At 35.2% G+C, this 60,948-nt stretch overlaps 3 protein-coding genes across 6 annotated transcripts; 2 read left to right on the top strand and 1 right to left on the bottom strand.

Annotated features, from left to right (window-relative positions):
* The first annotated feature begins 4,515 nt into the window (after positions 1–4,515).
* Positions 4,516–13,178, top strand: LOC129258741 (putative nuclease HARBI1). Its single transcript, XM_054896969.2, has 5 exons — positions 4,516–4,872; positions 7,173–7,275; positions 8,094–8,277; positions 10,095–10,243; positions 10,624–13,178. Exons 1-5 carry the CDS (start codon positions 4,602–4,604, stop codon positions 10,970–10,972), a joined length of 1,056 nt encoding a protein of 351 aa, XP_054752944.2. The 5' UTR covers positions 4,516–4,601; the 3' UTR covers positions 10,973–13,178.
* On the bottom strand, positions 8,735–33,475 carry LOC129258679 (MAM and LDL-receptor class A domain-containing protein 1-like). 3 transcript variants are annotated; one of them, XM_064112039.1, is made up of 11 exons: positions 33,269–33,475; positions 31,104–31,200; positions 29,675–29,796; positions 28,815–28,937; positions 24,823–24,901; positions 24,049–24,228; positions 14,233–14,346; positions 13,760–13,873; positions 13,226–13,348; positions 12,481–12,603; positions 8,735–11,609 (listed from the first exon to the last, which is right to left on the bottom strand). In XM_064112039.1, the coding sequence occupies exons 2-10, from the start codon at positions 31,135–31,137 to the stop codon at positions 12,485–12,487; spliced, it is 1,008 nt and encodes a 335-aa protein (XP_063968109.1). In that variant the 5' UTR covers positions 31,138–31,200; positions 33,269–33,475; the 3' UTR covers positions 8,735–11,609; positions 12,481–12,484. The 3 variants fall into 3 exon arrangements, with proteins under 3 accessions (XP_063968109.1, XP_063968106.1, XP_063968108.1); XM_064112036.1 differs by having other exon boundaries at positions 31,104–31,265; positions 33,269–33,459; XM_064112038.1 differs by lacking the exon at positions 13,226–13,348 and having other exon boundaries at positions 11,520–11,609; positions 31,104–31,265; positions 33,269–33,420.
* Positions 33,476–35,905: 2,430 nt separating this feature from the next.
* LOC135157179 (MAM and LDL-receptor class A domain-containing protein 1-like) lies at positions 35,906–51,785 on the top strand. 2 transcript variants are annotated; one of them, XM_064112035.1, is made up of 9 exons: positions 35,965–36,533; positions 37,467–37,628; positions 37,853–38,021; positions 39,369–39,490; positions 46,700–46,822; positions 47,955–48,033; positions 48,680–48,868; positions 49,385–49,475; positions 50,032–51,785. In XM_064112035.1, exons 3-9 carry the CDS (start codon positions 37,988–37,990, stop codon positions 50,828–50,830), a joined length of 1,437 nt encoding a protein of 478 aa, XP_063968105.1. In that variant the 5' UTR covers positions 35,965–36,533; positions 37,467–37,628; positions 37,853–37,987; the 3' UTR covers positions 50,831–51,785. The 2 variants fall into 2 exon arrangements, with proteins under 2 accessions (XP_063968104.1, XP_063968105.1); XM_064112034.1 differs by lacking the exon at positions 37,853–38,021 and having other exon boundaries at positions 35,906–36,533.
* Positions 51,786–60,948: the final 9,163 nt, after the last annotated feature.

Genomic DNA, 60,948 nt, shown 5'->3' with positions numbered 1-60,948 from the left:
GCATTTTCCATCGTTGAAATATGCATCGTCTTCATGGCTATCTGCAAACAGTCCTTAACAGGTCCCTTTCGATCAGGCCAGAACGTATATTAAAATATTTTACTTGCGCTTTTGCGCTCACACTGTTGGGGCGTATGAGATTATTAGGTTACAAGAATAAAGCAATCGGGGAAAATATGGTTGAAAAAATTTGTGCCCCCCCCTGTTGCACCCACAAATGTAATAACGCCCACAAATGTAATAACGCCCACAAATGTAATAACACTTTACCCACAAATGTAATAACGCCCACAAATGTAATAACACTTTACCCACAAATGTAATAATTTCACCCACAAATGTAATAATGAACTTTACCCACAAATGTAATAATTTTTGATCGCCCACAAATGTAATACTGACTTTACCCACAAATGTAATAAATTTGAAGGGATTTTTGGCGAATCCGTTCTAAACTAAAATCTTATAGTAATGCGTTCATATAGCACAAAAGTGCAAAGTCTTTTTTCCAGACCCAGTTAATTAAACATAATAGTACAAGTCTTTTTCCAGACCCGCTTGTTTCAAAATTATAATATACGTCCAAAGTCTTTTTTCCAGACCCGGTTAATTCAAAAATTATAATATACGTCCAAAGTCTTTTTTCCAGACCCGGTTGTTTCAAAAATTATAATATGCGTCCAAAGTCTTTTTTCCAGACCCGGTTGTTTCAAAAATTGAAATATAAATCCAAAGTCTTTTTTCCAGACCCGGTTGTTTAAAAACTTATAATGTAAGTCCACTCTTTTTTCAGACCCGGTTGTTTCAAAAATTATAATATAAGTCCAAAGTCTTTTTCCAGACCCGGTTATTTCAAAAATTATAATATAAATCCAAAGTCTTTTTCCAGACCCGGTTATTTAAAAAATTATAATATAAATCCAAAGTCTTTTTTCCAGACCCGGTTGTTTCAAAAATCATAATATAAGTCCAAAGTTTTTTTTTCAGACCTGGTTGTTTCAAAAATCATAATATAAGTCCAAAGTCTTTTTCCAGACCCGGTTATTTCAAAAATTATAATATAAGTCCAAACTAAGATACGATAATGATATTCCAGTGGGGAAAAAAGAGAATCGACCTTAGTCTTTTCTCCAGACCCAGTTAATTAAAACTGGCGGAATTAATTTCTTTGTTGTTGTTTCAACTTATACGGCGTGTATTGTAAATATATTCGCTAAGAGTAAATTGAGAATCAAGTGTAGTCTTTTCTCCAGACCCGGTTACTTAAAACTAAAAAATAAACCCTATAGCAATGCATTCATATAGCACAAAAGTGCAAAGTCTTTTTTCCAGACCCGGATAATTAAACAATTACAATATAAGTCCAAAGTCTTTCCTCCAGACCCGGCTATTAAAATATGAATTAAAAAACTTGAAATCTAAGACCAATTTTCCAAAGTTTCACCCAGTAAAAAAAATATGTCTTTACCCCACACCCATTTTTTTTTAAATAATACTACGACCCCTACAAAACATTGTAATAATGCATGGGTAAAGCAAACATCCTTTCTCCAGACTTGGTTATAATTTGAAAAAAATAAAACAGTTTTTACAATATTCTTAAACGAATACCCAATAATCTAATTACTGTGGAATAACATGAAGACCGATTGTCGAAGATCGACTTTCCTCCAGACACAATTATTTCAAGAATAAAAAATCAATAAAACCCAACCCCCCAAAACGAATCTTAGAACCAACAATCCTCCAAATTAAGACCATGCATGTAGAAAAGCACATGTTTAGAGCGTTGTCTTTATTCCAGACCCAGTAATTTAAAAATGTTTTAAACAATCTTAAAAACAAAAGACTTTGTCATATTCTTATTCTTGTGGAATAACACGAGTATTATGCTTAGTCTTTCGTCTAGACCCGGTAATTTAAAAGATAAACAAATATTGAAAAAAAATCACAGCTAAAACCAATCTTCAAAATTAAACCCACTTAAAATGCTTGGGCTTAGAGTGTTGTCTTTACCCCTCATCCAGTTCTCTTTAAAATACAAATTAAGCGAAACATCAATATTAAAACTTAGACCCCAGCATCTTCCAAACTATAAAACCCTTGTGATAACGCATACTTAATTTGACCAGACCAGTTTATTTTAAAAAAAAACAGAACAAAAAAAAATTAACCCTCATCCAGCCTAACATGCTGTAATAAATGATGCAATTAAACATTCAGTTTTTCTTCAAGGCAAAGACATTTATAATAAAAAAACAACTTTAAAACTTAGAGCCCGGGGAGCATTTCATGAAAGGAGTTGTCTGACGTTTTACCCGACACTGGTAGCACTGCTTCTTAGCCAATCAACATCAAGAACAGTTGTCAGATCTGACAACTTGTCGGACATAAATGTTGATGAAATACTCCCCCAATCATCTTATTCATGTTGAACAGGCACAAGAATATGATTGTGTCTTAGTTATGAGGATTTCATTTATCCTATTTTTGAAATGACAAGGTCTGGAATAAAGAAAACTCTCTAAACTTTTATTTATTGAAGGTTCTTAGTTTGAAGGATAGTTGGGCCTTAGATTCTGTTATTCTTTTTTTAATGATTTTGGTTATTTTGAAATAATTGGGTCTGGAGGAAAGACTACACCATATTTCCATGTTATTCATTGTTGATAAGATTGGAGGGTCTTTGTTTTGCTGTCGTTGTTGTGTTTTAAATGACTTTTATAACTGGGTCTGGAGGAAAGACTACGCTCTATTTCCATGTTTTCAACATAAATAGGATCGTGGGTCGTTGTTTCCTTTTTTTATTAATACTAATTTATTATTATTATTATTATTATTCATTTGTTATTTGAAAGATCTGGGTATGGAGGAAAGACAACGCTATATTTCAATGTTATTCAACATAGATAGGATCGTGGGTCTTTTTTTTTATTATTACTAATTTATTATTATTATTATTCATTTGTTATTTGAAAGATCTGGGTCTGGAGGAAAGACTACGCTATATTTCCATGTTATTCAACATAAATAGGATCGTGGGTCTTTGTCTGCTTTTTTTATAATTACTAATTTATTATTATTATTATTCATTTGTTATTTGAAAGATCTGGGTCTGGAGGAAAGACTACGCTATATTTCCATGTTATTCAACATAAATAGGATCGTGGGTCTTTGTCTGCTTTTTTTTATAATTACTAATTTATTATTATTATTATTCATTTGTTATTTGAAAGACCTGGGTCTGGAGGAAAGACTTCGCTATATTTCCATGTTATTCAACATAAATAGGATCGTGGGTCTTTGTCTGCTTTTTTTTATAATTACTAATTTATTATTATTATTATTCATTTGTTATTTGAAAGATCTGGGTCTGGATGAAAGACTACGCTATATTTCCATGTTATTTAACATTTACAAGAGAGTTAGGGTCTTTGTTACTTTTCCACCAGTTTTAATTGACTGGGTCTGGAGAAAAGACTATGCTCGATTCTCATTTTATTCCACTAGAATATCATTATCTTAGTTTGGACTTATAATAATTTTGAAACTACCGGGTCTGGAAAAAAGACTTGGGACGTATATTATCATTTTTGAAACAACCGGGTCTGGAAAAAAGACTTTGGACGTATATTATAATTTTTGAATTAACCGGGTCTGGAAAAAAGACTTTGGACGTATATTATAATTTTTTAATTAACCTGGTCTGGAAAAAAGACTTTGGATGTATATTATAATTTTTGAATTAACCGGGTCTGGAAAAAAGACTTTGGACTTGCATTATAATTTTTGAAACAACCGGGTCTGGAAAAAATACTTTGGATGTATATTATGATTTTTGAAACAACCAGGTCTGGAAAAAAGACTTTGGATGCATATTATAATTTTTGAAACGACCGGGTCTGAAAAAAGACTTTGGACTTGCATTATAATTTTTGAATTAACTGGGTCTGGAAAAAAAGACTTTGGACGTATATTATAATTTTGAAACAACCGGGTCTGGAAAAAGACTTTGGAATTGTACTATAATGTTTTATTAACCGGGTCTGGAAAAAAGACTTTGCACTTTTGTGCTATATGAACGCATTACTATAGGATTTTAGTTTAGAACGGATTCGCCAAAAATCCCTTCAAATTTATTACATTTGTGGGTAAAGTCATTATTACATTTGTGGGCGATCAAAAATTATTACATTTGTGGGTAAAGTGCATTATTACATTTGTGGGTGAAATTATAACATTTGTGGGTAAAGTGTTATTACATTTGTGGGCGTTATTACATTTGTGGGTAAAGTGTTATTACATTTGTGGGCGTTATTACATTTGTGGGCGATTATTACATTTGTGGGTGTAACAACCCCCCAGCCAAAAAATAGTTTATACCCCTAAAACCCAGTGGCCCGTATTCTGAAGTCGGGTTTAACTTAAACCTCGGCTTAAGTCCAGTCTAACTCCAGTCTAAATCTCACTTTAGACCGCGGGTTTAAGAATTCACTTTCTGAAGTCCGGTTTAACTTAAAACCTCGGTCTAAGTCGAGTCTAACTTGCGCAAAATTTAGACTCCGCCTAGGGGTAGTTTAAACCATGGTTTAACTTTCAAAATGGCTGATCTGCTTGCTGCCTTGCGACGGGGAGAGCAAATGCTCGAGCTGAATAATCAAGAAGAAGAGATCGAGAGGCCGTTGGTGGAAAGGAAAAACCCCTTTCATATTTATGAGAACAACGATTTTCTGCAGCGGTATCGCTTCACTAAGCACACTGCGTTACACATTATTGAAGAACTTACGCCAGCTTTGGAGAGACACACGAGTCGCACTAATGCGGTGCCAGTGCACCTTCAAGTGCTCACCGCCATGCGTTTTTACGCAGTTGGTAAGTCGATCAGCATTTACATTCTTTTGATCATTAGATCTAACATCGTTTATTTTCATGTTTTTACCCAACTTAGAATTATTGTAGAAAAGTGGTAGGCCTATGATCATCGCTCAAAATGACTCACTCTGCAGCGGATCGCGCTCTGCTTGTGATCGATAATCAGCTGATTTGATCAGCTGATCATCGATAAAGCATCCACGAGTCGAGTTAGCCAAGTCAGCCACGAGGGTTTCATTTCGGGAACTTTCGGATCGAATGCCACGCAAATAGCTGTTCCTGTAGTTGTAATTGTAAGTTTAAGTGTTAGAATTCTTAGTGGTGATGATGATGATAACGAAATTGAGCTTTTTGAGGTATGGCATGAAGTTTTGGTCTGCGTGCATGGCATTTATTTTGAATACCGGTAAACCCAGGCACAGGTTATCGTACACACTGGTTCACTGCTCAGTGCACCGCTAGCGCTAGTCAGTAGTACCATCCTGCTAACCAGCCAGGGGCCAGGCAGGGAGCTCCGGCCGGAGCCCAGGAGCTCACCGTGCATAAATACACATACTCTCGGGACTAGGGTAGATTGTGGTCACAATAACTTGGAAAGAAAATTGTGAAAACAGAAATTATGCACTTACCACGATTATATGGATGAAGGTCTATCTAGCCAGGCGGCTTCTAGAGAGTAAAACTAAAAATCATTTACTAACGTAACTCGTAAGGTTACTCTCAGTCTCAGTCTCATACATGTCATACGAAGCCAGGCCTTCAATCTCATAGACCCATACAGAGCCAGCTAAAACCTGAAAGTGAAAGTTTCACCCCCGACATTTCTACTTTCCTTCTAAAAGATCTAGGCCTAGCTCTAATCATGTACATGGGATAAAACTTCATTTCCGACATTTCTACGCTCTCGTTGTTATTTTTAAAACAAGAATTCATCAAAAAAATGAAAAAATATTGTGAAAAGAAAGAAAGAGACTTGCCCGATGTTTACGCCGCCATCTTGTTTCTTATTGTACTTCCCCAACGTTACGCGACGTTTTGGCTGGCTCTGTATGGGTCTATGAGATTGAAGGCCTGGCTTCGTATGAGAGTAACCTTACGTTAGTAAATGATTTTTACTCTCTAGAAGCCGCCTGGCTAGGTCTATCGAGTATCGTGTGGCAGCATCCTGATATCGAGGCACAGACTGGTACCTCAAAAAACCCTGAAAAATTGTCGCGATGTACCGGTACCTCTCCTTTCAAAATTCATATCAAAATGGCCGATCGAGTCTGGAGTAGAAATACTAGGAGAGGTATCGCGACATTGATTTTTATGATTTTCAGCTGTATTTTCAAGGTTATCATGGTTATTAATATTATGAATAGTTAGGCCTAATTAATCTGTAGACCCTCAAAGAACTTGAAACTGCAAAAAACCTGATTCTAAGGGATTTTTATGAGAAAATCCATTTTGAAATGTGTTGCAAAGTACATCCTGTATATGCGTGATTTAATATGCTTCTTATGAAGCACAAAGATTTGGAAGAATTTCACGGTCAAATGAATTTGAGTTCAAATATTTTATATAGCTTAAAGTAGAACAAAAGCAACGAAAAAATACACGGGGGCGGCGGGCGAATTCGCCCTGGAAATGCCTAAAGTCGCCCTCGAATCACCCAAAATCATTGCTACCTGCAATATTTTCAATCTTCTTTTGCCTTGCCAATAATGGTTTCAGGCAGTGTTTGAACTTAACAGTTTAATCAGTAAAATTATTAGAAATTGAAATTTCCTTTGTTATGATGGAAATTCAACAAATATCCCAGCATGCCCAAAGTTCTTTGACCCTGTATGACCTCTGACCTTGGTCATGTGACCTGAAACTCGCACATAATGATCAGTGATACATGATTACTCTTTTGGAAGTTAAAAAACTAGGTACATATATTTTCCAAGTTATGATGACATTTCAGAAACTTAACCTTAGGTTAAGATTTCGATATTGATGGTCTAAGTTCATTGCCCCTAAATGACCTTTAACCTTGATCATGTGACTTGAAACCAGCGCAGGATATTCAGTAATACTTGATTACCCTCATGTCAAATTTTCATAAACTACATGTAGGTCCATATACTTTTTAAGTTATGATGTAATTTCAAAACCTTAAATTTAGGTTAAGATTTGATCGTTTCAGAAAAGCGGCGCCTATAGTCTTGCTCTGCTATGCAGGCGAGACAAAAACTCTTACAAACTAGCATGTAATTCTTAATCTTTAAGTTTTAAATATGAGTGAGTGATATTGTTTTCTTATTTCATTATAGGCACGTTCCAATTACTACATGGTGATGAGTGTGGTCTGTCTCTGAGTTCTTTGTCACGGATAATAGTTCAAGTGTCAACTGAAATTGCTCGATGGCGAAGAAGGTATTGAATTGCACTTTTCTCCTATCTCTTGATGGTCTAGTTAGATAAAATACCTATTCAACACCAATTGATGAGAAATGACTGATTTTACAATTTAAATGTACTTAGTACTATTAAAGTAACATTGTGTTTATTAAAAAAACCAAAAGGCTGAATTATGTGAAGGTTATGAATTGATTCAAATTTTATTTCACATTTACTTGTACATAAATTGTTAAAACGCAATCCAATTATATGATGGAAAGAAATAACTACAACTTAAGACTGTGTAAGTACAACTTGAAACCAAGAATTTTAAGATAATGGCAATAATTGATACATGAATTAAGAAAAGAAAAAGAAAGAATATACTGCTATATACGTCATAATAATAATAATCTGAAAAGGTGATTGGTCTCAATCCTTCATGTTACCGAAGTCACAAAATTGGCAAAATACCAAGGATTATTAATTCTTTCTCACTCGAACACAGAGATTTCTCATTGTTAATTCATTCTTGCATTAATACAGATAACGGATTTAAACCAAATATATTCAGCCGTCGATCTGAGGTATTTTGTATTTGCCCACTTGTCCAAAGATAAGAGCGAATGTTAAATAAATTCCAAATGTCAATCACCAACCGAAACACTTGGGTTACTTTTGATGTGGCAGAATGAAATAATGGACTGACAAAGTCTACTATTTAATACATTATTTTTCCAGAAGATTTTGTGCTAATGTGAAAATTGTATTAAACTGAAAATTGAGTTGCTTTTTTTAGTTGTAGATAATGTTATCATTACTCTTTGATAAATATTTTCATTTTTTCCCCTCAGGTACATACACTTCCCGAATACACCTGAACAGGTGGCACGTACTCAAGAAGAATTTTTCCAATACTGCGATTTTCCAGGTGTAGTTGGTGCTATTGACTGCACCCATGTGCCTATCAGATGCCCTGGTGGAGAAAATGCACAGAGATTTATCAACCGAAAAGGGAGGTTCTCTGTCAACGTCCAGGTACATTACTTGCATTTGTGCCCTTAAATAGCAAAATTGCATGATATGACATGAGGGGAGTAGCTCACACCTCTCTAATGGTCCCCAGTCCTGGTTTGGATTTAATCTTAAGAATGGAAGGATTTTTTTTTTACTATTCTATAAAAGAGATGAATTAAAAATAAATGGAAATATCTTCTATAAAATAGATGTTTCATTGTAAATGTGATGACTTGTGAACTATAAAAAAATTCCTAGTAATCAGTCATTAATCATTGAAACAGGAATACCATTTCTTAATGTTAATCCAACCTGTGCCATTGTTTGTACTACAAACACATTTCATTGTGTTTCAAAGACAAGAAGTTCTAGCAAATGTAGGAAATCATTTGAAGCCTTTATTATAATTTGTTTAAAAAAGGTGCAATTATTGAAATACATGTAATGATGAATGCTTCACATGTCTAGCACTTTTTTTAATATAATTATATGTTTTATTAGGAAATCATGATCAAATCACAAAATTTACAAACAATTTGTCTGATTTGCAAAAGCTTTAAAAAAATACAACATACACAAAATGAACAAGCGCAGATTTACAACAAAATCAAATAAAATCTGATAAAGTAATAATGTTTTTATCAAACCAAGATTTTTAAAAAGAAGTATGATTTAGATTTTGAACAAATTGACCTATTAAACCATAGACATTGACAAGCACTTAAATAAAAAAAAACTTATGGCCATAAAACTCTACTGTAGCTTCTTCTCTTTATAAATACCAAACACGAAGAGATTCGGCTAGTTGTATATTACCCAGTGAGTTAAGAATAGATTCTGGAGCATAAGAATTCTACAAAAAACATCAGCATTAAGTTTTACTATAATATAAAGTTCAATATGTTTCTAAGGGGCAACATAGTTTACATCTAAAATATTTTTCACCCACACCATCTCTGTGCATTTGCAAATGCTACAGGATCATTCATGTTCAATCCAGATTCAGTATAATCATTACACATAATCTTTCTCTGAACTCTGTCTCTACCCCCATTCCAAATGAAGTAAAAAAAAAATCATATTCAACTCTTTGAAAAAGAACACATGTTTAGGACTTTACATCTGTTCATTGGTTTAAAGGGATGGTCCAGGCTGAAAATATTAATATCTAAATAAATAGAGTAAAATAAAATACACAGAGCAAAGTGCTGAAAATTTCATCAAAATCAGATAACAAATAACAAATTTAATGAATTAAAAGTTAACAATATTTTTTGAAAACAATTATTCGCACATCGTTGTGAATATTCATTGGGTGGGCTTATGATGTCACATCCCCACTTTCCTTTTTCTTATTTTATTACATGAAATCATAAATGTTTCATTGTTTCATACATGATGTGTCTCCATTATGATGAAATAAGTTGCGGCAATAAATAACTAATGCACTTATTCAGTTGTCAATCCAATTGTTTTAGTTCTTGGTAGAAAATGTTTGAACCTAATTTTATATAATAAAATACAAAAGAACAAGTGGCGATATGACATCATCAGCCCACCTAATGAATATTCATAAGACATGCATAGAACTGTTTCACCAAAATAATGAAAATCTTAAAAATTCAATAACTTTGTTATTTGTTATCCGATTTTGATGAAATTTTCAGCATATTGCTTTGTGATTTTTACCCTACATGTATTTATTGAGATATAAATATCTCCAGCCTCGACCATCCCTTTAAGTACTTGGGTGTCATTTCTTTGATTTCCAGGTGTTTGCTTGTTAATATTTCCTGTTTATTATATTTTCATTCATTTTATTTTCTGTGATATTTTAGGCAGTATGCAATCACAATGGACTGCTAATCAACCTTGTTGCTAGGTGGCCAGGAGGAACTCATGATTCCAGAATATTTAGAGAATGCCAACTGAAAGAAAATCTTGAACGAGAAAGTCATGAAGAAAAATGGCTTCTTGGCGACAGTGGGTAAGTATTGAATTGTTTGCATAATATTAATACACATTCTTTATTAACGTGTTATCGTACAACAACAATTTATTTCGTTCCAGTTTCCACATAATGGCTATGGTTTGGCTCAGGGACCTCGAGAAGCATATTATTGATAAAGCTTTGGAATTGCACCTAATAATTCCTCACCAATTGTAGCAGTAGGTGTTTTATGGAACTTGTCAATTTTTTTTAAGGGTGTTCATTTCTAGTTTTACCTTTATCTCATTTCTGGCTGTGATATCATGTATTAAACTAAAAAGTTTTATTTTATGGCAATTTACAAGTTAACATTTAGGTATGAAATGCATAGTTCCATATTTCTATAAAGATTTTGAAATCTCTTGATTTTGTTTCAGATATCCTTGTCAGCCGTATCTTATGACGCCAATTCAAAATCCAGTGGGAAGGGGAGAAATCAGATATAATAGAGCTCAAGTCAGAGGTCGCAACATAATTGAACGAACATTTGGAATGATGAAGAGAAGGTTTCCCTGCATGAACGAGCTTCGCTTGAAGCTCAATACAACCCTTATGACAATTGTAGCAGTAGGTGTTTTATGGAACTTGTCAATTTTGCGGAACGAACCAGAGATTGCAGGTCCAGATGGAATCCAAGTTCCAGGTGATCAACTTCCTCCTCCAGGCATGAATAATGTGGCTGGTCACCTGAGAAGACAACGGATCATTCAAGATAATTTTGTATAATCACACTTTGTCCGCTTTATCTAATGATGTTCAATTGAATGAGGAATACTTGTCTGAATGTGCTCTGCATAATGCTTAACATTACTCTCATAACAATAGTAGCAGTGGATGTGCTATGGAACTTGTCAATTTTGCGGAACATCCGTTAACATACTGTATATCCTTTTCAACCATACCTTATGACACCAATTCAAAATCCAGTGGGTATAGGGTAGATTAGGTACAACAGAGTTTACTCAGATTGTAATATCATTGAGTGTGTTTTGGGGTCGATGAAGAATTTGTTTCAAGGTAGCAATATTAACAACAAAATGAGAAAACATGGTAAATGCAGATGAACAAGAAACGCTTTCCCATGACAAATATTTAATTAGAATCTTGCTGGTTTTGCATGAGATCTAGTTTCCTTTGCTGCACTTTATTCTTCATTTGTAGTATCTCCATCTTGACCTTTTGCTGTTCCTCGAGGTAACCAAGTTTGATCCTCTGTTCATCTTCAAGGAACTTCATTCTCTGACGATGTTCCTCTATTTTCAGACAATGTTCCTCTTCAGCATGTAATTTCAGGGTTTCTTCAAGGCTGGGTGATGAAGTTGTTGCTGCAGGAGTTGACACCCTTCTCTTTGTTTGTGAATTCCTATGTCATATGAAGCCAAACCATCAATTGTTACTGCATATTTTTAAATTGCTGTTTGGGAAACATTCATTTTATTGTATGATGTGTGAACTGGAACAAGTTTTCAACTCTGACATAATGAAATAATCTTATCTTAAGTGTTATATGCCATCCTAAATTATGACTGCACTCTCCTCATATGTAAAAGAATAAAGTGTACTCAAGTCTGAAAATTAAGGGATGTGCTTTACCCTTTTGGATTTAATGCATGAGGTAAATATTTTGCCAAATTGTTTTTTTTTTTGCAGAAACATCTTTTTGTTGCAATGGAGACCTGTTCTTACACACAGGTTTGAAAATATTGAAATAACTTTGATTTCATGTAATAAAATATGGAAAGGGAAAGTGAGGACATGACATCAATTTACTACCTAATACATATTCACGAGTGCTAAAACATGTAATTGTTTTCACCAAATAGTGCCGAACTTTCAAATTCAATATTTTCATTTCTTTTTATTAAAGTTTCAGTGTTTTCCTTATTTTTTTTAAATTCATATTTTATTGATCTTTTTCGACCAGAGGTAATTTGTTGATGTTAAATTAAGATTTCATCATGTTCAGCCCAGAGTATCCCTTTAAACTTTAAACAATGTAATCAAATAATTATAGCAAAAAGCTGTATAGATATTTAGAAAGATATTCTGTATTTAAATGAATTAATTGTAAAATGCATTCTGTGAGTTCTTCCATAAGTGCAATGAATGTTAGATTCAAATATTTTTCTAGTATCTTGATGTTTCTATATTCATATTTATCTATATTATCTATCAGAAATCTTTTCTTATAGGAATATTAGGAAATATTATTAGAAATTGGAAATGAAAATTACCGTTTTACAGGAGTGACATCAACAGAGGTACTGCGAAGGGCATTAGTGCTGGCAGAGGTGATAGAGGGGTGGATGATGTTAGCATCTGTGGTTGTGGACAGTGTTGGCTGAACCAAGTCACTTCTGCAAGATTTAACATTGTGCTGTGTTAAGAGAGCTGAATGAATTCAAATACTCAAATAACGAAATGTGACAATTTAATGTCATTATACTTTAAACTTGAAACATGTATTCAAATGTTTATAGCAAAAAGTTGTTCAGAAATCTAGAAAGATGTTCTGTATTTAAAAGAATAAGTTGTAAAGTATAGTCTCTGAGTTATTCAATAGGTGCAATGAAAGCTGAATATACATGTGTAACATATTTTTTTCTATTTTGAGGTTGCTATATTCTATATTTATGTATATTATGCTACACACACATATATATATATATATCTATATCTATGCCTACATCATACAAAAGGGCGAAGTATATGAATGGGTTTATTCCGTCAATACACGTATAGACGTAAAGACAAAGGTAGAGGGCTTTAAGGCGAATTACGAACAATGAAAGAAGACAAAAAAATTCGCCTTAAACACAGATGTAGAGATTTATATATATATGCGTATGAAATATCAGAAATATTATCTTTCATGAAATTAATATTTATATCATAATATGTATGCATATGACATATCTGACATATTTGCTTGAAAAAATTATAAAAAAAATATAATTAGAAATTGGAATTGAAAAATACCGTTTTTCAGGAGTGACCTCAATAGAGGTACTGCGAAGGGCATTAGAGCTGGCAGAGGTGATAGAGGGGTGGATGATGTTAGCATCTGTGGTTGTAGACAGTGTTGGCTGTACCAAGTCACTTCTGCAAGATTTAACATTGCGCTGTGTTAAGAGAGCTGAATGAATTCAAATACTCAAATAATGAAATTGAAACATGTATTCAAATGATTATAGCAAAAAGCTGTAAAGAAATCTAGAAAGATGTTCTGTATTTAAAAGAACAAATTGTAAAGTATAGTTAGTCTGTGAGTTATTCCATAGGTGCAATGAAAGCTGAATATACATGTATAACATATTTTTCTATTATGAGGTTGCTATATTTATATTTATACTTATATTTATGTATTTATATTATGCAATATATATATGTCATATGATATACATGAAATATTATCTTTCAAAATTTTTTAATTATTTATATCATAATTCGTATGTCAGACAAAAATCATTTGAAAAAGAGAAAGTAGAATTAGAAATTGGAATTTAAAAATACCGTTTTCCAGGAGTGACCTCAATACAGGCACTGTGAAAGGCATGAGACCTGGCAGAGGTGAAAGAGGGGTGGATGCTGGTAGCATCTGTGATTGTGGACAAAGTTGGCTCACTTCTGCAAGAATCAAGATTGTGCTGTGTTAAGAAAGCTAAATGAACTCACAAACTCAAATGATAAAACATGACAATTAAGCATCATAATTCTTTAAATATTAAACATGTAAGAACATAGGTGTAAAGAAATTAAAAAAAAAAGTTCTTTATTGAAAAGAACCAATTGTAAAGTTTAGTATTTGGGTCCTTCTATTGGTGCAATGAATGTTAAAATATAAACATAATATTATTTTGATGTTATTTGTATTTATGTAAATTTATGCTATTACATATGTTATATAGATATGCATATGATATATCGGAAAAGTTTTATTTAAAAATACAAGAAATATAGTTGTGAAATAAAAAATTGAAAAATACCGTTTTTCAGGAGTGACCTCAATACAGGTACTGTGAAGGGCATGAGAGCTGGCAGAGGTGAAAGAGGGGTGGATACTGGTAGCATCTGTGATTGTGGACAAAGTTGGCTCACTTCTGCAAGATTTAACATTGTACTGTGTTAAGAGAGCTGAATGAATTTAAATAGTCAAATAATAATACATGATAATTAAGCATTAGAAAATTTTAACCGAAATAACACAGGGCACATGGAAACTTTTGTGTGAGTGAGGGGGGGGGGGTACATCAGTTCTGCATCTGCCTTGTAATAATGCATGATTTTATGAAGGATTAGTTGCCAAAGTTTAAATCATGAACATCATTCATTGTCAAAAGTGAGATGAAGGGTGATAATTAGCAGTGTATGGCAAAAGAGGTTTTCTGCATTTTTTTTCTTCTCAATACCAACGATAAAAGGGCTGCATTAACATCCCCCCCCCCCCTTCCCGAAAACATCCTTGTTACTATTTTCTTAAAAACATCAAATGTGGCATTCATAATGGGACAGGATTACAATTTTTTAAATCGGGGGGGGGGGGGGGGCAGGTGGTTCTAATTTGCCTTTCTCAATAATTTAAGCACAGAGGGGGGGGGTGCAAGTTACACGCCCTATACCCATTTTCCCTCTCTTTGCTTTTTCTCTTTTTTTAATATTGTTTTTCTTTGTTTTGTTTTTGGGGCTTTCTGATCTTCATGATTCTTCTTTTCCTTTCCTTTTTTCTTTTCTATTTCCCCCCTCTCTTCCCTTCCTCTTTTTGGCACCCCCCTCCCCCCATTCAACTACCCGCTACATGGGGACCCGGGCCCCAAAAGCCCTCCCCTATATGTGATTGATCTTGATAAGTGTTATATCTAGGCTTTAGTAATTCAATGAAATAGTCCGAAGTACAAGTGGGAAGCATTGGTGAAATAAATTTCATTAATTTCAATAGGGCCTATCATTATTTATTTTTATTTAAATGAGGGGTGATTATGCCCCCACCCATCCCAGCTCCCGGTCGGGTAGCGCTCGCGCGCGCGATGCGAAACGACAATGCTTAAAGTATAGTATACGGGCCGCGCCGGCTGCGCTGGCCGTCAAGTTAGCTACGCGCATCAAAGCCCATCATATCTATATCGACGCAACATTTTCCCCATAATATACGTCGAAATCGTGGAATTTGGACGGAGAGGCCAGAGGGCTGATGGGGTGGCTCTCCTCCTCCCGTCATCCTCCTCTTTTTTTAGAAGTCTGCCCATTCAGCCTTCCCGGCTAGCTTGATCCTTTTCCATTGATCTCTCAGTTCTTTTAGGCTCCTCCTCTCGCCATACCGGGCGCGGAATTCACGGAAAATCTCCTCCCAGGCCCCGATTTTGGCCGAGTTGGCCTGGAAATCGTTCCTCTTCTTTTCGATAATATCTATTTTATCCCCAACAAGGTGAACGAGGAGGGTTTTTTCAGTACTGTCCCAGTTTCTTTTCCTCGCCTTCTTGTGACTTTCCTCCATATTGTAACTTGTTGAAGGAATTTATCTCGAGTATAACTTAGTAGTAGCAGAAGATTATCACAACTCAACGGACCCTTATTTACTGCGCATGTGTAATAGCAGCAGACCAAATTTCTGCTTCAATTGCACATGCGCAGTAATCCACTACCACTACGACCACCAACTTAAACCCGCGGTCTAAAGCTAGACCGCGGGTTTAAGTTGGACTACACTTAAACCCGGGGTTTAACTAAAACGGAGTTTCAGAAACACAAATCGCGCAAAACTGGAGTTAGTACGGACCCGCGGTCTAAGTGTGGATTAGTTAGACTCTAGTTTAACTTAGACCGAGGTTTAAGTTAAACCCGACTTCAGAATACGGGCCAGTAGGTACAATATATATAGGCCAATTTGATCCCCTCAAATTAAGATGACCTTTGACCTTGTTCAGGTGACCAGCAATAAGTTGATATTAAAAGTAAAACTCGATTAGGCCTACCCTTACATTAAAATTTCTTGGGGAAAATACAATTATTTTGATAAATTTTTTACCCTAAATGACCTTTGACCTTGATCATGTGACCTTCAACTCGGTCAGTGAAACTTGATTGCCCTAATGCCAAAGTTTTAAGAAAAGATCCCAATATATCAAGGCTCAGCTATAACATGCGAGACAAAAATGATGAAAACAGCTCAATCATATTTGAATATTTGCCCTTTTAGCAGTCCATACTATGCTGGGATGATTTGGCTGAAGTTAGAGGCCGGTAATGTATACAGATATTTTACGCCCCTAAAACCCAGGATTACCAAAAAGTGAACAATTAGGAAGCAAACGACTTGCGAAAACTCAAAACTATTTCCAATAAAAACCATCGTCGTGAGCTAAAAATGGTGGCTATAAAGCCTATATTACATGATGTAAATCTCCATCTGCTACCATTTGAGACCTCGTATATTCAATTCACGCCAGACTTTCGGGCGAGAGTTTCTCTGAAATTTCGATTCCTACCGAAGATCTCAGCAGGCATGAAAAGAACTAGAATCTAGATAACGTTTAGGCTAGACATATTGAGTTTAGAAAGACATTCACTCCATTAACCCGTTCCCTTTGAATTCACATATCAAGACAATAGGACCGTAGCCTCTAGTAAAAGTAGTAGGCCTAGATCTAACGTTAGAGTCTAGTCCTCGATCATTTTGTAAAAAAGATGTTTTTCCCAAACTCGTTTCTACTAATAATACGGTACTACACTAGTTCTTATGTTTCCTTTTATTTTTTTAAACTTGAAAGTTGGGCCTACCGCCTTGATCTAGATCTAGACCAAGTCTAAGTTAATCTAACTTAGAGTTAGACGTAGGGCCTACCCCGGGGTCTGAACGTCGCCACTTCGGACAGCCTCGGAGTCGGACTCGGCAACATAGATCTAGAGGGGAGTAGAGATCTAGTCTAAGTTGGGCCTAATTCATCGGTAGATCTGATTACAGGTCTTGGCTAAAGCTAAAAGAAAACATTTCTACCTCCCAGCCTATCTAGCTTAGGTCTAACTTGTTATAGACCTAGACTAGACTTGGATCTAGGCCTACAACAAAGTCAAAGCGACCTGTAGAATCTATACTATAGGCCTAGTATAGGCTTAGTATTATTTCAGTCAGGGTCTTAAGTTAAGGCCAACTGGCCAAAGGGTTTATTTAATTTTGGAGGTTAGCTTTTGTTTGGCCTAACGTGCAGATTTTCCATCGGAGCACTTGTCATCAGAGCAAATGTCATGAAACTATTTTAAAGACACTAGGTCAAGACAGCTTTAGTCTAGATCTAACACTTGTATGATTCAATAACATTGAAAGTTCGCAGAATAGTAGGTTTAACAAATATGAAATTTAGATCTACTTTTGATGTAGATCTAGATCTACTTACATTTAGTTCCAGATCTATGTACGTCAGAGTCTATGACTAGATCTAGATATATACGCTATAGTCCAAGTGTTATGTTTTTTTTTTTTTACAATAGCTTGTATTGCTAACATTTCTGTCTGTGTATTGTTTTAATCAACAGACATAGAACATGATGCTGCTTCACATCCTCTTTTAAAGACTCAAGAATTACAAGACCAAATTAAGCTGCAGGACCCTCCTGATTCAAAAAGATAAAAAAAACAATAATCATCCTATATATCAAACTGAATGACTTCAAGTATTTACATACCAAATAACTTTATCCAAGAATGATTCCGGATGTCAATGATTTCATAATCCTACAATGGTTATATTAAAACCCATTTCAAATTTCAATACCCATGTTCAATAATTTACAAGATAATTGTTTAGTAAATTCTTTTTAGTGTCAATACACAAATTAATTTCTTTGAAATTTTGCTAACTCATAGATTTTGACATCATTGGCATCTGGAGTCATTAATTTTAGCCATGCCTTATTTCGGTGCAAATCAAAATCTACATCTCTGCAAAGAATACATACTGACTATCCAACCATGAATATGATATCAAATTATTTGGGAGAATATACTCTTTCTAGTGGTATATAATATGCGTTCATGACATATTTTTACCTTAAATTGGGGTTTTGTGAGGTGTCCCTTTTTTTTGTGGGGGGGGGGGGGGGGCTCACACGGTAGACCAAGATCTAAGTTTTATTGAGTAAATGAAAAGAAAATAAGCTCAGAGACTAGGCTGGAGTCGTTTTGACAGGCTCCATTTTCATTTTCACCTGTCATATTTTCACGGGACAATTAATATCACCCACCGGTAGATCTAGCTTGTCAAAATTAAATAAGAAAATCAGAATATACTATACTATAGGCTAAGCAAGTGGAAAGTCATTTGTAATCAATTTATTTGCTTCCTACCCACTCATGAATTCTTCAATCCACACCAGATTTTGTAAAGGCGACTCATTCGGCTTGTGATTTCATTAAGCTTTTATATATTTTTTTATTTCTTTTTATTTTGATGATGGCTTGATTGAATTGCTAACATTTCTGTCTTTTTGTGTGTTTTTTTTTTTCAACAGACATGGAACATGACTCTGCTTCACATCCTTTGTTTTAGAGACTCAGAAATACAAGACCAAATTAAGGGTTTGTTTTTTTTATTCCAATAATAATTTTATGGTGGAAGAATTAGGGAATAATGCATTGACAATATGCCAAACATCCTATATCAAACTGAATTACTGCATGCATTTACAATAGAGTATTGTAACCGCTTCCCCCTCACCACTGACCAAACAAAACCCACAAACAATTTAAGAGGGATAGGGTTATTTTAGGGGTAATTATCCTTGCTGATTGTAGCAGTAGTTTTTACAAATATTGATGTAGTAAATGATGATGTTTATGATAATAATACTTAGAATAATAAATTCATTACGATGACATAACAGTAATGATGAATAAATATGATAATTCAGCACTATAATATGTACATGAAATTGTGTAACAATTTTGGCAATGAAGAATTTTTAACAAAAATAATGATCAATGAATTCGGGGGGGGGGGGGCATGTGACAGTGCATATGTGTTTGTGAGGACAGTAGTCTCTTTCACACCATTTCATCTTAAGCAGATGGGAACGAGCTCTGATCAAAATTTGATCTTTAAACTCAAGAGGAAAATAATTGTTACCTGATTTATGTATTTGGAATAAAATGAATTGAAATAATAATTTTGTCATTGTCACTGAATTAACAAGTCTTCTATAATTCTTTTAGCTGAGAGTTTAGGTGAATCAAGATATTTGAGGAGACACTGAAAGTACTAGTAGAATTAATGGACGAGCAATAGTGAACAAGCAGCATAAATTTAAGAGTAATGAGACCTACATTTTGCAGCCATGGATCAAGGTTGGAGGGGGTGGTAGTTGCAGGTTTTCTCTGTAAAAATCACCCCCATTAAAAAACATAACAAATAATATATAAAGATATTTAAAAAAAATGAATAAATTTGAAAATAAAATAGAAAACAATCCTTTTGAGAACCAGGACCTTTAAGGTGGAGGGCAAAAGACCCCCCCCCCCTTAAAGAATTTTTGATCCATGGCTGTATGTAGATGTGATAGAGAATTTCTAAATATATATTTTTTTTAAATGAGAAAGATACATGGGTGATTTCAAGTTTGCTGTTGAACTTTTGGTGTGGCGTCTTACAAGTTTTACATCATCATCACAGCACCAAAATTACAATCAAATTGATTCATAGATTCATCTCACTTGATGTTGAGCTATTAATGTGATTTGGATTATTTTTGTAAACTCACATTAGGTTTTGGAGGAAGGAAGAACTAAATTGTGCTACGAACACCAACGCCAAAGTTAGAATCACCCAATGTATTTTCTTTTTTTAATGAATTGCGAGAAGAGCTGAGAGGTGGAAAATATAAGAGAAAGAGTTGTGTGTGTGGTTTAATAATGAGAGTGCGATATGGCAAAGAGAGAGCTGAAGAGAGATTAAAAGAATAGATAATGTATTATAATAATAATGTGAAGGGGCATAGGGTGCACAAGAGAATGGACAGAGCCAATTGACAATTTACCCACAAGGAGAAACCATAAAGGGCCATTTTATTCTTTATTTATTTTGAGAGGAGGCGGGGATAAATGAGGGAGAAACAATTTATAAAGAGTGGGGAAGAGGAATAAGATGAATAGAGATGACTTTTAAAGACAAAAATTAGGCCAATCAGAGTGTGTGTGGGGGGGGGGGGCAAAGCCGATCAGTGCGCCCCCCCCCCCCAATTTGACAGGCTCAATTAAAAATTGTAATGTAAAGTGTGTCCCCCTTCTGAAAGTGAAGACCCCCCTTTTTTTTTGCTTTTCAAATTTTTCCTTGAGAAAATGTGCCCCCCTTTGGAAAAATCCTAGATCCGCCCTGCCTGAAACTGATGAAGTTCGGTAATGACATGTCACTTATCTGTGCTCTTAAAAAGAGTGAACACAAAGAAATTAGATTTACCCCCCCCCCTGCAAAAAAAGAATTAAATGATCATTATCAATAATTGGAAAGGCTTAGCGTAAAAAACACACTATTAATTAATTACAGAAAATAAATAGGTTCTAATTAAATCCAATCCTATTTTATAAAGAAATTTTGGATTCAGAATTTGTTTTTACTATATCATTACTAACATACACTGCGATGTGAAACATGCCTCTAGTGATTCTGATCTGGAGAACAGCAGAGAAAGGTCGTATTTTTTTTTTAATGAAAGAACCAAATTACAAAACCAGTAAGTGAAACGTTCAAACTGAAATACATTGTTATTATTTATATTGGCGTATTGTTATTGTGAAATAAACTAGTTCGTAAATATCTTCCCCTTTCATTTACACCGATGTTAAAAAGAAGATAAAAACAGGCTGATTCACCCCCCCCCCCCCATCTCCAGGTTAAACAAGATTAAGAAAAGTGTCAGGCTGCGGTGCTAGTGTACGTTGCATGTAAACTGCATTCTATGCACGGATTGAAAAACGATGCATGCATGATGACTCATTGTAGTGAAGAACGCTGATTGGTCAATAGTAGTAAGAAGTAGATTAATCACGTGATTAATATATTAAATTTCATGAATAATTAACGCAAAGTTGACCTCGCTCAATGCGCATGCGTGACGCTGATCTCCACTTTCTGCTTCGTCATATAAAGAGTCTATTGGGATGTGTGGAGCAGCGAACTGATGAATTATTCATGTATATGCAAATGGGGGCTTAGGATTTGCCCAAATGTCTCCGACAAAATGGCGGAGCTTCGGGGGCCTGCCCACGCGCACTCCCGCGCGCGCACAAACCCTCGCCGACACACCATTCTCTAACTGAGAGATGGCATGCATATGAGTTTAATTAAATAAGTGAAATAGGGCAGTTCACTGGATGGGACACGATTAAAAAAAAAAATCAAAACACCCCCACACACCCATACTCGCAATACACACATTGATATTCCTCCGCAGGGAGAGAGCATGGTACCCACTGGGCAATTTGTTACCGATTACCAATTTTACCGGTTATTACCGGTAATATCACCCGGAAATTTGAGTAACACCAAATATTACCGTTATTACCATGTTATTACCGAAATTATAATTCCTGTTGATACCTGTTACTGTTATCACCCTGATGAAACCTACATTTACCTAGTTACAACAGGGTGATGAGGGGTAATAAGGGTAATGTTGAATGACTTTGATTGGTTATAACATTGCAAACTTTAGTAATAAGAGCAATCTTACAGCAATCCCAGCGAAATTTTCAAAGTCCAAAAAATTACTGTTATCACCCTGATGAAACCAACATTTTACCCAGTTACAAACAGGTTGATAAGGGGTAATGGGTAATGTTGAAACGCTTCCATTCCCAGACAGCAAAGTATCTGGATCACATACGGTTCTTATCTGGGATATCTGGGTCCCATATGGGCCCACATGGAACCCAGATGAAAACACATACTTGAACCCACATGGTGCCCAGATAGGACTCAGATGGAAACGAGACCTCCAACCCATGCGGAACCCATTAATATTGGGTAAATGGAGTAATATCAGATGGTAATATCAGGAAAATGCTGGGAATATTAGTTACTCATGAATATTCATTACTACAATAAATGGCCAAAATTTTAGCTAATATAGCTGCAATAATTAATGTGTTTATGTTTATGCAATTATTCCACCCAGAAAATTTTCAGAAAAATGTGTAGTTTATATATCATATTATTCATAATCATGACATTAATTTTAGAAATGTTTTAGGGTTGAATAATTGTTAACCATAATTTGTCAAGTGTTGTAAACTCGCTCAATATATAGAAGTAAATGACAGGGTTTGGTGGATAGGTGTAGGATAGGATTAGGATTAGGATGTAGGATTTTAGGATAGGATAAGATGATATGGCTTAGAGTATGGAGTTGTAAAAATGTGCTTCAATGACCCTAATGACACTAATTGTTTTTTTAATGAGCCGACATTAATTGGGTAATATTGGGTAAATGGAGTAATATCGGGCAGTAATATCATGAAAATAACTGGAAATATCGGTTACATCATACTGGGTAATATTGGGTAAATGGAGTAATATCGGGTCCGGGTAATAACGGGGAAAGATTGGTCTACTATTTCCCCGTTACTACCCACTGGTGTTACCGTGGTAATAACTACGTTATTACCTGTTACAACCCGGGTAATATCGGGTAAAATGCCCAGTGGGTTTACCCCGGAGAACCATATAAAATGAAATAAGTTAAAAACCCGAGAAGAGGAGCTATATTATTGGAAAGAGTAAACCGAGAAGAACAATTTGAAAAAAAAGTTATGGACGTTTACAAGGTCTTGTCGTACTTTCCATGGGAATCCAGTAAATTGGCAAACTAGAATCGCTGATTTTGTGGAAACTCTCCATTTTTCCCCCCATTTTTTTTTTCCCCCATTATCTGTCCAATTGCATCTTGCCTCCTTCTGAGCATATCATATGTCATGGGAAAATATAATTCACACCACATGTCAAGGCCAGGTGGATATTACATGTATGTGAAATATGTAAAGTATAGGGGGAAATGTGAAAATTTGTGTACAAAACAAATGCAGACTTGTCCACAGTATCCTCCATTTTGAAGCATGTTTGCCCATTGAGAATCCACATAGAAAGTACAAGGCTTTCCAAACTTTCATAACTCGCTTATTCTATATATAACAGATCTGGACGAAAACTGTTTTAGATTGCTCCTCTCATTTTATTATTTCTGATAACATGCATGGATTCTCTTCTTGTATTTTAGTTTCCTTTATAAGTCACAGTGCCGCACACACACACACAAAAGAAACACTTAAAATACACGCACACACACACACACCCATCTCTCTCACCACACACTCTATCATATTGGCAGAAATAATACTTAAAAAAAAAAAGAATTTCTGGCATGTTTTACAATTTCACATGTCTTGCGTGCGAGTTTTGGATTTCACCGTATCCAAGATCATGATTCCCGATTATGTAACTTTATTGTCAATTTTATCATCATTAAGCATGTTAAGTGAAGTAAAATAATGGGCCTACATGTGAGTGCGGTTCACTTTTAGATAAAGACTAGTTAGCGACATCAGACTAATATAGACATATTAAGTTGTCTATATGAATGAATTTGTCTTTGAGTAAAGGTTCAAATTCGATTTAGCAAGCAATCACAAGAAAAAAAAAGAGTTTGGAGTATCATTCTTTAGGCAGCTGATATGAAATAGAAACATCATGGCAAAAATGAATGCCGACCGAGATCTTCCAAGTTTGACAGTGTCTTCAATTACTCATACTACCGTGATTTACCTCTATATGATTCGGAACACGTCGATGGTGATGATGATGGACTTTGAAAAGTTGTCTCTGTTGACGTAGCAATGTGCGATGTTGGAATATTGGAAAGTGACGTAGCAGCATGTGGAGATGAAGCCGAAGATGTTGAAGATATAAGTGATGAAGAAGTAGTCACTGACTCTGGGGATGTCGCTGATGGATAAGAAAAAAACACAATGCAAAACATTTCACTAAAGGTTAACATGTTTAAGTGTAAAAAAAAAAAATTGATACTCAAGAAAAAAAAATTATTCATAAAAAAAAGAAAAAGATTTGAAATCAAGCGTAATGACTCATAAGACGTGGTATTACATGCATGTATGTTACGATTCTATCCATTAAAGTTAAGGATAAAAAAATGAAATTACCTTATCTATTCTAAATTCAGAGTAACCTACTGTCGTAGCAAAGTAGTTTACTACTATAAACGTCATTCTGGTTTGGTTTTTAATGATCGCATTTTATAAACATATATAGATGGCATACCTCTACAAATCATAAGGGGAAAAGATCTTTATGAGGAACAACATAACATGTATACAAACAAATGGTTAATCATTTGCTTGGTTGAAGAAAACGAGTATCAACAAAATATCAATAAAACTAAGAAAAAAGAAGAAGAGATAATTCCCCCACGCAAAAGAGGGATAGGGACACTAGACAGTTGCATTAACAATATAAAAAAGTAAACTTAGTATCATAAGGCCTACTTTTTTCTAGTTGCGACTCCGTAATTCGTACACTTACCCATAGGAATATCAAATATGTTGATATCATCAATTCCCACATCGGCCTCATCTGATACTCTTGTTGCGGTGAAAGCAATCTGCAAATTCAAGCATGTTTAATGTTTAATATGAAAAGAACTTAAGTTGAAGGAAGCAGGTGTTCTACGCTCTTGATGTCGTTTCGAAGAATATTATAGTTAAAAAAGGGAACAAAAGAAAACCTAAAAGGAACAAACGATATTTAGCACCATGAGAAAGAAAAAGAAAATAGTAAAGAAAGAATAATCTTGTTGATTGACCTGCGAAGTCCAGATCCCTATTTGTCATTTAGCTAAACAAAACATGTTCATAAAATATCGTTTTTTCCCCTTTTGAAATATCCTAATGGGGACGCGGTCGTCGAGAAGTCATTATCGGCAGTATATCATTCAACGCAATTGTACATGTTTAGGGACACTGCATGAGAGAAAGAAACAGCTACTACACAGCTATATATAGAAAGAAATAGCTACACTAACAAATTCATAACAAAATACAACCATGCAGAAACAACACAATTGCCACAGCTCTCCATATTTTTGTTCAAAATGAAATGTTGCCCATTGGAGGCAAGCGGTTGTTGGACTTTCAAAGCATATACACAACAAAAAAGTAAGTCCCCCCTAAATCAAATTGCTGTAACTTTTGAACGAAATAATTTTAAAATATGAAATTTCGCAAGTGGTTTTCTATTCTCATTAAGCAACTCCTGGAGAAAAATGAGATTCATCGATTGAGTCATGCATGAGTAATCAAAGATTGAATTAAAAATGACCATTTTTGAAAGTCACAAGAGTCGTTTTTCAGATTGTGTAAATACAAAGTTGGGCAAAGGTTGTTTTTAGGTGAATCTTATGGTGTTAATGCTGTTTTACTGTCCATCGTTTAGCCACTTCACACAAAATTTTGATATCGTATGTTTATGGTTGAGTGAGCACGATGTTTTGTGACGTATCATCATAGGAGTTTATGGCAGTATCACCTATACAACCTGTTAAATCATGTTAAAATTGGAAAATGTTGGTGGCTCCCCAATGACTCGGCCCCTCCCCATTTCAAAATTCTGGATCCACCACTGATTTGTCCATAAATTCAACTGATCCTGAGAAATTGTTAGGAAAAAGATGCATTTATGCAGTATAAAGAGTGTTCATTCCCAAGTTTTCAAATGTGCTCGCTCAACCATGAAAATGAAAAAAAATCGGAAAGTGTGTGGTGATAAAACTGATGGATGATAAAAACAACAGCAATTAAGTCACATTTGAAACCGAATATGCCATCATTATTCTCTTAATAACCCCCTTAAAATGAGTCTGTGACATTGAAAATGCCTCTTTTCCCACTTTGATGCATGCTCACTCATCCATGAATAAACATATCGATTTCATTTTTGCACAGAATTCTGCCCATAGGTTGATAAACATAACTGCAAAATGACATCGCTAAAGACAGCCTTGAATTTTTTTTCAATCATATTGAATAAGGGGTCACTTATTCTTAAACATATGCACCCATAGTGTACACAATGTCTATGAGAGAGGAAGTCAAAATTTTAACAAAAATGAAATGAGGGTTTGTTTCATGGACGGTTTTGTTACTTCTGCCAACATTTTTTTCATAAAACTTTGCACATAGCTTTTAGATTAACACTATCCAAAAGGCGCGCACACCAAAATAATCATTCGATATGGCACAGAGCGGGGCCAAGGCCTTAAACTTTCTTCTCATTTGCATAATTTTCGAAATAATATTGTGTGCTCACTGAAGCATTAGACATCGGGATTTTCATAAAAATCATATCAAATGAACGATGGAAGGAGGTTTGTGACAGATATCCATAGTTAGCAATTGCATTTTTTCCAATAACGTAAAAAAAGAGCTAATAGCATTCCACATGTTCATTTAAGCGTGAATGTTTAATGACACGCATTTGAATCATTGAAGCATGTTAATTGGTCATGAACATAGCAAAAAAAGTTGAGGAAAGATCATTTCAGTTACCAAAATGAAACAATACTTGCCTATGATATTTGAAATTCGTATTTTTTGCTTTAACTAAATGTTCATTGATCCGTGAAACGATGAATGTTGTTGAAGATACTCTTCCCAAAAATAATTGTCTTCATATTCGATCATTTTTATCGATAGAACTGTGTAAAAAAATCCAATCAATATAGAAAATGTTAACTTGTGTTTGTTTAACCGTGAAATTTAGCAAAAACCTTCTGTCGTCTTTTAGAAAGTACCTTTTACAAGCCTTCTGACAATTTTTCATAATGAGAATGTGGAATTCGTTCCAATAAAGTGGAATCAAAATTATGATATTTGGCTTGTGACTTTTGAAAAGTGACAATTTTGCCTTCTGGCGGTGCTCACTGAAGCATGAAATAAAATACGTCCATGACATTTACTCAGAGGGTAGCTTATAAAATTACCTACACGCTCATGTAAAAATATATTAAAAACTCGCATTGGTTCGGAAATAATGGATGTTTGTTTAAGGGGGGACTGACTTTTTTGTTGTGTATATATACATGTACATGACTGTGAAGAGCTCACTTGCTAAATTGGTTAGGTCAATTTATCATCAAATTTGATTTTTATGTCTCAATGTATTGATATTTAGTAGCTCTATAAGATGATTCCAAAGAAAATTTGAAATTCCCATTAAAAAGTGAACTAAAATGGCAAAGAAAATCCCTTTTTTCAAAAGGGGTTAGGTCCATTTCAGTTTAGTTGCAAAAGGGGTTAGGTCCACATAGAATTTTTTTTGGAAAAGAATATCTAAAAATATGAAGACAGGTAGATTTCTTTATACCCAATTGTATGTTCTCATGGTAGGGTATCATGAAAATTAAGTTTCGCATAAGAATATTGCAATATGGGAGAATTAAAAAATGATTTTCTTGGAGTGGACCTAACCCCTTTTGCAACAAACTCTTCTGAAGAACTCATTTGCCAAAAGGGGTTAGGTCCTTTTTTCATAAATTTTATTGTTTTCTGTCTCTAAACCTCTAAATTTTTATTCGCTCTGATGATACCAAAGAAAATTTGAAATTCAAATGAAAACGTGATGAAAGTGGCAAAGAAAAATCACTTTTTAATAAAAAGAGATTGGATTCATTTAAGTTTGCTTGCAAAAGAGGTTAGGTCCACGATGATGATTAAAAAAATATATATAGAAAAAAATTGAAAACAGGTATATTTCTTTTATACCAAATTTTGTGTTCACACGATAGGGTAGTACATCATGACAATTTAGTTTCTCATAAGAATATTGCAATAAATGAGAATAAAAAACATGGTTTTTCTCGGAATGGTCCAAAGTGGACCTAACCCCTTTTGCAACTAAACTCTTCATGTAGATGTCTCAAATTTTTTAGGGCCATATTTCTGTAGATCGCATTCTTACAGGCCTACTACATCACAAAAATATATGTAAGAAAAAATGTCATGAATTTCAAAGGCCAATGGGGGGGGGGGATCAAAGAAGCCGATTGGTACATGTAGTAGGGCATCCAATTCCATGCGGGTAGTATCAATTCAGGTCAATCATGTCAATAGCCTATCATGAATGCATATGTGGATCAGATAATTACGTAGTCCTAGTCTCCAATGGGTACAAGCCGATCATTACATTAAAGCCAACAGAACATTTAATACTTCTCGTGTTGGATCAATACTTGATTCTGCTCAAACAGGAATTTAATTCAGATGGGGAAAATAATGGTTAGTTGCTTTCTCCACCAATCATTGTACCATCTTCTGTCAGTCTCGAAGTCTATATTTTACATCATGTTCTGCCTTTTTTTGTTTTAATTCTTAGTTATTCGTTTTCATGTTTTTGGTTGTTACATTGTTATCATGTCAATCTATTGTAACTATTGGGATTCCTGATGATTTTTTTTAAATAAAAGCATAAATATTACGCTGGGCGTATTTATTTGACGACATCTACTTTTAGTTGCATACCTGAAGTGGTAGGTCTCCACAAGACACTGTCATGTTTTGTTCATGCCATTGGTTTCCCTGATCTCCATCCAGAATGAAGACTACCTTCCCTCCTTGACACACAGCAATTTTGAGTCTTCCATTCTAAATATAAGACATGGAATTTCAGCACATTGATTGATCAGATTCATTTAATATTCGCAATTCTTGAATCATCGGTATAACTGAAACAAATATATACAAATAAATGAATAAATAAATAAACAATACATAATAGATATTTAAATAGAATAAACAGATAAAAATATAATAGAAATAAAGTAAAAGGAATAAAAAAAATGAATGAAAAACAATTTAAAATAAATGTGAGATAAAGGGAATGAGAAAAAAGAAAGAAAGTGAATTTAGTGTGGGATATCTTATTTTACTTTTTATAAAGTGAGGAAAAAATATAGAAATACGCACACTGAGAAAAACTAAGAAATATTCTGGTCAATTTCATCGTCAAGGGGGCCCTCATTAAAGAAGACTCTATTTTACTTTTTTCATATCAATTTAATTTTTGTTAACTTACGCATTATGTAACTCGAATATCTTATTTTTTGTATAGAAGGAAATTTCTCCTCCAAATTTGGGTTTATTCATCGTTTGTTCACACTGGCACGCTATTCTCCGACCGACACAAAGTAAGGTTTGATTTATACTTTTTTACTGTGATTAAAAGTGAATTTGATTAAGCTTTGCTTTCTATCAGTCTACGTAAAATAACCACGCCCCCCCCCCCCACCCCCTTCCCGCGTGTTTGTTCAGATGCATAAAATTTGAATGTTTTTTTTTTTCACAGAATGGGGCATAGATATATAAATGACCATTGTACTTACACCATATAAGTGATACCAGAAAGTTAACAATGCTTGAGCACCTGTCAGATTAAATGGAGGGGTTGCTATAGTAGCCTTCTGACCAATACTCCCATCATTTGAGTCTGACCACAAGAACCTCCCTGCATAAATCGAAACATCATCATCACATTGGATAAGTATGACAATCCTACATGCTATTCCGTGATAACTGTGGCATATAAAATTGGACGCATACGATATCTTTTTTCAACTTCAAATAGACATAATAAAATGGTTTGGGTTATGGATGCAATATTGCTACACTTTATTGGTACACTTTAAAAAAATGGCATAAAAAATTACCTAAATATACATTTATATATGATCAATTTGAGGTTACACATAGCTCTGGAACACTGGTGCCATAGAACCAAGGAATAACGAAGTTATGACATTATGCTATGATCATGAGACAAAATACAAAAAAGTTGCTTTAGCAAATCGCAAATTGGTTGGTTGTACTGCGTGAAACGATATTTATAACTTTCAAACGACATATTTCTGACCACTGCACCAGATAAAATTTGCTATACTATTCTGTTTATAATTAATTTAAGTCAATGCTTGATTTGTACTTCGTTCTTTTTGTCTATTTCGCTAATACGTTTTGAGGCCGCTACCCTAGTCAAGCACTGCTTATGGTAGCGGTCTCCAGCATTTTTTTTTTGTCTACTCAACAAAGTACAACTTATAATATTGCAAACTAATACTATCTATATACATTTTTGCAAATGAATGATTATTTGTATTTTTTTTTGTAAAAAGAAATGTATCACTATTTTTTTCTTTATGTTGTACATTATGTTTGTTAATTATTTCTGTTGGAAAAATGCTGAAATAAAATCAAATCAAAATCAAATCAAATTCTAGATAAATTTGACCCAAATAAAAACAAAATTGTGCGGTTAAAATGAAAGAATATTGTGATAGAAAATGGCAAATCGACGTACAGGTCACGTCATATATATTTTTAAGCGCCCCCCCCCCCCTTGTGGCGCTGCGCACTACGGTAAGTCCTCTATCTTCCTCATCTACCTTATTTGCTTATAATATCCTGTGATATGATTAACGCTCTAAAGATTTAACAGGTTTAATGCAAAACATATGCGATATACCATGTATCCTATCCCGATCTTCTTGAACATGTCGTTTGTCATATAGGTCCTGTGTTTGATTTTTTTTAAGCGTCTTCTTTATCAATTCAACCAAAAAAGATCAAATATAATGAAATGATAAAAGAAATAATTAGTGACAACTCCTTTACTCTTATTTTCGTTTCGCCGATGTTATGAATATAAAATATATCCGTTTTGTGAAATTATCAAAATTTCTTTGTCACAATTTGGTTGTTTCATTTCAATAAATGGATATGACCTAGCTATCCTATCCATACAATGGAATTCCATACCTTCCCCACCAAGATTTCCTGTATGATCATCCATAGGACCTGTGTTTGATTTGCCAGAGGTTGAAGTCAGTTTCCAGTCAAAGTCATCATCTGCACTCTGCTTCATGCCACAGAAGGTCCCATCCGTACGAGTACCGAAGTCACAGGAAAAGAAAATATCATCTAATTATAATGGCAAATGAAAAAGGCAATTACATTTGTTTCAGCTCTTTATATGAGGCTGATAATCAAGACCTGAATGCTTTAGTTATTTTGTTGAATTAGTTCTGTACTTAGACGAAAATAAATTGGGGCCGATTTCAAAAGTTGCCTCATCACTTATACCCAGTTGTTGTGTGTCCGGACAGGTTGTGTGTCCGGACGATCAATTTTAGAAAGTCATTTGGAAAAATTTACAAGGAAAGTTTTATCAATTTTTGGTACAAAATGTCAGGAAATATTATAGAGAACAAAATAGAAGATGATTACAACTATTGATTTCGTATTTGTAGTGTAATCCAATGACAAAAAAGAAGGCTTCAAAAATATAAAGTGTCCGGACACCCGATCCCCCATCCTACTATATAGAATTAGGATGTCCTAAAACCTTTGCAGTGTTCATGAGGTATTAAATATTGCCCATAACGATAACTATAGCTCGTTATCTAGCCGTTCTTTTATTCTGAGCCTGAAGCTACATGTTCTGAGGGATTGGCACCTGAGGTAATATGTCCCTGGAGGGCCTCGGAGCTTGAATATGTAATTGCAACTATCTATATCTCCTGGTGAATATTTACAAGAAAATACTGTAGGCCTATATCGCCCTACTAGCATGACTAGTATTGATGAAGCGGTTGATAGTAGTATATTATATCCTACATAAATTAAATTATGTACGCTGATTGGTTTAAATAGCATCATGTGACCAAACATATTCTCACTATTTTGCGATGATGTCGAAAATGTAACGCCCACCGAAGAAAATGATTCCGTGACGTCAATGATGGAATAGTCGACTATTCCATCATTGACGTCACAGATCATAATGGCGCAAGCACTAATACGCGTTCCGCGCACTGAGCGCGTAGCTAAGCACTTCAGGAAAAGTAGGTCAGTCTGGGGAGCGTTTCATGAAAGGACTTGTCGGACGTTTTATCCGACAAGTCCCATTTTATCCGACAGTTACCATAGTAACAGTACCTCTCAGCCAATCAACATCAGAGAAAGATGTCAGATCTAAAAACTTGTCGGATGAAAATGTTGATGAAACACGGGAAAGTAGGATATAAAACAAATATACCAGGCCTTTATTTCGAAAGTATAGAGATAAATTATTCATCCTCGGTTGTACTGGCAAAATCTCTATTTTTCCCTCGGGGCTTCGCCCCTCGGGAAAAAATAGTAATGCCAGTCCAACCTCGGATAAATAATTCCCGCTATACTTACTCAAAGCCTGGTATATTTGTATAATATACTTCAATACATCAAAGAAATATGTAATTTTTATGTTAAATAATTCTTACGAAACGGCGTCTAAAACTGGTTAAGCCTACATGGAATAGAAAGGTTTCCCCATGAACTTGGGCTTGGCTTCACGACGCCGGGGTGTGGGGGGGGGGGGGGGGGGTATACGAGGCCAATTTTTATACCCCACCCCCTCCCTCATAATTCATTGTTATTAATAGCAACTTAGTTAAAATAGTAAAGAGAAGGCTATGTTTCAGATTACACAGAAAAATAGCCGGGAGTATTCAACTGACGTCGAAAAAACACCTTGATAAAAAGTAAAATACGTTGATATCGGCCTCATAAACTGGTATCTCTATATATATATAATAGAAGACGCCTTCATTCATGTTATGTACATGTGTATTCAAATAAATTGTAACATGGCACCTGCCTATATATTATTACGCGTCTTACTGGAATATTCTTCACCCGACTCGCAATCGGCCGATGTAAAAGTAGAATAGGGCGATGATCGTAACATACCCCAGAGATGGTTTTAGATAGCATAGGGTTAGAGTTAGGATTTTGATAATGTTTTTAGTTCAAAATAATGTAAAGATTAGTTTTAGGGTTGGGTTTTTGCTTAACGTGCATATTTTCCATCAACGCAAATGTCATGTAACCCAAGACATGGCAGATATTTCTAATAAGATCGTTGATGAAATTATTTTACTTACGGTTCTTGGTGAGACAAACAGAATGTATAACAGTGAGTACACAGATCAGAATGGGGTTCATAAATGGCGTCATATCTCTTCCATCAATGCATATGACAATGCTGTATATGACAATGTGATTTCGGTTAGGCCTTCATTGAGAAGCGGACAAGACAAACGCGAAATTCACGCATGCAGTCGGTTTCTGATGTGTTTGTTATTCGTCTCATTTCAAACGGAAAAATGCATATTGCACTTTGGGTCATTTTCTGCACGGCCGAGTAATTCCCTTTTCATGAAAATGTAATGCGTAGGGGCAATGTTAAAGGAGCTGGTGGCAATCCCGGGCAATTCCCCCATGATTTTCCAATTTGTAAACAAAAACGGGGGGAGTATTAAAGTCATCATCATGGTTATCTCTATATACTTCGCAATTATGATCGTCTTTGACGCTATTATTACCTTTTCTTTTGCATAATTCAATGCATGACTACTATTTGAGTTGAGCAACACAGTGTTGTGTTTTATATAATGTGAAAAGGAATATCCAACACAAATTAATCGAAGAACTTTGGCGTTTAACTAATAAAAAATAAAGGGAAATGCGATTTGTTACTTTCAATGCTACCTTCGTATTTTAAGAATAGTTATGTGCTGGTCTCGTCCGCGGTTATCCCCGAGGTCCAGGACAAGGGAAAGGCCACTGAAGACATTATCTGGTCAAGGCCAAGGACTAGGCGTCTAAGACCAAGGGTTGGGTCAAGGCCAACCATAGTCAACACTAAAATGTTTGCCCCTATCTCCCCCAACTTCTATGCCCCTACCCCCCAAATAACACTAAGGGACCTGGAACTATAACTATTGACAATATGCCCCCCCCCCCCAACTACGCCCCTCGGAATAAAAAATAGTAATTGCCAGTAAGAACCTATAAGATGTATTATTTCTAATTCTCTTCCTCAAACCCTGGGTAATATGATATGTAATGTTCATTCATTTATTTATCATTGATTTTTTTCATTCATTCATTCATTGGCTTGCTAAATTATTTCAGTATTATTTATACAGGGTAGTTTATGCGTTCTGAACGTCAATGTTTGTTTGTTTGTTTGCTTGCATTTATTTCTGCGTTCAAAAACACAATACAAAAATATTTACAATTTACAATATACAAAATAATTCACAATATAAACAATGTAGTCATATTACATGATAAATACAAATAAGAGTGTGAGTATAAATTAATCTTTTATAAATGTAAACATATATATATAATGTAATAAATGAACACAGGAGACCACCATCGTGAGCGGTTAGGCTTGAATTGATGGCGGCCTCATAAAAAGATTCGTGACTTAGATTGATATTTACTGGTCAAGTGGGTGCATTGCAGGTGCAGGTGCTGTATAGCAGTTGAGTAAAATCAGAATATTAAATAGCGAATGTGGATATTTGAGTGAATGTTTTAATTTGGAGCGAGGGGTTGATAAGATTGAATGATAGTTTTCTTTAGAGTGGCTTTTAATGAGTATATGGTAGAACAAGTTTTAATATTGTTTGGAAGATCATTCCAAATGTCTGGACCATGATGTCGAATTGATTTAGAGGCAATTAACAGTCTGGGGTTAGAGAGATGAAAGTTTCCGGATATGCGCGTTGGGTAAGTATGGACAGAACTATTAAATTTAAACATGTTATCAAAAGACGAAGGGAGCAGATTGTTAATATATTTAAACATAATTATAGCTATTTGAATAGTATATAATTCGGCAATTTTTAATGTCTTTTGTTTAAAAAATAAAGGATCGGTGTGAGCCAAATAATGCGATCCTGTACAAATGCGAATTGCTCTTTTTTGTAATTTAGAAATAGAAGTAAGTTTTGTGGAACCACAATTAGCCCAAACAACGTTACAATATGTTATATGCGGGAGTATTAACGAATTATACAATAGAAGTAAAGTTTTATGAGGTAAAATAAATTTCAACTTGGAAATTATTCCAATATTTCTCGAGAAACATATAATGATATGGTGCAGATGTTCATTCCAAGACAAAGCTTGATCTATGATGACGCCTAAAAATCTAGAGTGAGTCTTCCGCTCTAATGGTGTACCGTCAATCTGTAAGTGAATTGGAGTATCGGTAGTCAAAAGCTAAGTATTCCGCATTCAGTTTAACAGTTATTGCATGTTAACTTTACTATATAATCAGTATTCTAGGGGGTATTGTCGATCCATAATTGTATTTAGTATTAATGGCAATTCAATAAAACAACATGATTGATATCTGCATAATTTCGAAATTTTGGGGAAAGGGCTAGGGGCACCCCGTACCCAAAGCGCCCCCCCCCCCCCCCCCATCATCATCCAGGTGCCCGTAGTACCGTGCGAACTTAGACGATTCAACAATTGGTTTGCAAACATACCAAACCCTGTCACTATTCCGTATTTTAATCCAAATTTCAACAGCGACTTCTCTTGCATTGTATACAGAGTAGAACAGATGTGGATTCAGATCACCACGTGACCTACAAATGTAAACACGCCATTCAAGGTCTATGAATACAAGTGAAATCAAGCAGAAAGAAATATGATTTTTAACAATAGGACCCGTCCGGAGCTAATTCTATACATTAAGAGGAAGCACGATGACGAAATTTGCGAGTATAGAAAGTATGCAACCGTGAACGGGTCTGTGATCTTTGCAAACACAACCAGAACGAAAATATCAAGAATGCTCAAGAGTGCTAAATATTGTTGATCTGCGATTACATCAATTACTTTTATCTGTGATATCACTTCGAGAAAACGTGACATTTAAAGGATTGGGTAATATGTGTACGGATTCATAGGCCGCCAGGAATTGCATTTATGCACTATCATATGGTAGTACCTGGATTATTTTACATATAATTATATTCTTCTTAAATGCAATGGCCAGTGTTACTGCAGTCGACTTGGACCGAGCATCTATGCGTAAGCCTCAAACTTAATGATGCCAAAGAAAAACTTATGATTGCTGAACATGGTGTGGACTTTCTGGAGAATAAATTAAAATACAAGTTCAAAATCTTCCTTGAGTGTTTATAATGGAAATTTAAAAAAGCAAAAAGCCAAGGGGTTCGTTATGGTAAAGATTAAATAGGTAGAAATACACTGATTATCAGGTAATTGCGACAGTGTTTTCATATCGTGGAATATACTGTAAGATGGTGCCCAGGACCATCTTGTGGTTTGTGTTCTTGACGATTTGTCTCCAATATGCTACACAGACAGGAATGAACAGTAAGTAGGCAAAATTGTTACGATTTCACACCCCAAAACTTATTTCCCTCTACTTTCTTCAATGTTTTTTGTAAACGTCGCAAACGTACAATATTTTAGCCAGAAATTGATCGTTTATCCAGGGAATCGTTTTGAGCACGGATGATTTTTTGCTATAAGACATCTTCATATCTTTGTTTGACCATAGACCTACTAGTCAGAGTAGTAGGTCAATGTTTTACCATGGATATTTGCACCGCCTCTTAATATTTATGATCCAAGCGCTTTGATAATATTTTTGGTAAAGCGCTATAGAAGTATATGTTATGTATGAATGTATTATACTTGCTACTATAGTAATACAATGGACCTAGGTCAATGGTAATACATATCATTTATTAAAATGCAGTATTCGAAAATCAACATCCAGGCAAGACACAGCCAAACTGGCAGAGGATCCATGTTAGGGGAAACACTCTTTTCAGACCGCCTCGAAGTTCGCCAGTTCCAGGTATACTCTGATCGGGAAATTTACCCCGATCAGAAAATACCAGGTATTTTGGCGGTGTGAAAGCAAACTACGCGTAATATCCCCGAAAGAAAATACCCGATAAAAAGTAGGTACTTGGCGAAATTACGAGAACTTTCGCGGGGATTTTTCCAAGGTCGTGGGTATTTTGGCGGTCTGAAAGCAAATTACGGGAACTTTTAGCCCAGCGTGTCGTTGGGTGCGGCGCCGTGCATTTAACGGGGATTCTTGTGATCGAGGCGGTTTGAAACCACCTAATAAAATGGGCAGGAGATGCATCCTGCAGTACAAAGATTTGTTCTTGTATGGGGATGAAACGTCGACTAATGCATACAGCTTTATTTTCTCCTATAATCCTATTGGCCATTTGTGAATCCCGATTTCACAAGGGAATAATTGTGTTAAGCGTTTGTCTTCCTAAATAGATGAAGTTCTCTTTTCCTGTGACTTCGGTAATAACACGGATGAGACGTTATGTGGTATGAAGCAGAGTGTAGATGATGACTTTGACTGGAAACTGACCTCGACCTCTGGCAAATCAAACACAGGTCCCATGGAGGATCATACAGGAAACCAAGATGGTGGAGGTATGGAATCCTATCGTATGGACAGGATAGGTCACATTAAATTATGATATTAAATTTCATATGAATCAATAGAATTGTGACAAAAAATGATAATTTTACAAAAAGGATATTATATTCATAACATAGACGAAATGAAAACGAGAGTACCAGTGATGTATCTCATTAATTACGTCTTTCATCATCTTATTATATTTGATCTTTTTGTCGAATCGATAAAAAATAAGCTTGAAAAAAAATCAACGCAGGACCTGTGATCAAACGACATGTTCAAGATCGGGATGGTATATCCAATATGTTTTGCGTTAGCCATGTAAGACTGGAAACTGACCTCAACTTCTGAGAAACCAAACACAGGCCCTATGGAGGATCATACAGGAAACCAAGATGGGGGAGGTATGAAAATTTGGCTTGCATGAATTATTTACGCCAAGGAGAGTATACTGTATATTTCCACACTAAAGACAATACTTGGGAGACAGAAAATGCCATATATGTAGGGCCTACATCATAATGGTATTTAGTTTAATTTTAAGTTTAAAGATTATAAATCTTGTTTTGTGGGGGGGGGGGGGTTGGCATTGACTTCATTCATTTGACCATACTGTTTTTTCCTGATTTGTATTTTGTTGGAAATGAACTAAATGGAAAAAAAATGGAAAAAGATGAAAAGCTACCAAGAGTTTACAAGGAGAATAAGAAAAAAAAGATATTTGTCAGTGATGTAATGCGTCAACATTTTCGAGGGGGCCAGACGTATTGCAATGAATTCTGGTAAAATTTGTAAAAGGTTGCAAACGAGCAAAAACTTTGACCTTTTTATACAAAAATATAATTTCGTGATTGTTTTGACATAATGTCCACAAAATAATATCACGTCACCTATTCCCCTTCCTTTTCTCCATTTTTTTTTTCGTGAATTTTTGGGGCTCTTGGTCCTCAAGCCCCCTCCCCCAATACGCCAGTGTTGTTTATTCAGATATAAAGGAATTCGATCTTTTGCTAAACTATGTCTCGTCTTCGATCTGATGATTCATTAAAAAAACTTTGTGACTTTATTTGGGTTCCGGTACATCCACATCATTCTTAATCAGCAGTTAAAGCTTGAAGTTTAACCTTCAAAAGTATCTTCAAGCTGAGATTTTAGCATACGTTTACCACTTTCATGATCTTCATAGCGGTTCCGACTTCCGATATGTTTAATTGACGTGTGGCGACTAAAAAACAGGGTTATATCTCCTAGAAACCAAACGCTAGTCACATAAGGGCAATTCCATGAAAACATGTACCACCGACCCCATGTATGTGAGACCATCATAAAATTTTCTGTCCCTGATTTCTGGTTCTTATTTCGGTCTGTAATGCTGTCAAAATTTAATGACAATTACTTGATCAGTTTATGACGTGTAGTCGGAATTGACAAAAATGTGGATCGGACGTACAGAATGGTTGAATATTTTGTGGAAACGGATTCTATACCGCCACTTCGACCGTCTACATGGCTTTATGTAATCTCTATTTGATAATTTAGTAAAAAGTTGGATTCGGTTTTGCATCTTTCTATTGATTTTGTAACTGAATCAACAAATACGAGTGCCAATAGTATATCAATATAACATTGCAAAAATATGGACGCCTTACTTTGACACAGATCATTAATCTCGTCTATTTGGACAAAATAAAATGTGTATCAGTTCATACCGTTGTAATCACAAATGATTTTTTTACATCAAATGCATGCAGGAAGGTTCTTATGGTCAGACTCAAATGATGGAAATAATGGTCAGAAGGCTACTATAGCAATCCCTCCATTCAATCTGACAGATGATCAAGGTTTGCTGACTTTCTGGTATCACTTATATGGGGTAAGAATTCAAGCAATCATAAGAATATTCCACTTATTTATAGATATGCTATGACTTGTACGTCTACTTGACATCATAAGTGAGTGGTATGGGTATGATGTTCATTAGGTGGTCGTCTAAAAAGAACACAAGTCTAATTCAGCTAAATATTATATGTATAAGACTTGCCACTAGTGAGTATTTGTTCTAAATCGTAATAATCATGGCAAATGAACTTTGACATGTTGAACAGGGGCGGATCCAGCTTTCGCCAATAGGGGGGTAAATTTTTTTTACCCATATTTTCCCCGATCGGCCGCTCAAAGTTTTTTTTTTTTTTTTACTTTGAAGGGGTATAGTCCCAACATTCACTTCTTCGCTTCAGGTTTATTTATTCTTACAAAACATAAATAAAATTAATCCCATGTAAGCCCGAATGAAAAAGTGCGAGCGCGAAGCGCGAGCAACTTTTTTTTCATGTATTTTGTCCTGAAAATTGAACATTCTGAGCAATATTTGTGATTGTGAACAAGATGTGTACGTAAATAAATAATTACTGCGAGTGCGAATCGCGAGCAGAAATTCGTAATACAGTGCGTATCAAAAAAAAGTTTACACTTTGAAAAAGCCCTGGGAATTTAAAAATATACAACATGTGGGTAATTTTTTCACATATATTCTTGGGTTTGGGTCTCATCTATCCAATGAAAGTAAAAGTTATGACAGAATGTTACAATTGAGTGAGCACTGTCCATTTTTGTAAAGCTCGCATAAATCTGTTTGCGCAGAAATACTTGTTTTCACGCTATGTCAAGGGAAAGGGCGAAATCAAACTTACCCTGCGAAAGATTTTTCATACATTTCCCTTGCACTTTTAGTCAAATGACATAAAACGGATACGGATAACGGATAACAATTTCATTATTAGCAATTCATGAAACTGATATATCATCTATCAATCTGATATTAATTAGAGCGGGAAATTTGTTGATATCAAGGCCTGAAAACTGGACATTTTATGCATTTTTTTAATATTGTCTTACGGCCTACCTGAGGCTCCTGAGCGTATAATATGGTAATCCTGTGCAGAGCTACTCGGCCGTTGGTGGAGTGCTGGGAACCCAGGGCCATGTGCAGGAGAATGATTATCATTGATTGGCGCGCAGTTGCGGTAGCGTGGTTTGCACCCGCCCCCCCCCCCTCCCCGCACGCGAAATTATTTTTCCCACCGAGTTCTGGACCGACATATGAATATTCATGACTTGCGTCTTCGGATTGAGAGTACGCATGCGCGTGGACTTTGCCTCGACCAGTGCCGATCGTAAGCATTCACGTCGCTCAGAATGAATTAGCATCGTCAAATTACCGGTACCCTTACATAGTTACATATGTCTTATAGGCTTAGATCTATATATATATATATCCAATTCTTAAACACTTAATAAACTAGCTGCCATTAATGGCAAGACATGTGCTAGGGTAGGGCTAGCTTAGGCTAGCGCATTAACTTTACCTCAAATCTGGACCTGTCTAATTAATGCCTAGTACTAATCAGTGTTATAATTTCTGAAGGTTTCCATGGCGAAGAAGAATAGTGTAGTAGGTTTCACGGTACACCATGTATCTTTCTTGGGCAGATGTTGGTCCTGAAAAGGACCACCCAATCTCGACGTTTCGACAAGTGTGTTCTTGTCGTTTTCTCCTGAGGACGACAAGAACACACTTGTCGAAACGTCGAGATTGGGTGGTCCTTTTCAGGACCAACATCTGCCCAAGAAAGATACATGGTGTACCGTGAAACCTACTACACTAATCAGTGTTGTACTGCCTTGATGCTCGGCCTTGGCCTTAATGCCTAGCTACTTTTTCAAAGCCTTGGCCTCGAGAGGGCCTTTGCCTTGAGGATTTTGAGCCTTGAAATTATTTTTTTTTAAAGGCATTTTCAAGGCATTTTGTACTTTCATTTGTTTTAAATAAGTAATTATAAATGTTTCAATTTTTTTTTTTTATATATTTAATAACACTAATGGTCAATACTACCAATCACCATTAACAGTAGCAGCAGCAGTAGTAAGTGTACTAGCAGTGTCATCAATTGTAATTGTCACCATTATCAAGAAATTCAAACAAAGAATACATCAGTTATGAAAAATAGCATTATGTATTGGTAATGTGTTGTAATCATATGATGATAATGACAGTAAATAATAATGGTCATGATCAAGATAATAGTGCTTTGATGACAAGAATAATTTTTACATCTGACTGCAATTTTGACTCTAAAGAACGATAACAAGGTTGATTTCTATTCCATTAGGATTTTCCTTGTATTATCTTCTTTGGCCAACAAGAATGTCTTAATTATATTCTGAAAAGATTTGGTAAAGTTGAACACAGTCTCCAATTGTGTCATATCCAAATGGGTTATGTCAATGGCATGATGAGCCAGAAACTTTGAGGGGCCAAGCATGGCATATATAGAGCAAAAAAAGAAGAAAGCGATTGAAGCGAGCGAGTGAACAAAATTTGTCCCCCTCTTTCTATAAGAAAAGCTAATTTTGCAATAGATTGTTTAAAAAATAATATCACATTTACTCCATCTTTTCCTTTCCCTTTCCCCCCTTAGTTTATTCTTGGTGGTGGGACTTCTTCTTCTCTCTATCTCTCTTCTAAATTTTATATTTGTTTTGGGTCAGATTGACAAAACAAAGGGGAAAAAATGTTTACTTCTTTTTAATCATATATCGTTCAACATTGAATGTCATTTCTTTACAGTTTCAAGGAAATAAACAACGTATTTGTTTTTGTGTCAATATGGTTTCAAGAAATAATAATTAAAAAAAAATAATTTAATAATTAATAATTAATATTATCAATAAGTATTAATAATTAATGATTAATTAACTGTTTAATAAAAGTGGTTGTAAGCAGAAAAAAATATGAAAACTGACCAGAGTCCTAAAAATGACTCATTTTCAGTTTAAGCATTTGAAAATTTTAGCTTGCGCTTTGTGCTCTCTTGCCCCCCCCCCAAAAAAAAAATCCCTGTAGGATTTTTTTTCCAAATGAAATATGCCCTTTTTAAAAAAGAAATACCTTCTTTAATAATAAAACATAATACATTTTAGGTTCGAAAATCGCAGATTTTGAATCGTGCTTGCATCAATTATTGTTTAGTACAGTACTGCTAATGGTTACAAAAATGTATAGAATGTTGCTTTATGGTTGAAATATCACAAATATTTGGCTCGCTTCCTGCACTCGCATCAATTATTGTACCCTCGTTCTCTTCCCGTTCACAAAAAAATGCTTTGAATGTCCAGTTTTCAGATTGGATTATCACAAATTTTTGAGCTCGCGCTTTGCGCTCGCATTATTTTTTATTGGTGAGTTATGTATCTTATTTAAAATGCAGTAATTAACTGCTTCCTTTACTGGTCAGTATATAAAAAGAATTAGCGAGCGCAAAGTTATTTTTTAGTTAGATACACATCTTTTTCATGATTACAAAACCAGCTCAGAATAAAATAATTTCCATGTCTTATTACACGACATGTCAAGAAGTTTGAGCTCGTGATTCGCGCTGGCAACATCGCGCAAGGAAATTTCAACAATGATTAGCCCCATAATTGACCATAAATCAAGTTTTACAACTTCAGAATTTTTTTTTTTTTCAAAACCGCTTGCTCGCTATGCTTTCTCGCTGAGAAGTAAAACCTAAAGCAAAATATCTATCTTATAATTAAAAATCACTTTAGAAAGCCTTTGCTCAACTTAATTTCTATAAAACACACAATTACTTCACGCAGTTCATAATCTCATTTTTAAAATACATGTATCTGTTTGCACAAAAAAACTCATTTTGAAAAATGGGTGCCTTTTGGGCATTGACCCCCCCCCCCATAATAATTTTCTGCTGCCCCTGTTCCATGGAGTGGAGAAAACATACGTTGAGAATGCCAGGATCAGATGACCGTGGTAATAATAATTATTGCAATGTAAATCGCCTATAGAAAAATTATGGATTATGTGTACACAGGTAACTATATCATTATTTTAATATGTCTCTATCATGAAATTATTTTTGTTTTAAATGTACAAAGGTTTGTTTTTTTCTCGCTCAGTCCCCTCGCTCACATACATTTTACCATGTGTGATGTCTGCCGCCTAAGTATTGTTAGTTCATTGTTCTGTATATCGTAAGTTTGAAATGCATTGGCCTTGAGGTTTTCAGGCCTTGGCCTTGGGTTTCCATGCCTTGGCCTTGGTCTTTGGTATTGAAGCCTTGGCATTGGGTATTAAAGCCTTGGCTTGGCCTTGGAGGTTTGAGCCTTGACTACAACACTGAATAGCCGACTAATGCCATGGTTAACTTCGAACTGGTTAATTCCGAACTTCACGTTTAATTAGGTTTAGACAAATATTAGCTCATTTGCCATGGTTTAATATGTCTAGTCCGTATACAAAACCAGTCCTAGATCTAAAAAAAAATTATCTTAGTTCTAGTCTAGTCCCTATATCTAGACTCTGATCTACGCTGTATCAGCATGGAACCACTTGTGTACCAAGGGGGGGGGGGAAGACTGTCCCTCTGACGAGTCGCAACTGATTCAGGGGACGTGCCCCCTTTGAGAAGCCAAATTAATAATTTGTAATGTAAAAATGCAATGAAAAAGACGTATGTCCCCTTTTTTTAACGTGAAGATCTTTTTTTTTTTTTTTTGCTTGTCAATTTTTTTTTCAGCTAAGAAATCCATAATTTGGGGTGAAGACCCTTTTTTTTTTGGGGGGGGGAGGGGCTTGTCACATTTTTTCGCGGACGAAATATCCTCTAAAAATTTTTTCCCCCCTTTTGGAAAATCCTAGGTACACCAGTGCGTGCATGGAACGTATTCTAACGTCAGGCACAAACGTCAGTGATCTTGATCCCCGTCTCCACCCAAAATTATGGATTTCGTAGCTGAAACAAATTTGACAAGAAAAAAAAAAGATCTTCACGTTCAAAAGAGGGGAAAAACGTCTTTTTTCGTTGCATTTTGACATTACAAATTATTAATTTGGCTTCTCAAGGGGGGGGGGGCACGTCCCCTGAATCAGTTGTGACTCGTCAGGGGGGCAGTCTGCCCCCCCCCCCCCTTCGGGTACACTAGTGGTTCCATGCTGATAGCGCGTAGATCAGAGTCTAGATCTAGAGACTAGACTAGAACTAAGATAATTTTTTTTAGATCTAGGACAAGTTCTGTATACGGACTAGACATATTAAACCATGGTAAATAAGCTAATATTGATCCAAACCTAATCGAACGTAAAGTTCGGAATTAACAAGTTCGAAGTTAACCATGGCATTAGTCGGCTATTCCTATTAGTATTAGGCATTAGACAGGTCCAGATTTGAGGTAAAGTTAATGCGCTAGCCTAAGCTAGCCCTACCCTAGCACATGTCTTGCCATTAATGGCAGCTAGTTTGATAAGTGTTTAAGAATTGGATGTATATATAGATCTAAGCCTATAAGGCCTATGTAACTATGTAAGGGTACCGGTAATTTGACGATGCCAATTCATTCTGAGCAACGTGAATGCTTACGATCGGCACTGGTCGAGGCCAAGTCCACGCGCATGCGTACTCTCAATCCGAAGACGCAAGTCATGAATATTCATGTCGGTCCAGAACTCGGTGGGAAAAATAATTTCGCTCCCCGCAGCGTGTTCCCATAATGTCCGATAATACTTTTCGCGAGACAAGCCAAGCCCGCGAATAGTAAAAAAAAAGGGGGTGTATTTGACTTTTCACTCGGAGATTTCTTTAAAAAGGGGGTTTGTATTTTTCTTTCTCTCTTTGGACTCCTGAGAAATTTCAAAAGGGGGTTATTGAATATTTTGAATATCATAGACAAATCGATCAAATCCCAGGATCAAATTCCTAAAATTCCTGCGAGTTTTGAAAGCTCATTCAGGATTATTTCATTTTGAAAAGAAAAAACATAGTCCCCCACGATCATTGATTTCTTTTTGGGACATCTTGTACGTAATTGATTCAGTTCTAACCTCATGTGCAAGTGCCTTAGACAACTTAGATTTTATCCTGTTATTGATGTTATCCCATTGTGATTCTGTCACAAGTGATCACGGAAAGTAACAAAAGTTGAAACTGCTATTAACAGGACTTACCATTAACAAACATTTATGTCAAGAGATTTGCATTTTTTGTTGTTTCTTATGACTGCATTGAGTTCTGAGATCTCATTTTGAACATCAAAAAATCTTTCATAGGTCTAGGTTTCCCAGAAGCAGCCATATTGGAGGACAAAAAGTATAAACCTGTGCATCAGACTATGAAAAGTCATTGTTTTCAAGGTTTTGCTATTGTTTTGTCCTCCATCATGACATCAGGGAACCTCCATTGTAATGACAGCTTACCTGAGATGAAGGAGGGGGTGAGGTTGTGTGTCCTGAGATAGGGGGTTGGAATGAGAGCTCACATGAGATAGGGGGGGCACATTGAGCAGTGTTCCGGATTTAGGGGGGTCTCCAAGGCAGGAAAAGTCCGCGAAAGGGGGTTTCAGAAATTTTGGCAGACATGAGATATAGGGAGGGGTGCTTTCAAAGGGAGGGAACGAGCATAGGCGTACCCTAAATAATACTGAGGGGGGGGGGTGTGGGTTCCCGTACATGTAAAGTATTGTAAACCAACAAAATGCGGTGCCACTGCAAGTAGGACTATGGGGATCGGGCAGGCCGTTACGAGGCCGTAAATTAAACAATGTGTACAATACCTTCTTCGTACTTGTCTTTCTGTTTTTGAGCGTTTTTCTTAAGTTAAGAAGGACATTTTTCCTTTTTTTTTGGGGGGGGGGGTGCCAAAAAATAGCGGGGCGGGCCAGCTTGGCCTCCCTAGGATCCGCGCCTGTTTAACCTGAAAGGAGCATAGCTAGGTCTTTTTTATTCGTGATGTAAGACCTACACTTTGACAAATTTTCGATGAGGCCAACAGTCATGTTGAACGGTGAGTTGAGCTTAGCCCCCCCCCCCCCCCAGACAATGATGTTGAATGCCCCACATACACACAAACTCCCCCATTCTCATTCATTACATCTATCCCCTCCCACACACACACACACACACACTTTTTAATTTTTGTTTGATTGTTGGTTTTTTTCACTGTTTTTACTTCTTAAACTCTTCTCTTTAAAATTTGTCTCTTTTCATCTCGCGCTCTCTGAATGAAATCAGGATGGAAGACTTGAGATTATTGTATGTCAAGGCGGGGAGACAGCCCTAACTCTGGACGGAGATAAAAGAAACCAATGGCATCAAAGAAACATGACAGTGTCTTGTGGAGACCTTCCACTTCAGGTAATGAAAGTCTGCCTAATTTGGAAAGGGGATTTGGAACATATTTATGATAATATATGGACTCATGACCAGATGATAGTAATCACTTATTTTTCAAATACCCAAAAGGATTATGACATTTCAAGCAGTACTGTCATGTGGTCAGTAATTTAAATTATGTTTACAATCAATCTGGTTTCGACCTTTTTACTTCCTTCTCTTTTTCTTTCCTGTATTATACGCATATATGAATAATTCCACAATATTGTTTTGTCATTTCCAAGGTGGATCCACACTTTACAAGCTTTGCTTTTATAGTGGACCCCCTTATTTCCATTTATGCTCAATTTTATACTTTTTTTACGAAGTAAGAATGTTCATCTGCAAAATTGAATCTGATTTATATTACTTTGTATTATTTTTTAAATGAAGAATTGAATTCAATGTGGTGTTTCATATGTAAATATAAAATTGTTCTGTGATATATCATTATGTATAAACAATTAGATATTCATCACATGAAATTCATGTTATCCACAATATTCTCAAGATGTTGCTCATACATTATTATATTATCTCTATTACTCAAATTTTGGTAGGCCTACAATGTCGTTCAACGGTTTAACCAAGAAGGTCTGAGAGGCTACACCTTCAAAAGGAAGTTTGAAGATGATTTGCACAAATTTAGAAGGAACAATGTGATTGGTTAACGGAAAATTCAAATTTGTCGTCTGTAATGCTGCTAGAGTGTAGTCCTTAGCAGGCGTCAGTCTTAAGATTTATCTTTCTTCTATGACATAGACATTACATTAAAAAAGGGTGCGATATTTGCGCAGTTTAATGATGGTGAAAAGGGATATTTTACATCAGGAATAATTACACAATATTGCTTTCAACAATTTAGCAAATGTATCAAAATCAATTCACATTAAATAGGAAAAGGTAGTAGTTTATACTCATATATTCATTTTGTTGTTTATCATACATAATACATGCCTATATACTATCCATTGTTATCATGATCATGTCAAAGAAGAGATTCGTCATTTGAAAATTGACTGTCTGATGATCATGATTACTAATGATTTGTTGTTGACCGATGCCTTAACATTCCAAGCCCAACTGTGCATGTGTATGTGTTTTGTTCAAACAGATTACATTCACTTCAATCAGGAATTCAAATAAGGCTGATGTGGGTATCGATGATATTTTCATTTATAATCTGCCACAGGGTAAGTGCAAATATCTCCTATAGTTGCCATCACACTTATTGCCAGTCTTTGTAATCTTATTTCTTTCGACAATGCATGATAAAACAATAATTCAATAGAAATTGTCAATGTATTGTTAAGTTTCATTTGGTATAATTTGCAGAAAAAAGATCGGATGAACCCTTTTTATAGATAGAATTGATCCCTCATGCGCCAAATCCACGTAGGTAAATAAAAGAAAACACAATATCTTTTTTTTTTTTAGATATTGACAGGTTTCTAATGAAAAAATCACAGTTATTATCCATGCTGTTTCCTAGTATCGAATACTCTTATTTTGTTCTGTGTAGAAGAAGCTTTAAAATGATGTAATTATAAACGAAAAAATGAAACCATTTACACCAATACATTTCATTACCAGATACGCTATCGATAGACATACGCTGTAAGAGGGAAATGTCTTGCATTATTAGGTTATTAAGTTAATGACTGAGGATGAACACAAAAAAACAATAAAAAAAACACGCACATTATTTGTTGGATATACCATCCCCATAATTACAAAATGCTTTCATTGATCATAAAACCATTGTTAAACATATGACGTAAGGGGGACCAAAACTTCAGTCTATTCCTTAGGTGTTCCAATCTCATTGTCTTATAACAGCTACTACAAACAGCGCAAGCACCGATGTCCCAACCACACCTGTCATGCCTGTGTCATCTAGTTCGCCTACCTCAAACCAGGTACTCACCACCGCTCCTGGTATTTCCGTTGCAACATCGGATGAGCTAACAACTGGTACAGGGATGGCCATTCCGTCATCAAGTTCTATGTCACCAATCCCGAGAAAAGGTTTGAATTTTAATGGCATATATGACAACTTTACTGTTTTAAAGGACGTATATCTGTATATAGAATACTCACATATTATTTTAGGAGATCCCAAAAGAAATTTTTATGAAGAGTTTATTTTAGAATCTACTAAATACTATTTCAACAAAATAAGAAAGCAAGAATCTTAAAAAATCTTAAAAATCAGTGTTAGAATAGATATTGACGAATGATTTCTCTACACCACGTCTAGTACAGAATGTATGGAAAATAGGAATTTGCATAAGTTTTTATGATTTTTCGTCGAAATTCAAATCACTTTCAGTAGACTATTTTGTTTATTGAAGGTTCTTGCCGAGAATGAGGACAACAGGTGTTCAAATATTATTTGAAAATCAAATTGAATGAAAGAATCAGTAATATTGAATAAGTAGTAAATCTATCGAGTGTTTATCTCTTTGTGTAACGAAGACTATTAATAATCACAATGATATTTTTTTAACTATTCCTCACCATTATTTTTACAATTTTGTTTAGGATCAAGCCCTGTATTGCCGATTTCTTTAAGTGCCGCTGGTTTACTTTTAATAGCCGCAGTAATACTTCTTGTCTGTTTCATCAGAAATAGGTTCGTTCATTTTTGTCGATACCTTGCCGTTTTGAAGATGTTTGATATAACAAGAAAATACATTAGAGGTACAATTTTTTTTTTAAGTGTGAGATTGGTAAATGTAGGACTAAATCACTTGTATAATAAAAAATATAAGTCTATAAATGTGTTTAAAAAATTCAGGTTCATTGTGACAAATATATTCATTATCCTTTGTATTTTGTTATTCGAAATATCAAGTAGGCTTATTGCCATAACATACATGACATACGTGAAGCTTAAAATAATTCTGATTTTGATGAATTTAAGTGCTTATTTGGATTGTCTCCGACCATTCATCAAAATAAACCTACTGTGAGATGATGTTTGAATGTTTGCATGGTGGTATGAACAATTGCGGAAATAATCTATGGTACACCTCGTGTAAAGTCCTGAAAAGGACTGAAGGTGATAGATGAAATGAAATGGATAGGCGAGAAAGAGGAGACAAAGTCGAGTATATCTACGTGCTGTTGGGGTATAACTTGTTCTTCAAAAACGTTTTTTATTTTAACATTTTCAATGAAACATACAGACACCGACAACCAGAAAAGCCTATTTCCCAGGAGTCCATCCATAGATACGACAACCATGCTTACAGCACGGGAATGGACGGGCTAAACCAAAGTACACGAGATGCGCGACGGGACACCAACAGCACCTTCGACAGCAGCACGTGGCGCTCGACGGCTTCAACCCTGAACAACCCGGATGTGAATGGAACACTAAGCGGAAGTCAGCCACCGAATGGTTCCAGTCATGCTTCTCGTACTTCAAGGTCCGCAGTTCCAGGAGATGAAGAAGATGCGGAGACAAGGCATTATTTTGTGCTGAATCCTGACCGCGCATCCATGCTCGTGGAGAATGAAGAGAATGGAGGCAGCATGAGCCCCCGGGATCCGGAGGCGCTGTATGACAACAAACCAGAGCGCTACACCTACATCGATAACGATACCTCCTCAGTTGCCATGACAACGAGTAATAGTCATGGCGTGGGTTTAGAAGACAACGGTTACGATCCGGTGACCGTGAAGGACGACATCACCGGTGGGTACCAGTACGTCGATGACACTGGAACGGCCGTTGCGAATGACGCTTCTAAACGTGGCGATCTTTCAAGTCCATATGAAACAGTGACTATAACGGAGCTATCCCCGCAATCGAAATCGAGGAACACTAAATCGAGTGAGAGAAAGGTACCCGTTCCGGCGACAAGAAAGAATATTCCACCCAAACCCAAGGAAAGGATGGTCGATAATATTTTATATAAACCAATGAATGGTGAAATAAGGGTTGATAATGTGATATATAACCCTGTACAAGATGACAGATAGATATTTGTCTTATCTTGTCTTGAGAAGAGAGTTAACAATCTTTGGGAGGATCGGTTTGTAATCCAGTCTAATACTTTTATGGTCCGTATTATTTGGAACGTTCAGCTTCGGCAGGTCAATATTACGATGGATTAAATGTTAAGGGAAATTGTTGTCTCGCTGAAAGTAAAATTAGATATGATAATGTGATATCATTTCGTAAAAAAATTACTTGAAATATTTTGTTTATATTTTTTTTATTATAATGTAGTAATATTTTCGTTAACACTCCTCAACCTATACTTCACAATCATGGTGCAAGCTACAAAAGCTGTTTCTCCTTTCTACATCAATCCCTTTCTCCATTATATCTTATCTTAGCTTGTGATTTTTTTGTGGCGCACTGTAAATTTTGTGACGAATGTTCTAAATACAAAAGCGTATTTTGTTATATCTGCAAATAGTTTAGTATGCTATTTTATATTAGTGGTTAGATACTAACATATCCGCATAATTCAGTTATAAAACGTTCAGAAGCGGATCAACCATAATAATATATACTATAGTCTATCTTATGATACCCAATTGTCCATTTACTTTGAGCATTTCAAGAACTTGGATGTGAGATAACTTGCACTTTCAGATTATGCGGTGATGGGGAATGTTTTGTTATTACTACTTTCAAAATGTTACAAGGGAATTTATTCAAGAGATTTGTAAAATAAATATTAACTTATAAAACTTCAGATTTTTCCTTTTTTTCCTGAACGAGAATTTAATACTTGTTTCAACCACAATATCTCAGTAAGATCCCTCGTTTTCAAATTCGGGGTAAGATAACAATTTAATAGTTAGAAAATTGGCCGCATATTCCATGTCTGGCCCGCTCAAAATTTTAGGCTCATTACGCACCTGGTTTGAACTGATTCCATATTTACCTTATGTTTAGTCAATATTAAATTTCAATAATTCAAAATCTTCTAGGTCTCTGTAAGCATTTTTGTTCTTTATACCACCTCTTTTGGTTCCCATTTTTAGAATTTGTTATTCCTAATGACTCCACCTCATGATAGTATGTGTTGGCACTTGACAAGACACTTATATTTTTCATAATTGCAGACCCATCCTAGCATTACCACACTCCTTTTATGCCTCCGGCCTCCAAGCAAACACTGATACATTTATTCGAACACATACTCTACTTTATGATCCTGCTACAACCCCCTCCCCCCTCTCCCTCTCCCCTTCTCTCTTTCTCTCCCTCTCTCTCAAATTCTCTATCTCTCTCTCTCTTTGTGTTTCTGTACTTCTCTCTTCCACATTGGAATTTCCTCAATATTTTCAGACGGAAAATCAGGTACCATTTATATGTGTTGCTTTCTTGTACAATTTGCTTTGGCCAACGATAGACATGCAGAAATGACAACCTAAAATGGAATAAATTGGATTAATACAATAATCGAAGCAAAATAAGTACGAAGTAAAAAAAATATTTTGTACAAAACGATCGAATTCATTTGTAGAGTGTATGTTACATTTCTGTTTTGTTTTATACGGCCTACAAATTCATTTCATTTCAAGTTCATGGGCAGTCAAATCTTTTTTTCTTTTTTTTATTCAGAAAAGAGGTGTTACGGCTAGTGATGACTTCATGTTTGTCTGGCGTTCCCCCCCCCCCGTAATTAATCTCAATGCCCCATTTTGGCCTAATGAGCATTTCTAGACCAATGTTTATTCATTTTCAATAGTTTGGAATCAACATTGGTTACCCAAACTTGATAATGTTTCCATAGTTTCTGCAACTTTAAAGAATGATTTCTGATTCATCATTTTCATATTGTGTTTCAGTTTCATTTCAAGATTTTTTTTTCTTTTTCTTGTTTGATGGTAATCTGGGATTAATGAACTTTTTGTTATGTTATTCAAGTTTAAATTTGATTCGATCATGGATCACATAAGATTGCTTTTGATATACAGGAATTGTACCATAGATAACCAAAAAATTGCCTCCCCGCCCTATGCCCTTATAAAGCTTCTAATCACAACACGACAAAGTTTAATGAACAAAAATATTTGGATATGAATTGTGCTACGATAATACATAAATAAATCACACTGAAAAAATATTGACTAGGAGAGTGATTTCAATAAGCAGATGTTAATACATAGATGATTACATTGAAATATGACTCTTGTGTTATATCGAGGAAAAATGAATATGTATTATTAGTCTCATCATGTTAATTTATAGACAATAATAATAATAATATAGGGTATTTATATTGCGCACATATCCACCTTGTTAGGTGCTCAAGGCGCTCCTATATATACCCGGCTAAGCTAGGCGTTCATAGCGCACACAGCTTTTTAAGGAATTACTTCCTACCGGTACCCATTTACCTCACCTGGGTTGAGTGCAGCACACTGTGGATCAGTTTCTTGCTGAAGGAAATTACGCCATTGCTGGGATTCGAACCTACGACCATCTGTTTCAAAGTCCGAAGACTAATCCACTGGGCCACAACGCTTCACAACATGTAAAAGAAACTTCCAGGGGAGTTTTCACATTATATTGTGAGATATATCATATAAGAAGTTTAAGTAAACAGAGTAGGCCTATATCTATGAAATAAAATACGAATATAAATGTTAGCTAAAGCATTATAAATATGTAAGGGTGCATGTATGTATGAATCAGTATAACTACATGTTTCTTCATCATCATTATGTAACTCAACGTTACAAATGGAAGTAAGTTCTAATGAATGCAAAAATGTTATTTCTTTACTTAAATTATTTACAATATAGAGTATATCCAAAAGATATTCCAACTTAGTTGTCTCAGTGTGACAAAAATTTTAAGTTGGTAGTTACAAATGACAATTCCAATGAGCCTGAATAGTTCGGAAGATAATGATTAACGTATACCTTGTAAGGAATACGACCGTCGTGTTCAGAGCTATTAATAGAGAGATAGAGAGTTTGACCAACATAGTTTCAACAGGTTCCAACATTGCGCAATCTCATATGAATTGGGCTTGCCCAACAACGCATTATGCGCCATGTTGGCAACCCTTTGAAATAAATTTGGCCAAATTCTCTCTATTAAAGAGATGGCCCGGGCTGAAAATATTTATATCTAAATAAATAGAGTAAAATTCACAGAGCAAAATGCTGAAAATTACATCAAAATCGGATAACAAATAACGAAGTTATTGAATTTTAAAGTTTATCAATGTTTTGTGAAAACAGTTATTTGCACATCGTCATTAATATTCATTAGGTGGGCTTTTGATGTCACATCCCCACTTTCCTCTTTCTTATATTATTACACGAAATTATAAATGTTTCATTTTTTGTATACATCTGTAAATGATGTGTCTCCATTATGATGAAATAAGTTGCGGCAATGAATAACTAATGCACTTAATCAGTTTTGAATTAAAATGAATTGAAATTGAAAATCACATTTATTTCCATTAAACAGATACAAAATAATATTTGACATATACGGATACAGTATATATATTTCGACACAATTTTGAAGGAGGCGAAAACCCGGAAAGCAGAGCTTGAGTTGGGATCGCCAGATACAAATAAATAACAAGTTACGTACTGTAATGACATCATATGTAATTGCATATAACTGAGAAAGTTAAGAGTAGAAAAGAAACATACAGTAGATGGAGAAGAGGGAGAAGAAATGTAGGCATTAGAAGATAAGTTCATTTGAATAACAGAGTAAACTGGTCGCAATTACCATGATTACGTAACATTGGTACATGTATAAAGAGCTTGACTTACATTTGTCTAGCATAGCAACAGGTAAGGCATGTGCATTAATTAACAATATAAATGGAAGGTAGTTCAAGCATGTCAACATGTCAATGATCTCTGTCAGTGACCTAGCATCGGGAGGAGACAATCAACTTGTCAATCCAATTGTTTTAGTTCTTTGTAGAAACATTTTGAATAAACCTAATTTCATATCATAAAATACAAAATAACAAGTGGGGATATGACATCATCAGCCCACCTAATGAATATTAATAAAGACATGCCTAGAACAGTTTCGCCGGAATAATGCAAATCTTTAAAATTCAATAACTGTGTTATCCGATTTTGATCAAATTTTCAGCACTTTGCTCTGTGTATTTTACTCTATTTATTGAGGTATAAATATTTCCAGCCTGGACCATCCCTTTAATGGCTCTGATCGTGTTATATATACTGCCCTCCTCCTGCCAAAGTCCTAACCGGGATCGGCACACGTTACAATACAATCAAATTTGATTCAATTAGATACATTGTCATTTCCATGAAATATATGTACATGATTCCGTTCGATAACTTATTCACCTTCCAAATAGTTTTTCGACGCTCAATAATCCATGAACAATATCTCACTTGGCGATGTTACTGTTAAAAGAGTAGCTTCCCGCAACTCCTGAAAGTCCACGATTCACAGTTTCTAAAAAAGGGTAAAACAAAGAAAAACATAAATGATTTTATAAATAAGAATGCATTCTTTAGGGTTGAAAATACGGTCACAGTGTTTTTTGTTTTCATTTATAGTGTTTTTCTTTTAATTCATTCGGTTTTAAAAACATATACTATAGGCCATACATGATGCAAAAGATCCAAGTACCAAAACTGTCATGTGTACAATAATTACAACATAATCGTAGAGGAAAATTTTTATAACAACCAAAGACAATCATTATTAAACATCGAACACAGACATTTACATATATACAAGACAAGCAGCATGATTAATGGAAAACAGTAGAATGCCAAGGAGTGGAATGTTGGTCACACTACTCTTTTCATTAATTTGGTAAACCTAGCTTTCCATTTTAAGTGTGTGGGAAAAACTAGTAATGATTTATATAGCAATAGGAGTGGGTTATAAATGGATGATTTTTTTATTTTATTGTGGCAACAGTTTTTTTTTTGTTCCTTTTACCTTATATATCTCAACATGAAATGACAATATTTTTTGTCTCGGGTCCTAGAAAAAAGTGTGCCTGGCCAAAATCCAAAATGGCCGCCCAAACCACCCCAAATCACATTTTTAGCCACAACTACTTTATTTGGTGGACTTTTTCTCTGGTTTGGTGTCTATTCATATGTTTTTGGGGAAGGCAATTCATTTTTTCCTAAAATTACTACCTTTAAACCATTATTTATAGAGTTAAAAGGTGACCTAAATTTACACATTTTTAGAACCTTTTTTCAGCCAAAAAGTAGGTTTCATCGTCTTGTGGTTCTTGGATATTAGACGATACCACTTGAACAGTAGCAAGCAGCTTCATATAGCTATATTGCTTTTATTCCTCTAGATAAGGGTTTACGGATATTTGCGAAATCTATCTTATCAAATCAAAGAAAATGTCATTCATCCATAGGTGCTATACAGTATACAATGTACTGTACATACTACATTGCATATATCAATGCATGACCACCATGACATATAATAAGGCCTGTATTCTAAATTATAGTGTCATAGAAATGAGCTCCTGATATTTTGAATTTGATTGTGAATTGTGAATTTGATTGATTGTCAGCTGATGTAACCCGATGTAACATAAATTGCATATAAACATCACATGTACTACATAATAATGCGTAAATGCACATCACATTTTTAGCCATATCTTCTTCATTTGGAAGTGTTTTTTTTTACCTGGTTGTGGTGTCTAACCCTATGTTTATGGGGTCAGGTAACTGCCATGGAACCGCTGATCAACAGCCAATCAGAATGAAGGATTCCATGCAAGTTACCATAGGATGGCAAAGTTACCATAATCATGATAATGGTAACTTTTATGCAACGGGACCCTGAATAGCTACAGTACAGTGTAAATGCCATAATGTGGGATTGACTATATTGATATTTACCTCACCCCGCCCCCTGAATTAGCATATTTGACAATCATAGGTCTTCACTTTCTGAGACAAAACATAACTTCGATTTCTGAGGCATCTAATCCGTAACCAATAAATGCTCATTTCTATGACACTATAGTTTATATAGAGACCTTGTGTCATGGTGGTCAATACATGGACACACATGTATGCAGTACAGTATGTACATTACATTGCATAGTGTATACTGTATAGCCCCTATTGATAAATTACATTTTTAAATTCATTTCGCAAATATCCGTACAACCTAAAGTAGAGGAATAAAAGCAATGAAGCTGCTTGCTATTGTTGAACTCGTATCTTCTAATATCCAAGTACCACAAGACGATGAAACCTATTTTTTGGCTGAAAAAAGGTATAAAAATTTGTAATTTTAGGTAAAATCACCTTTTAAAGGAGAATGAAACCCTTGAAACCAGCTGAATCCATATCAAAGAGAAAAATCAAAGAAACATATTGTTGAAAGTTTGAGGAAGATTGAATGAATAATAAGAAAGTTATGAGCATTTGAATATTGAGATCACTAATGCCATGTAGATCCTCCTATTGGCAATGCGACCAAGATCTGTGATGCCACACACGTACAACTCCCTCATTACTTTAGTACTTATTTCACTTATATTCTCACTTTTATAGAGTCTATCACAAGGTGAGGTGTTCTCTTTATGAGAGGACAAGTACAGAGGTTTCACAACATTATATCATTGATGAATCGTTTGTCATATGATTAGAATGAGCAAAAAGAGATGTTTTGGGGTATATTTTCAGTGTCCAAAAGGGGAGAGTTGTTCATCTGTGACATCATAGATCTTGGTCGCATTGCCAATGGGAGGATCTCCATAGCATTAGTGATCTCGACATTCAAATGCTCATAACTCTTCTATTGCTAGTCCTATTTTACTCCAACTTTTGTTGATCTTATTCTTTGATTTTTCTGCTTTCACAAAAGCTTATTTGCTCCAAGAGTTTCATTCTCCTTTAACTCTACTAATAATGGTTTAAAAGTACTAATTTTAGGAAAAACAAATTGCCTGCCCCCAAAAACATGAATAGACACCAAAGCCAGAGAAAAGGACCACCAAATAAAGTAGTTGTGGCCAAAAATGTGATTTGGGGTGGTTTGGGCGGCCATTTTGGATTTTGGCCCGGCACACTTTTTTCTCAGACCCGAGACAAAAAATGTCATTTCATGTTGAGATACATAACAAGGAATAAAAAAACTGTTGCCATATTAAAAAGGAAAAAAAAGTATTTTACCCCCATGTATAGCCCACTTCTAATAGCACACATCAATCAGCGAAAGACTTTCTATGCGTTTTTATCAGTAGACTTATACCGCCCTTTTACACGGTAAACAAATCGTTATTAGACTGATGATTCCAGTGAAAATAAGGCTGATGTCGAATTTTTAGCACGTGTGAACCAAATTTTAAAAGCCTGCCATCATCATTACATTGAGGATTCAAGATTCACGTGTGAAAATGCCCCTAATGATATTTCATATATATTACAGCAAATTGCGTCAAAACACACAAATTATATCGAGCCTTTTCACACGTGAATCTTGAATCATCATTGTAATGATGATTGCTATTGTTATCGTGACTGTGATAAGCATTCGTGATTCTAATCATGTTTTAGTTTTGTTTCACATGTGCTAAATATTCGTCATTAGCTTTACTTTTCACTGAAATCATCATTCAAATTACGATTTTTTTTTACCATGTGAAAGGGCGGATCTTTATTGGAAAAGAATATAATCAACTGCGACATACAGAATGCAACATTGGAAGATTATTTTGAATATTTGTGGGTCTTAAGAACGGATTAAAAAAAATGGAATGTGACGACATAGTTCTGATATCTAAAGATGAGACATTCAATAGTACAGGGACAGATATCGAAGGACTGAATAATCGTTTGTATTTGTATTGGTAGAAGGAACAGAAGGAAGATATTGTGATTGATGTTTGAACATCAATCATTTTATTTCGTTTTTCGATAATTACAAATGTCAATATTTATAAGACTATACAGATCATAACATAACATAATTGATTTTAACAGGTAAAGTAATAAACAATAATGATACACTTACGATTTTGGGGGCTCGAAACAGAATTATCATAGGATTTGTCAAGTAGATGAAATCATAATTTTGAGCAATTTTGGGTCAGGCAAGCACATATTAACTTGGTCTCAAAGACTTGTGCAAGACTAGAAATAAACGAGTCAGAAAACTGCCAAGTGAAGCGGCGAGGGGAGGGGCCGTCCCCGAAGTATGATTACTTCACACCCTATTTTTGTGGAAAATTAGAGATCTTGAGAGTCATCAGAGTAAATGTTTATCAATTAACCTGCAGAGGTGTTTCTCACCTGTGTTATTGCCATCTTGTTTATCATCGCAGAAAAATCCCTGATGAGATTTTACACAGATTTGCGTACACATGTCACATTTCCCAAAACAAGGATCTAAAAGTAAAAAAAAAAATATTTATCCAGAAAGAAAATATTAATTCTTATATTAATACATACCTTAACAACTTATTATTGTACTATTTTTGTACTTTTAGAATGAAACAGTGACCAACAGTTTCAACATCTATCCCATGGGTGGATCCAGGATTTACCAGAGGGGAAAGGGAACTTTAGAAGATGATGAGCGAAATAGGGTGGGGGATCACCTCCTGATGAATGGAGAGAATTTTCCCGTTAAGCAAAACTTTTGTGTCGATATATGTTTTCAGCCTCAGCGCTTTGGATCCAAAGAATGCTGTATTACCCCATCAGTCAATATATGTAGGCCTATAATATCAGATGATACGTATGATGCGCTGGTTGTGTGTGAATTCACATGTAACATGAAAAATGTAAAATTTCATAAAGTCTATAAATCTGATATTCGTTGATAAATTTTCGCCAACCAAATCGATTGATAACATTGTTTATCTCGTTTTTCAAAAGCGTTTTGATGTCAATGTGAATTCCCCCATTTACACACGGGCCACATGCTTATTTCAATTATTATTTTGTCTACGAAATGTGTTTCTAAACGTATGTTAAATACCTTTGCAGTCGCCATTGTCGTATTTTCGTGGGTTATATCGACACGAACACGCATGCTCATTATTTGATTTGTCACATTCCTGCGTCCATGCATCACAGTTAGAACTGCCACATTCCAATTTCTCTGGAACGCATGATGGAGGTGGATCTTTAAAAAAAGGAGAAACATTTGCCAAACGTGATTTGATGATTAGAACAACTATATGTTAAGTATGTAACATGAAATGGAAAGGTATATATATATTTGTTCCCGAACCATTTAAATAAGTTTATTTGGTACCCCGAACTTTGGTCCGCACTTTGCAACATAAACTTAAAGGTCAAGTCCACCTAAAAAAAATGTTGATTTGAATCAATAGGGAAAATTCAGACAAGCATAATACTGAAAATTTCATCAAAATCGGATGTAAAATAAGAAAGTTATGACATTTTGAAGTTTCGCTTATTTTTCACAAAATAGTTATATGCACAATTTAGTCACATGCAAATGGGAGAATGGATGATGTCCTTCACTCACTATTTCTTTTGTTTTTAGTTTGAATTAGACAATATTTCAATTTTTAGGGATTTAAAAATAAGAACCAACATGACTGAACCATAAAATGTTACACAATGGTAATTCCACATGTTCAGGAAAAAATAAAACTTTGTTTCACAGGTCAATGAGGAGAAAATTAGAATATTTCATATAAGGACATACAAAAGAAATAGTGAGTGAGTGATGTCATCAGTTCCCTCATTTGCATATCGACCAGGATGTGCATATAACTGTTTTGTGAAATTAAGCAAAACTTCAAAATGTCATATTTTTCTTATTTTACATCCGATTTTGATGAAATTTTCAGTGTTATGCATGCTAGATTTTTATCCTTTTCTTCAAATCAACTTTTAGTTGGAGTGGACTTGTCCTTTAAAGGTATTTCTTATTAGGCCTATTAAATAAAAATTTTCGCCAGATTCTTTGCAAAGGGCTGTACGAAAAAATGTAAAATGTTAACATACATTAGTAAGCGAGGGAAGAGACCGAGCTTTAATATATATGTAAAAAGCATTTGCACTTTTACTTTCAGTTGAAGGTGTATAAAAATTAGAGTATTATGGGTGAACTTTTTTTCGCGCATTTTGTATGTGGCTATTTGTAA

This window comes from Lytechinus pictus, chromosome 17 (assembly GCF_037042905.1).
Source record: "Lytechinus pictus isolate F3 Inbred chromosome 17, Lp3.0, whole genome shotgun sequence".
In the NCBI taxonomy this organism is placed as follows: domain Eukaryota; kingdom Metazoa; phylum Echinodermata; class Echinoidea; order Temnopleuroida; family Toxopneustidae; genus Lytechinus; species Lytechinus pictus.
This window is presented reverse-complemented; position numbering and strand designations above follow the sequence as displayed.

What these genes read in the sequence shown, in the direction of transcription:
- LOC129258741 (XM_054896969.2), top strand. Translation starts at nt 4,602, where the DNA reads ATGGCTGATCTGCTTGCTGCCTTGCGACGGGGAGAGCAAATGCTCGAG. An exon ending in ATTGCTCGATGGCGAAGAAG is followed by an intron (nt 7,276 to 8,093) that starts GTATTGAATTGC and finishes TTTTCCCCTCAG; the next exon opens with GTACATACACTTCCCGAATA. An exon ending in GGTTCTCTGTCAACGTCCAG is followed by an intron (nt 8,278 to 10,094) that starts GTACATTACTTG and finishes GTGATATTTTAG; the next exon opens with GCAGTATGCAATCACAATGG.
- LOC129258679 (XM_064112036.1), bottom strand. Translation starts at nt 33,341, where the DNA reads ATGACGCCATTTATGAACCCCATTCTGATCTGTGTACTCACTGTTATA. An exon ending in TGTTTGTCTCACCAAGAACC is followed by an intron (nt 31,266 to 33,268) that starts GTAAGTAAAATA and finishes CATTATAATTAG; the next exon opens with ATGATATTTTCTTTTCCTGT. An exon ending in AGGAAATCTTGGTGGGGAAG is followed by an intron (nt 29,797 to 31,103) that starts GTATGGAATTCC and finishes CGATTTATGCAG; the next exon opens with GGAGGTTCTTGTGGTCAGAC.
- LOC135157179 (XM_064112034.1), top strand. Translation starts at nt 36,458, where the DNA reads ATGGTGCCCAGGACCATCTTGTGGTTTGTGTTCTTGACGATTTGTCTC. An exon ending in AGGAAACCAAGATGGTGGAG is followed by an intron (nt 37,629 to 39,368) that starts GTATGGAATCCT and finishes AAATGCATGCAG; the next exon opens with GAAGGTTCTTATGGTCAGAC. An exon ending in GTCTGTTTCATCAGAAATAG is followed by an intron (nt 49,476 to 50,031) that starts GTTCGTTCATTT and finishes TGAAACATACAG; the next exon opens with ACACCGACAACCAGAAAAGC.